Source organism: Rosa chinensis, chromosome 2 (assembly GCF_002994745.2).
Source record: "Rosa chinensis cultivar Old Blush chromosome 2, RchiOBHm-V2, whole genome shotgun sequence".
Taxonomy (NCBI): Eukaryota; Viridiplantae; Streptophyta; class Magnoliopsida; order Rosales; family Rosaceae; genus Rosa; species Rosa chinensis.
The window spans coordinates 15,500,394-15,568,528 of NC_037089.1; the positions used below are offsets into that span (position 1 = coordinate 15,500,394).

Below are 68,135 nucleotides of genomic sequence, written 5' to 3' on the forward strand. Positions count from 1 at the left end.
GCAGTTGGAGTTTTTTCGGCAAATCTCCCAATTCCGGCCATCTCCGGCTCCAAACCAAGTCCAATAGGGGCGCCTCGAGCCAGTGATCATTTTCCCCTCAAGCTGCTAGCTGCAATTCACAGCGAGGAAGGAGAATCAAAGAGATGTTCAAATCGAGGGTTTTGAATTTTCTGGAAATTTTTCACCGGTCGAATTGGAGCTCTTCAAGGTAAAATTTGAACTTGTTGTAGTTGAGAAAAATGTTGGGTTTGTTGAATAGGTAGTGCTGCCAAATTTTGGTGGCCATTGGAGCTGGTGGCGGTGGTGACGGCGTGTAGGGCAGTTTTTAATTTTCAATTTTTTAGCTTATTAAATCCTATAATTGTTGTAGAGGTTGAATATGTGAATTTGGTGAAGATTGGAGAAGTTTTGAATCAATTTTTAGTTTCCGAAGATTTAGGATTTCAATTTTCGATTTACGAGAATCCGACCGTCGGATTTCTCTCGAATCTGCCCTAGAACTTGTAAATTAATGAAATGGTGTTAGTGGTAAAGTTTGGGTTGAATCGGAGAAGGAAATGGAGATGTTGACTTAAGAGGATTGATTTTAGAATCGTATCTAATTATCGAATTATTATTCACGGAATATAATTATGTACAGGGCGACGTACCGAGCTATTGCTTGATGATGGAATTCATATGCATGATCTCCTAAATAATACTGTGAGTGGACTTTTGTTTTTAACAATTGATGCATGCGATTATTTTTCTGAAATAATGATTTACTTATTTGTTTATCATTTTATCATTTTGCCATAATTTGGTTTTGGAAAATTTATTTTGAGATATCTTATGGATTTGCTTGCATTGTTGATTTATGAAGATTATGATTTATCTCGATTATCATTTTGGTTTATGATTCATATTGATATTCGATGAATTTTTTTTCCGAGGTGGTTTTCGGAATTAAATATATTTCTATTTGTCGATTTGAGATTTCTGAAGGATTTTCAAAATGGGATTTCGTTGGAGATATATTTTTTCTTATTTGTTTATCGACCTTTGGTTTTGGCATTGGGAATGCCTTAGTGATAATTTTGGATTTATGATTTGACCTTCGGAGATTTATTTTGATTTATCTCGGTTGTGTTTTTGAGGATATTTGGCGTGCGGGGTCACGTCATTAGAATATATTTATTTTCTCGTGAGAAATGTGGGGAAGCCTTATGGATTTACTGGTTTTCGATTATTTTCCTCACCATACTCGGGTCGTTCGGTTAATGTCTCCTCCTCACTTACTTTGTGTTTGTGAGTGGTAGTCGAGGATTCTCCTCCTCACGTGAGTGGTAGTCGAGGTTATTAGTTCTCCTCCTCACACAATCTATGTGCGAGTGGCATTCGAGGATAGAGCCTAAGGAGCTCCTTTACCCGTATGGTGATAATTTCTTCTTCCCCATATCCTACAGTTACTTGACTAGCTAGTGGGGCTAGTTCGATTTCTCTTAACCAGTGGACCTATTACGTTTTTATGAGATTTTGAGTTTAAAGGAATACGTTTTATAATCGTTGCATGCATCGAAGTTTTATAAGTTTAAATACGTGGGAAAGTATTTAAATTTGCTTCATTTAAATTATCTTGATTATTTATTTTTGTCTACTCACACTAACGTGTTTTTCAATACTTTTCCCCTGGGCCCTTCGGTTTCAAATGCCCAATTTGCAGGCTAGATTAGTTGAGGTCGGGCATACATGGAGTTAAGGCGTAATTGTCACTGCTTCCGCATTGTCAGATTTTTTGATCATTTACCCTCTTTACTTTTTTATTCTATTACACATTTTGTTTTAGAATTGCTCCAATAACTGTGAAATTAATGTTATTAAGTTGGGAATTGTGTAATGTGAATTGGAGAATGTGGTGATTTGGGGAGCAGGGTGGCTCCAGGAGAATAAGGATGGATGGTTTAGAAGTGTAAATGTTTTTCTACAGGTTTTGGGTAGTCCATTTTTAGGACAAGTTCTGCCAAATTTTTGATAGACTTTCTTCTAAGGTGGGCCCCACAGGGCCACTTCGGATTTCAGGGTGAAATTCGGGGCGGATCCTGTCAAGCACACTGGTCATGTGTCGCGCTATCATCCACGCGTCATGCTGCTTATGATAAACTCCTAGCCTAGATCATATGGCTACTGGTTCACTACCCGGATCATCCCATTAAGTCCATTCGACTTCATAATGCTAGAGAGTTTACATCGAAAATTTTCGATGACTATTGCATATCATTGGGGATTGATATTAGGCATCATATTCCCATGTACACAACCCAATGGTCTCGCGGAAAAGCCACCATTAAATGACTACGATGGTAGCCCAGACATTTGGTAATGCGCACCAATATTTCCGCTTGGCGTTATACAATATCGCATGCAGCCATGCAAATTCGTCTACGACCCATAGCCACTCAACCTTTATTTGCATTACAGCTAGTGACTGGGTGCGAGTCTAATATCCCGTACTTATGCATATTTGAGTGTGCGGTTTATGTGCCATTTGCGCCGCCATAGAGCACCAAAATGGGTCCTCAACGACGATTAGGCATTTATGTTGGATATGATTTTCCAACTATTGTTCGCTATTTAGAACCCCCTTGACAGGCAATCTCTTTACCGCTAGATTTGCGGATTGTCACTTTGATGAGACAGTCTTCCCGTCATTAGGGGGAGATAAGAACATAAATGTTCAACATGAACGATAAGAATTGTCGTGGTTTGTCCCCACTTTGTCTCATCTTGATCCCTGAACCGCACAGTCCGAAATTGAAGTGCGGAGAATTCTCGATCTTTAGAACGTAGCAGAATCGATGCCTGATGCGTTTTCTGATATAGCTAAAGTGACAAGATCACATATACCTACTGTAAATGTGCCTGCAAGGATTGATGTCCCTAGAATTAGAGGATAGGATGCCATCTCAAGAGTACCTGAGAATGGCGCCAACGTCCCCTCCCTTGGTGACATTGTGGCTAGGCCCACTGCTCCTGCCAAGAAGAGCAGGAAGCCCATAGGTTCGATGGATTCTCGCCCAAGAAAGAAAGCAAGTTTGGTACAAAATAATCCATTAATCATCAACGTAAATAATCCATCTCATGAGAATATTCCGGATTATGGTTATATCCAAGAGACATCATTGAGGGACGCTCTAATGTCAGAACCAATCGACATGAAATGATGGATAGAAATTCTATGGCTATTGATGATGCATTTGCATATCATGTTGCAAAAGGAATTATAGAATATGATGATATTGAACCTCGCTCTATCGAAGAATGTCAACGAAGAGCTGATTGGCCTAAATGGAAAGATGCGATCCAGGTAGAATTGGATTCACTAGCAAAGAGACAGGTATTTGGGCCTATAACATAGACACCCCCAGATGTAAAACCTGTTGGCTATAAATGGGTCTTTATTAGAAAGCGTAATGAGAAAAAAGAGGTGGTTAGATATAAAACCCGCCTTGTGGCGCAAGGTTTCTCTCAACGCCCTAGAATCGACTACAAGGAGATATATTCTCCCGTAATGGACGTTATAACGTTCCGCTACCTTACTAGTTTGGTAGTTTCTGAAAAATTTGACATATAGCTTAGGGATGTGGTTACAACATATCTCTATGGGGATCTAGATTCAGAGATATATATATATGAAGGTTCCAGATGGACTTCAATTACCCACGTCAAGTGGCTCTAAACCAAGGAGCGCGTTTTCAATAAGATTAAAATGCTCACTATATGGATTAAAACAATCCGAACAGATGTGGTATAACCGTCTAAGTGACTACTTGATTGGGAAGAGATATATTAATAATGAAATATGCCCATGCGTGTTTATTAAAAAGAACAAGTTCTGGATTTGCAATCGTAGCATTTTTTGTCGATGATATGAACCCAATTGGACCTCTAGATGAGCTAAAGGAAACTACTAAATATTTGAAATCCGAATTTGAGATGAAAGATCTTGGGAAAACATGGTTTTGTCTCGGTTTAGAACTCGAGCACCGTAGTGATGGGATTTTGATCCATCAGTCTGCATATACTCAGAAAATTCTAAGGCGCTTTAATGAAGATACAGCCTGAGAGTACTCCCATGATTGGTCGTAGTCTTGAGCTCGGAAAAGATCTGTTTCGTCCAAAGGATGATGACGAAGAATTACTAGAGGCCAAAGTGTCCTATTTAAGTGCAATAGGCGTATTATTGTACTTAGCTCAATGCACAAGACATGACATCTCATTCGCAATGAACTTGTTAGCTCGACATAGCTCTGCGCCAACACGCCGCCATTGGATTGGTGTAAAAATAATTTTTCGATACCTAAGAGGTACGATCAATATGGGCCTATTTTATTCTTATAGAGAGAAAAGGAATGACGGAGATTTAGGATTGGACCCCAAGAGGCAAAACGCCGCCGTCCAAACGAAAATGATGTTTTGATGGGTTTTGCTGATGCATGGTACCTCTCTAACCCTGAAAATGTCAATCCCAAACTGGTTATGTCTTTACCATGGGAAGCACTGTGATATCTTGGAGGTCTACAAAACATACCCTTGTTACTACTTCCTCAAATCACGCAGAGATTATTGCTCTACATGAAGCTGTGCGTGAATGCATATGGCTAAGGTCTGTAATTAGACATATTCGAGGGAGTTGCGGTTTGAAGTCTACCAAGGATGAACCTATATGCATTTATGAGGATAATGCAGCTTGAATTGAGCAAATGAAGTTAGGTTTCATCAAGGGCCATAACACCAAACATATATCGCCTAAGTTCTTTTATAATCAGCAACAACAATCACTTCTAAAGATTGAAGCGAATCAAATCCGATTAGAGGATAATGTAGCGGACTTATTCACTAAGTCGTTACCTAAATTCACCTTCGAGAAACGTGTGAAGAGCATCGGATTGAGAAATTTTTCCGAACTCCCAAGATTATAGCAATCAGGGGGAGTTATGATGTTTACATGTTCGTTCTCGAAGAGTGAAGGACATGTTGTACTCTTTTTCTCCTCCTCGAGTTTGTTTTTGTCCCACAGGGTTTTTCACTCGAGCTAGATTTTTAACGAGGCAACAGATGAAGCGTCACCACAAAATTTGAGCGGCACAAGGGGGAGTGTTGAAGGAAATCAGCTTTGTGTGCCTAATCAAACTAGGAGTAGTTCCATGCAGGGGCGGAAGAATGTAGAAGGCTATATGGGCTCAAGCCCAGACAAGATTTTGGGCTAAAAACCCTTAGGTATATATATATCTTTACCTTAAGCCCATACCAGGCCAAAGAAAAAAATTATCCATCAAAGTCGCGTGTTTTCCCAGTCTCCCACAGCAGCTCACAGCCTCAGTGCCTCACACAGTCACACTACTCAAACTCAGTAAGCAATCCACACCCAAATTCCCTTCTTGTGGAAAATCTTATTTTCCAGTAGCCTCAGTCTGCGATATCCATCAAGCTTGTTTTGTTTTCTGATTTGCTCCAAACAGGAGGTATTTCTCTTCTTTTCTGCTAAATTTCTTGATTGGTTTAATGGGTTTGTTGATTGAAATAGTGTTCCTGATCAATTCTCTCTTGATTGGTGTAATGGATTTAATGGATTTGTTGTTGATTTCTTTTCTTTTCTGATCAATTCTGTTTACCATAAGAAAAATTTAGGAGCCAAAGTCTGATTCTTGAAATCCAATGTTTATGTTTGATACAGCAAGGCTTTAGGTGTTGTTAGTCTAATGTCTCCCAAATTTTGACAAAAATGCTATACAAGGCCATTTCTTGTACCATATTTGCTTCTCCCGTTTAAGATTCTCGATAGTCTTAACCGTGCAAGCACTCAACTGAAACCAATAAACTGGTTCCATTTTCAGTTATGCAAATTTATTCAAGTGTGATTTCAATTTACTATGATTAATCATAATCCAAAATTTTGTACTGTGTGGCTGTGTGGATCATTAACTGAATGTTCATACACGCACACACACACACATATAAAAGAAGTTCATTCAACAATATAAAGCTACAATTGGTGCTGATTTTGTCACAAAGGAACCTCATATTGATGACAAATTGGTGACTTTGCAAGTGAATAATTAAACCATTTACTAGAATATGTATTCTCTATATATACACCTGAAACATCAATTAATCTTAGTTCTGTTTGCCACATCTGTGCTATTGTATTTGACAGATTTGGGACACAGCAGGACAAGAAAGGTTTCAAAGTCTCAAGGGCAGCATTTTATGTGGAGCAGATTGTTGTGTTGTTGTCTATGATGTGAATGTTCTAAGATCATTTGAAACACTTCAGAACTGGCATGAAGAGTTTCTCAAACAGGTCTGTTAAATTTTTCCTCTTCTGCGGTTCTGCACTATCTAGCTTGTAAGGTTATCCTGATTATCTGAAGTTCTAATTATCGACATTATTTCACCATCGGTTAGGTAGGTCCAGCTGACACTGAGGCATTTCCATTTATACTACTCGGTAACAAAATTGCTATAGATGGCGGAAACAGCAGAGCGGCATGGACATACATAAAATATAGAGGCTGAGGCATTTCATCATCGTTTTTATCCCCAACCCCCCCCCCCCCCGGTTATATGTTTTGATTGGATCTAGCTTGTAAGGTTATCCTGATTATCTGAAGTTCTAATTATCGACATTATTTCACCATCGGTTAGGTAGGTCCAGCTGACACTGAGGCATTTCCATTTATACTACTCGGTAACAAAATTGCTATAGATGGCGGAAACAGCAGAGCGGCATGGACATACATAAAATATAGAGGCTGAGGCATTTCATCATCGTTTTTATCCCCAACCCCCCCCCCCCCCCCCGGTTATATGTTTTGATTGGAAAAAATAATAAAGGCACGAGGATGAGCTTCCCATTGGGTTCCAAACCTTAAAAATATATATATATATATATATAGAGAGAAATTTTAAAATTTTTGTGCACTTGTAATTAGCCTAGACGGGTTTCAGATCCTGAATCGGTCACTGGTTCCATGATTGTAATAGGAGAGAATGTTCTAGAATTCCTAGTCCTATTCAGAATAGTTTTCCTGGTATCATTAGAACATGTACTTTGTAATCCCTATATATAGGGCTCCTATTCTCAATAATGAAAATACACAATTCTATCATAAATCTCTCTCAATTTCTCTCATTCTTAAACAATAAGAAAATTATAGTATGAAAACTTAAAAAACCTTTAACAAATCGAGGCTAAAGTTTGATTCTATAGCCTTAAAACAAATCGCCCCTTATAGGTGCTTGAAGGTTTGAATTAGCGAATGCCTCCCAGAATACGACGATCTTTCTTCTTGCAGAGAAAGCACTTTGTTAGCAAGAAACAACGAACCAATGTAGTGTTTGAATCTTCTCTCAAAACTCTATTAATCTATATGTATTGATGCTATTCTAAGGTTAAAAGGTTTGATTGGTTTGATTAAAAATTCATGTTTTGGATGGGAAAGGGCCGTCTATTAATAATGGTCAGATGTCTTTTGGGAAAAGATGTTTCTGTACATTTTCAAGGTTTGCAACCTTCGATTTGAACAGAACTCTCAACTATCTTTGCAACTGTTGAATTTGAAACTTCAGATAACTATTAGTTACAGTGGTGTTCACCTGGTCAGTTGCTGATCAAAGAATTTATGTTCAACAACCCTTAGATTTACATCCAAGGGTGGAAAACAAAACATCTCAACTTAATAATAATTCTCTCTGCCCTTAAATGTAAATCTAATGGTGGTTGAGCATTATTTTCTTAGTCAATAACTGACCCGGTGAACATTTTTGCTATTAGTTATATAGTTGCTTTCAAACATATCACTTATCATATTTGACATAGTCCCAATGAAATTATGCTAACTATAATCCTTTATCAATTTTTATTAAGATAAGGATATAAAATATAATTTAAATTAATTAAATTTTCCAACATATGATGCATTGCATATATGATATATGCCAACTGTCTCTACCTCAAAGCTGAACGAGGTATGATTTGTTACGTTTTGAATCTGCTTCTTGGAATGGCTGTGGAACGAGGAAAGAGTCTTCTCAACTAAGGTTATTCCGATGCCTTTGGATATATCAGTTGGATGCAAAGACTTTTGGGAAGATGTCTACATTTTAGAAAGAACCTTTAGGTCCCACTTAGCGAGTTTGAATCTTTGACTTTTTGTGGTTGTTGTTGCACCTTTGTCACGTGGAAGTGGTCCTGAAAAGGGGGAGACACGCCCCATCTTCCAAAAGTGAAACCCATTTTGAGTGAAATGCCTTTGAGTATGTACCAGTGGAACCACTAAACGCGTATATTCAAGAACGACATCAATGGTTTACTTGCTAACAAGTCACAAAATGGGTACCGGCAAGGGCAATGCCTGTTGCCAAGTAGCTTCCAATATTGGAATTGTAAATCAGCGTCAACTAAACCGCGGAAAAGTATTTTCTTCTTCTCTTAATTCTTTCTTTGTCATCAAGTAGGCTATTGAAATTAAGAAGAAATTGCTTGATCGAGAAATTCTGGTATATATTTAGTTTTAATATATATTGGGTGGAGCATGCCAGACAAAAACTGTAAGCTTCAATTTAGTTAGTTCCACTTGTTCAACTAGTACTATTAGGTGACACCTTTAATACAATTATAGCATTGGACCAAGTACAGGTTTACTTTTGTCTAGCAAAATTTCCACAAAATTAAGTTCCGCCATTTGGATCTATCAGTCTACAAGTCTTCAACCAGAAAAGAAAAACGATCGTAGTGCAGAACGCAAGTCTTTGTCTTCTTCATTAAGTACCAGAAAGAGATAGATCGAGGTCCTTCTCTTTTCTATTGTCTTTTTTTTTTTTTTAAATGGCGTTAAACACGGAACTGTCGAGCTTATATATGCAAATCCCAATTAATGAGTAGGAGAACTTCTAGTTGTTTATCAAAAATCTAGAGTTCATACAACTCTAATCTAGTTGTAGATTTTTAAATTTTCCCTCATCTCTCACTTTTCTAATTTTACCTTTGTGTTAGATATTAGAATATTAAACCGAGTACAAGATTTTTTTTTTGTTTTTTTGTTTTTCAGAATTAATTGGTGCAGGGTTTTGTTGTTCTGAAGAACCAATCAAGAATTCAAGGTTAATGGTTGGAGTAGTAGAACTTGTTGGAGGGGCTGCTCTGGGGACCGTATTCGCAAAGCTGTACAACGGCGTCGAGAAACTACTGATCAACAAGTCCACACAGTGCACGCCCCTCCTAGAAAACATCAAATCCACTCTCCACTCTTTACAACCACTGATCAAACAGATAGAACACCACAACATCGAATTAAATCTCTCAAACAAGGAAGTAGACGATTTCAAAAAGAAGATCTTGGAGGGCGTGGTGCTGGTTGAAAAGTTCTCGAAAGTTCGTAACTGGTACAAGAATCCTAGCTACACAAAGCAACTTCAGGAGTTAGATCGATCCCTAAAGAGGCAGTTAGAGATACTGAAGGCGGAGGGAGTGAGGGATGGGAAGGAGACGTTGGTTTTGGCGAGGAAGATCTTGCTTTCGGTATGGAATATGCAGACGGCGTTCAATGAAATTCACGAGTCGTGGATGGTCTTCGTGTTTGTTCTATCTTTGGCAAGTATGGCATTCATGTTTATTGTCGCCGCAGGGACAAGTCGTTCTATATTTGGTGTAACTGGCAATGGTGTTTGGTTAGTCTGCAAATTGTTTTGGGCGTTGTTCCGTATTGTCCTGAAGTTTTTAGAAGTTATTTGTAAGATTGCAATGGTTCCACTCAGCTGAGCATGCAAGCCACAGATGGTGTCATTTCATTGCATATATGCAGCATCTATTAGTGGTCGATATGTGCTTAGTAGCTCAGAATTATTATGTTTCATTAGTGCGATACCAAATCAGTACTATATTTGTTAATTACCATTGAACTACAACTCGCCCAGATCTATTTTGTTTTCGTGCTCCTTTTAACTTGTTAGCAACTCCCAATTTCCTGTAAACTCCAGGTACAACCCATGCATGCAAAAATGCTGAATGTCAGGAGTCAGGACTATATACCATCGGTGGGGGTACTGAAAATGTAGTTAGTTTTGGATAACAAAGTGAACAGGTTCACCTTAAAGAGTTCTTATAAGGTTTTATTGCCTGTCTCTTTAAGTAAGGTCTCATGCCTTGTTCCCCTTCCAATCATACATCTATGTGAGGCAACTGTTATGGTGGTAATCGTGGCATGCATCGTTGGGATACTTTCTCATTTCAAGGTCAATCGTCGTAGGTCCTATGTGCGCGTAACGATCTGATATGATTGAAAAGACAATGGACTAAATTTTACTTAGCACCCTAAACTGTATACCATATATATAGTAGCTCAAAATGTTCATGATCTTCCCAACTTCATCACTAACACTTATAATTAATCTCAAATTTAATCAGTCTAGTCTAGCCCTTTGCAAACCTCGATTGTAAGATAAATTAATAATTTATGACTCTTTAAATTTTTTAGCATGGTTAGAAACATTTTAGGGGTCGTCTAGAGTACCTTGATGTATACTATACCTTTTTTTTTTAATAATACTTTTAGTAAATTAATATACTGGAAACCTACTGAACAAGTCAACAGGTTATCCAATTAAATATCGACATGTGTCATTTTTAAAAATAAAATTTATCATATTAAAAACACACTTTTTCTTGATATGTAACATTGTTAAAAATCATGTAACAAGTATTGTCAAAATTTATTATTATACATAATTGAACTACAATTACGACTTATAACAACAGTTGTTGTGGTTATTGTAATTGAGTGGTCAAAGATATAAATATCATATTAATTTGGACAACTTTTATCAAACGGAGAACCTTGATTATCAAGTGGAGAAGCTCCTTACAATACTGAGTTGTTACATATCTTTTGGTCTAATTTTAATTTTACCATGTTCACAATACAAATGTTGTCGGAATTGTAAAATGTTTGGTAATCTTGTAAATGGTATAGTTTCTGAAATAATTACTATAATTAGAACAAAAGTTACCGCTTTTACACCAATAGTTGTGAGTTATGGTAAAATATGTAGTCATTGAGTAATTATTCCATTAATTATAAAAATATAAAGATTTTACCACTTTGACAACAAATTTGTTGTTGCACTTGTTAAATTGTCCATAAATTAGTACATTAGTTTAGGTTGAGTAATTACTATAAATAGGACAAAAGTTACCACTTTTACATCAATTGTTGTGGTTGTGGTAAAATGTGTAGTCATTGTACTAATCATTTCATTAATGATAAAAACATAAAGTTTTACCACTCTGACAACAAATTTGTTGTCATACTTGTTAAATTGTCTAAAAATTAGTACATTAGTTTAGGTGGAGTAACTACTACAAATAGAACAAAAATTACCGCTTTTACATCAAGTGTTGTGGGTTGTGATAAAATGTGTAGTCATTGTAGTAATAATTTCACTAATGGTAAAAACATAAAGATTTACCACTTTGATAACAAATTTATTGTTACTCTCGTGAAATTATCCATAAACTAGTACATAGGTTGTAGGTGGAGTAATTAATATAATTAGAACAAAACTTATCTTTTTTTCATCAATTGTTGGAGTTTGTGGTAAATTATGTTGATTAAAAATAATTACTAATTCGACGATGAACATTACACAATATACTACTTTAATTACGCAAGAGAGAATTTTATTACACAAATGAGGATGGGTAAAGCTATGGGCATTAACATTTCTCATACATGTTTTATTTTATATAATATTTACCACTCTGAGGACTCATGTAACCACTTTGAGAACACATGTGGTAATTAGAAAAAAAAAAAATCTTCATTAAAGTAAATAAGGTCTTTGTTAGAGTAAAGTAGGTTTTTATTTGAATAACTAATTCTCATTTGAGTCAACAAGTCCTAAACTAGGTTCTCAAACTTGAAAAACTAGCGCCGCTTCTCTCTTACTTCTCTAGGGTTTCAACGCTCTAGGGTTAGGGCTTATTTGTGTGAGAGAGTCTCAGCGAGATTTCAAGCATCTTTGTCTCATGGCGGACATTGATGCTACGGCTGCCCGACTGGTGTCGTCTTTGGCACTGGCAGAGGGGAAAAGAGCAGTGGATCTGAGGCCATCCAAGGGCAAGGATCTTCGCCAACCGGAGGTGCATATGGTTGGCAAGTTACTCACGGCAAGGGAGTATAGGATACGTTCTTTTTTGGGGATGTTTCGATCTGCATGGCATGTTGGTGGAGATCTTCGGGTGGAACCGGCAGCAGGGGATCGAGTTCTTTTCTCATTCTCGGATCCGGTGGATCGCGCTCTTGTGTGGCGTGGCAGCCCGTGGGGTTTCAACCGAGCCCCTGTAGCACTGGCAGAATATGATGGGATCGAACCAATCGAACAAGTGTTGCTGCAACGTTCTTCCTATTGGGTTACACTGTTGGATGTGCCGCCGGCGTTCTGATCCGAAAGGGTGATGCGCATGATTGGCAGCACCATAGGTGATTTGAAGGAATGGGACAGACCGGCTTTCCGGCGAGGTGTACTGCTGGTCAGGGTGGAGATCGAGTTTTCACAGCCCATACTTACTCAACGTCTCTTTCGGTTGGAAGATCGAGTGGAGTTGCTGGTGAAGTTCCGTTTTGACAAACTATTTGGCAGGTGCCACAGCTGTGGGTTTGTATCCCATGTGGGATTACCATGTTCTGGACCGGTGTTGGACGATGGGGTTGGACATGACAGGCCTTGTCCGGTGGAGCAGCGTAGCGGTGCTGCTGAAACAACATTGGCGGGTAGAGCACCGGAGGCTAGGGCAAACCCTAGCAGACCTACTTTGGTCTTCAAGGCACAAGTCCTCCCAAGGATAGCTGAAACCTTGGCAGCTATGTTGGTAGGCTCTTTCCTTCCTCAGAAGACTCGACGTCAAGTCGCCATCCGAGAAATTAAAGAAAACAGTGAGCATGCATCTCCAATTACGGGGAAGAGGCGGAAACGAACAGGTGATGGGTCGGTGTCTCCGAAGAAGCCAAGGCTGAGTTTGGCAATTGGTAAGCACAATATTGATGCTGCCACTATGGGTTTAATTGTACCTGCTATGAGTAAGCCAAATAAGAAGAAGCGTGGTCGCCCTAGCCTACTGGTAGTCTTAACAAGATGCCATATGGTACTGCTGGTAAGGGAAGGAAAAACTCCGAGGCTAGTAGTGAGAAGAAGCAGGGTGCCAAGGCCCGAAAGAACTTAAATGGGGACTTGGCAAATGCTGGCGACTCTAACCCTAAAGGGAAGGAGTTGGTTCTATGTTAAGTTTTTTCTTTGATTTTTTCAAGTTTAGCGTATGTGATGGTAGCTTCTAGGAGCTTTCTGAGATGTTTCTATGTGTCGCTTGTACCACAATTGCGTGCCTGGCAAGCGAGGCGTAGATGATTGAATTTTCCTTAGGAGGCGAGGTTATTATAGCATGTACTAGGCTTGCTTTAAGCGAGCGGAATGGTTTGTACTGAGCTGCGATACTTGGGTGAAGGTTTGGTTGTTCCCCCGCCAACACCATTTACCTTTAAGTGTTGTTAGTCTCTAGCCTATTCATGGCTGTTGATCTAATGCAATCAACTTCAATTTCAAAAAAAAAGTCCTAAACTAGGTTCTCATTTGACTACATTTAAAACAAATATTATCTATTTTTACACTAATTGTTGTAGTTGTCGTAAAATGTATGTAAAAAGAATTATATTTAGTTAAGAAAACTACTAATGATATAATTAATTGGTAATAAAGGCTACTTAACTAATACTAATTTTGCGAGCTTAGGTTAGAAAGTTTTTTGTTTTTAATAAGGAAAAAACATAATTTTCAATTGTGTAATTGTTCATTTATAAGTTATAACAAGCATTAATCAAACATTAATTCGATAAAATTAATTAGTGATATAGACTATTTAACTAATAGTAATTCGGTGAACATAGGATAGAAGGTTCTTTCAATTTTTTTTTTTAAAAGAAAAAATGTAATTGTCAATTGATAATCAAACATTAATTGGTTTTATTGTTTTCACTATCTTTATTGTTTTCAATTCAGTTAGTAGTTTGTATTAACATTTTGCTTATTGGAAATGAGTAGCTTAATTAGGAAAAAAAAAAATACAAAGGCCAAGGGCTAAACAAGCTACCAATTTGTTAAATATTTTGAACCATTGGATATATTACTAATCTAATGGTCCAAAATATTTAACAAAATGAGGGTATGGCAAACATCAAGGTACCCAAGAATTCTCCAACATTTTAACTATGTACTTTTATTAATTAAATAAAAAGCACATTCTGATGAAAACAAAACTGGAGCTATTGTCCAAAAAAAGCTCATCAATTTGTTGCGAGGGGTTTATGACTTGAGGGTGAAGAAACAAGAAATAGTCTTTAAAGCTAAAACAGTCGGGACCACGCACGGCTGAACACGTAGCCCAAAAACAGAAACAAAAGGCAGCACTATTATATTATTACAGTAAGTACGCGCCCAGTAGCTTCCGATTAGCATGCAAGTCAGCACTGTATGCAACATATTCTTTGTCAACGAACAAGCACTGAAATATTTGAGAATTTTCTTGTCAAATATTTTAGTATCGAATGCTAAATTGCAGAACTTGCCAAGCAATTTTTTCTCATCTATTTTAGTGCTTGTTCGTTGACAACATATTAATTTTGTTTAGTATAACCCATAGAAAAGTAAAGGTATATATCCTCCCAGCATGGCTTCCTGATTCTTTTGCAGAAGGTTGAAGCAGGTTGTCGTTGCAAAGAGGTACTATATATTCAATAGTTGTCTGTAAAGGCTTACTATTTATGTGCCTTTTTACAAGTTAAAGAATCCATATTATTACAAGGATTTAGGATTATTTGAATCGCTCAATCAGTAGTATTATAGTAGTATTGGGGTTGGTTGTTCATCTATATGTTTTGACCAAAGAGTTCATTTTGAGGAATTTGGGGATGGTGGTGTAGAACTGTACCATGTATATGAGATATGGGCTTTTCTGAGATGAAATCATGAAACTGAGGATCACCAATACAAGGAAACATTGAGTTTGGATTAGCGTTTTTTGATATTTTGTTCTTAACTTTCAACATCGATCTCTCTTAAGTTGTTTTGTTCTTGCTGAAAACTGCAAACATATATACATATAGCACATATACGCAATCACTCACAAATGTACATAAACATTGATTATAACATAGCTTGATACATGAACTGGTGCTTGGAGTTTAATATGATAATGACCTGAAGCCATTTGAACTCTTGAAGCAACAATCTTCTGCACTACTCTCAGGAACTTGGTTGTCTCTATGGGGCAAGACTCTTGTAACTCGGTGTAGAGAAAACGCAGGGACGACTATGCCTTTATATAGGAGCAGAAAACACAGTCCTCTTCCCATAAGAGTGTTTGTGTTTCACTAGGTTGCGCCTCTTTTGTATACATATCTAGACTTATCTAATATACCAGATAAGCAAACGTTTGTGTTTCAGAAACGTCTAAGATATCTTCTCAAGAATTAGAGTTCTATGCAGCACCACTTGCTTCTCTTAATCCTCTAGTTGTTGTCTTAAGTAAATATGTGATAAGGTCCAATACATTCTTTCATTCTCCCACTTGGACCATCACAAATTTACATGACAAGAAAACTAGTATAAACTTAGCATAGCAATAATCTGGAGTGTGCACAAAGTACCACATAGTCTCACCAACCATTTCAAGACTCTGTCATTATATTGTTGCAACATTGAGCCAAAGAACAACAAATAACTAACAAGTTAATTGAATTCCAGAACCACATTGCAGCAGCAAAATAATACATGAATCTCCAACAAGATATGATCTATATGTTTAATTGAGCTCCTGCACGAATCTGACATATATGCTAAAAATAAACTGTCATTCTTTATGATCTTGTATATATCAACAAAATCCATGAAAACATAGATTCCACCATAAATCCACCTGATATGTTTTCTGTTCATAAGTATGATCAAATAATGCAGCCATACATTTAAGCAAAATGCATTCATACTCATAAGAATAACAGCTGTTAAAACAAGCATCTATATATAGCTCAAAATAAAATAATGCTGCAGCAAAATAGAAAACCATGGTATTAACTGAAAATTTCCATAGGGAAAAACTTTATTACATATATAATGAAATCATTGTCTCAATGTCATACAAAAGAAGCATTAAAAGAATTAGAAAACTTAGAACAACTCCCACTATTTTCAACAATCTAAACTAGGTAAGACACCAATTTCTACAGTATGCTTTTGGAAAGCTGCAACTGAGAGTGCATTGGTGAATGGATTAGCTAATTGTTACAAGGTGTCAATATTAGCAACAAAAATCTCACCATGTTTCACTTTCTCCCTCACACTATAGTACTTCAAGTCTATATGCTTAGAGTTTGAAGATCTTTTGTTGTTCTTGGTAAAGAACATTGCTGCTGTGTTGTCACAAAATATCTTCAAGGGTTTGCTAATAATGGTGTCAACTAGTTTGGTTTGGCTAATAAAATTCTTCAGCCATAGCCCTTCACAAGTTCCTTCATAAACAGCAACAAATTCTGCTTGCATTGTAGAAGTAGCCGTGAGAGTTTGCTTTACACTGCTCCAAGCAATTGCTCCACCAGCCAACATATACACATAACCAGAAGTCGATTTTCCTGATGCTGGATAACTCCCTGCAAAGTCAAAGTCAGTATAGCCAACAACTTCTAGTTCCTTCACTCTTCTATATACAAGCATGTGATGCTTAGTTCTCTGCAAATATCTAAGCACCTTTTTGCCTGCAATCCAATGCTTGTAACCTGGATCTGATTGGAATCTTGCTAAAACTCCCACCGCAAATGCCAAATCTAGCCTTGTACACACTTGAGCGTACATTAAACTTCCTACCAGTTGAGCATATGGTCTGTTCTTCATTTCTTCCCTTTCCAAATCATTGCTTGGACACTGTGACTTGCTCAATTTATCTCCCTTAGAAATTGGTGCTTCACCATTTGAACATTGCTGCATATCAAATCTCTTCAACACCTTTGATATATAACTTTGTTGTGAAAGCCCCAATAGATTTCTACTTCTATCTCTCTTGATCTCAATGCCAAGAACATATGCAGCCTCACCTAAGTCCTTCATATCAAAGTGTTTTGATAGAAAGACTTTAGTTTCTGATAGCAGATTAGTATCATTGCTGGCAAACAAGATATCATCCACGTAAAGTATCAGAAAAATGAAATTTCTGCCCGTTCTCTTCATGTAAACACATTGGTCTACCAGATTCTCAGTAAATCCATGTGAGCTCACTATTGCATTGAATTTCATATACCATTGTCTTGATGCTTGTTTCAATCCATACATGGATTTACATAACTTGCACACCATGTTTTCTGTTCCAGCTTTAGAAAACCCTTCAAGTTGCCTCATATAGATTTCCTCTTCTAAATCACCATTTAGAAAAGCGGTCTTTACATCCATTTGATGTAATTCCATGTCATAGTGAGCAACTAAAGCCATTATCACCCTAAATGCATCTTTGGTGGACACAGAAGAAAAGGTTTCAGTAAAATCAACTCATTCCTGCTGCGTAAAACCCTGAGCCACTAACCTGGCTTTATACCTTTCTACACTCCCATCTGCACTTCTTTTAGTCTTGAACACCCAGTTACATCCTATTGCTCTATGGCCCTTCACTGGCTCCACAAGTTTCCAGACTTTATTAACTTTCATCGAGTCCATTTCTGCCTGCATTGCTTCTATCCACTTTTCTGCATTTTATGATTCCATAGCTTGCCTGTAAGTCAAAGGATCATTGTCTTCAACAACTTCATCTTCAGCTTCTTGTAAATAAACATGAAAATCTGCTGGAATAACAGACTTTCTCTCCCTCTGTGATCTCCTCAAAACTTGTTCAAGTTGTGCGAGTTGTGCAGGTTCTACATTTTCAGCCACATTTTCAACTTGTTCAATGGGAATGTATGGCTTTAGAACTACTGGAACTATTGGTTCAACTAAGGTCTCAGTTGCTAAATAATTAGGCAACTATAGGGGTTCAAGAGACACAACATTAGAGTTTTCTGGTGAATCTTCTTCTGGTATTTCTTGAAATTCAAGCTCCAGATCTTCAAAATCATGTAAATAATTCATCTCTTTGACAAAAAGAGCTTTTGAAGTCTCCATAATTCTAGTACTGTGATTTGGGCAGTAAAATTTAAAACCCTTAGATTTATCAGGGTAGCCTATGAAATAAGCACTCACAGTCTTAGAGTCAAGTTTTGACTCTTGAGAATTATATAATCTAGCTTCAGCCTTGCAACCCCTTACATGTGTGTGCTGCAAACTTGGTTTTCTTTTATTCCACTGTTCAAAAGGTGTGTTGATTACAAACTTGCTAACTAGGAGTTCGATTTGTGAGGTAATTAGCAGTTTTAAGTGCTTCTCCCCACAAAAATCTTGGAAGACCTGAAGTGCACATCATGCTTCTAATCATGTTCAGCAATGTTCTATTCTTCCTCTCTGCAACCCCGTTTTGCTCAGGGGTCCAAGGTGTAGTGTACTGTGCAACAATACCATGCTCTTGCAAGTATAATGCAAAAGCACCCTTGTTATGCCCAGCTTCAGTAAACCTACCATAGTATTCTCCCCCTATCTGATCTCACCACCTTAATCTTCTTATCTAATTACTTTTTAGCTTCTGCTCTGAAGATTTTAAACATGTCAAGTGCTTGTGATTTCTCCGGTATCAAGTATACATAGCAATACCTTGAGAAGTCATCGATAAAGGTGATAAAATATTTGTTTCCACATATGGTTTTATGAGAGAAGGGTCCATAAAATTCAGTACTCCTATTTGCTCCCTTTTTCTAACTGTTAGTCATTTTTCCTTTCACACATTCGATGCAGGTATCTAAGTCACTACAATCAAGCTCAGGCAGAATGTTTTCTTTTACTAATGACTGCAATCTTTCTTTTGAGACATGTCCGAGTCTCCTGTGCCATAGAAAAGCTGACTTTTCATTATACTTTCTCTTCTTTGCAGTTATCTTTTATGAGTTCTCAACAAGCAGTATTTCTTTAGGATAGGAGCAATTTATTTTCCAGTAATCATTAACCAAAGAAGCTTAACCATAATAAACTGAAGCATGAAGGATTTTTATTCCACTAGCTAAATCATTGTTCAAGCTGTAACCAGTTTTTACAAGGAGGGTAAACGAAACTAAATTCCTTTTGATTGAAGGAATACAATAAATTGAATCTAAATCCAAAAAATTTCCACTATCTAAGACTAGTCTAACTGTTCCAATAGCTTTGACCGCCACCTTCATGCCGTTTCCAGCGCATATATTGCACTCACTCCTTCTTGGAGTCCTGCTCCTTAGATACCCCTACATCGAAGTAATAATATGTATCGGTGAGCCCGAATCCAACCACCGAGAATCAGGAGTAACATCTATCAAATTAATCTCAATGGGAAAAATTACGTTACCTGATTTCTTTGCAATCCACTTCTTGTATGAGTTGCAATCCCTCTTCATGTGCCCCTCCTTTTTACAAAAGAAGCACTTGAATTTTCCCTCACCCTTGGCCTGAAAAGGTTTCTTAACTCCTGAAGTAGATGGTTTGCTAGGGTCACTCATAGCTTTACCTTTTTTCTTCTGCCACTGTGGCTTACTGACCAGATTCACATCCCTTGTCACTTCCTTCTCACTTCTAATTCTGCTCTCTTCTTGCACACACACAGCAATGAGCTCATTCATGCTCCACTTATCTTTCTGGGCAGCATAGGTGGTTTTCAGCTGGTTGAGCTGACTAGGCAAAGAATTCAGGGCTTGGTGAACTATAAGGGTATAAGCTGGTCTTGCAGAGGCATATCTAAGTCTTTCAGCTTTGTGGCAACATCAATGAACTTCATTATATGCTCCCTAATTCCCACAGAAGCAGTATACTTCAGATTATTCAGGGTGTTCAACAGAATGCTAGTTTCAGCTTTTTCATTCTCTTTGAACATTTCTGCAATTAAGTCCAGATACTCTCTTGCTGTTGCCTTATCTGGGAAGCTACCCTTCACAGCATCACTCATAAGCCTTTTCATAATCAACAGAGACATCCTATTGGCCCTAATCCACTTAACAAACTTCACCCTATCTTGGGCTGTGCTTGCATTAGTAATCACAGGTGCCTCTTTAGTTAAACAATTATCAATATTTCCCAGGTACAGCTCAATATCAGACCTCCACTTCTTAAAGTTGTGTCCATTAAGTGGCTCAATAGTAGCTAAACTTAGTCCTGAGTTGTTCATTGCTGAAAAAGAAAAGAAAAGAAGTCTAAGTTTTCTTTCATGAAGTTTTATGAGAGTTTAAGTTTAAAGAAAAACAAACAATCATAAAATATAGGGAAAATTTCACAAATGGTCACTCAACTATGACTTATTCGACACTTTGGTCACTGAAGTTTCAAATATATCACTTTGGTCACTCAACTATTACATTGTCAATCACTTAAGTCACTTTGTTAATTTTTTTCATTAAAAAAAATTATAAAAAATACTCTTTGGGTGACTTAAGTGATTGACAATGTAATAGTTGAGTGACCAAAGTGATATATTTGAAACTTCAGTGACCAAAGTGTCGAATGAGTCATAGTTGAGTGACCATTTGTGGAATTCTCCCTAATAAAGCAATCTGCAAGTTATATAGCAGTCAGACATATAACTTAAAATAACACAGAATCAAGCCCCAATTTCTCTTTATTTTCATCAAGTCTCCATGTGTGTTAGAACATGATAAAACTCTTTAGGTTCCTTATCAAAAAACCAATATTAATCAAGCTGCTATATTATATGTTCAGTCATAATCTGTGTGATAAGAAAAGAACAAATAAACCAGATGCATGTTTGATCAAAATGTAGTGTGCTATTTTGCATTCTAAAGTACATCAATAGTCAATCCTCCTGTAAAAGATACAATTGCGATTTAAAAGCAAAATACAATTTCCTTGCGATTTAAAAGCAAAATACAATTTCCTGATCCTGTAACTTCATGAACGATAAAAGTTTCAACAATGGTTTGCTGTGTGCAAAATTCATTATCAAAACATCTATATTCCAGAACCAGCAGCTGGTACTTTATGTCTTCACTTGTGAATATAGTTTAGAACACTAGCTGTTCTTGCATTTTAAAAATTTTAACAGATATTTGCAGATTTGGGAGACTTTAGTAGTTAAAATTTTTTGTAGGCGTATTGACAGACGATAGTGATCATATAATTGCAGGATTAGGATTATGCATTTCACAACATGATTTAACCAAACACAATCACAGCAGCAATCATATTAGATCACAATCCATCAAGCGAGAAATGTAAATTCCATCTGGGCACCAGCCTAGTGTCTTAAGTGCGCCCCAGGTGCGCTCTAGGGTTCTTATGCATATAAATTACTGAGAAATTATACAATTTCAAAGGAATCGATGAGAACGTACCCGGACGCTCCCGCGCTGCATAAGCTGGTTAGTCTGATCAAATTTGGTGTACAGATGTGTATATATATATATATATATATATATATACATGATTTTTGAAATCTAGAGACTAACCAATCACCCATGGCAAGCAAAAAAAATCAATTGAAGCACAACACGTATGATCTCTAAAGCCCCAAAATTCCCAACTGAGTGGAAGGAGTAGTCATTGTGAAAACAAGGTTCTAATATTTGTTCATTTGACGTTCTTTTGTTGTTTCATAGTCTGACATTAAAGAAAGCTAAAGAAAGGAACATTTCCAAAACTCTGAAGCATTTTCATAACAAAATCGGTTTATGCATTTTGTGAGATGCTCTGATACCAAACTGCAAACATACATATAGCACATATACGCAATCACTCACAAATGTACATAAACACTGATTATAACATAGCTTGATACACTTGCAGGAATATATATATATAAGATGGTGTTGAAGAAAATTCTCGCAGTTGAAGCAGTAGTTGCGAACTGGTACAAATATTTTGTACCAGCTTTTGCAAGGGAGGTATTGGAGGAAATTTATCTTTGGGCAACGAAAAATGTAGAAAGATATGAGCAATTTCAAAACTCTATCACATTTATGATGCTCTTGTTCTGTTTACGGGATGTAATTTTGCTATGAATTCTAGGATTGGTTTGGGTGCCGCTTTCGTTTTTGGCAGGGTCGGTTTGGGCAGCGTTTTCTGTTCTAGTAGGATCAATATGGGCGGCGATTTCTTTCGTAGTAGGATTGATTTGGTCAGCGGTTCCTTTTTTGCTAGTTTCTGCTTTGGTTTTATATGTTGTCTTTTTCATTTGGAGAGACCATGCTCAACATGCGTTGTTTCTGATAAAGAAAAAGGAATTTGTAGTTGCTGGAACTGCCGCTTGCTTAGAGTTGCTGCTCCTCTATCGTTCAACAAGCTTCAGTCTGATTGACACAGGTAATGTCAAATAAATTGGAATAAAGTTTATAAGGGAAAAAAAAAAAAAAAAGGTTTTCAGGTACATTAATGTACCAATACATTAAAAAGATAATAATTTATTTTTCTAGTAAAATGTAGATAATGTTTAAGGAAAACCAAAATTGGGAGAGAATTGAGTCGTACTTTTATTGATAATAGGGGCTTCTTTATATAGAGGATTACAAGACATAGAATCAGAGTTATACAAGGAAAGATAATCATACAATTAATCGGATATGAATATCTCCGAGAATATCTCTAATTCAAAACCCTATTACAACTAAGTCAAATAACCTAGAGTTTGGGCCAGACACATATTCTGGATTTACTTGAATACTTCCCCTTGTGTCGCCCAAAAGTGGTGCTCCTCTCGTTGCCTCATTAAAAACCTTGCCGAGTAACAAAAATCCGGTGGGACAAAAATAATCTCGGTCGAAAGGGAAAAAGAGCACAACACACCCTTCACTTTTCAAGACCATACATGTAGACATCTTCCCCTGATGTCTGCATGTCCCCCTAATGACTACATTCATGGGAGTTCAGATATGCTACCAACATGTTTCTCGAAAGTGAAATTTAGACAATGACTTAGAGAGCAAATATGGCACACTGTCCTCAGATCAAACCTAGTTCACTTTGATCTTGAGGAGAGTTTGTTGTTGCTGATTATCTTTGGTGTTGTCACTTTTGATGTAGCCTTGCTTCATTTAGTTAAAATAAGCAGCATTATCCTAAATGCTCATAAGCTCATCTGTGGTAGACTTCAAACCACAATTGTTCGAACATGCGTAATTATGGATCCAATCCATAAACATTCACGAACTACTTCGTGAAGAGCAATAATCTCTGCATGGTTTCAAAGATATAGCGACTATGGTCTGTTATGTAGACCTCCAAGATATCACGGTCTTTACCCATGGTGAACGCTTAACCAGTTTGGGAATGACCTTTGTATGGGTCAGAGAGATACCCAATATTAGCAAAACCTTCCAAAACACATGTCGTTTTGGGATGGGAATAGTAGACGGAGGCCAGTGTTGGCGGCGTTCCTGGCATGTGATGGGTCCGAATCCATAATCTTTCTGTAAGGATAGAACAAGCCCATATCAATCGTACATCTTAAGTACCGAAAGATATCTTTTACACCAATCCAATGGCGACGCGTTGGCGTAGAGCTATACCTTAGCTAACAAGTTCACTGCAAATAAGATGTCTGGTCTTGGGCATTGAGCTAAGCACAATAATGCGTCTATTGTACTTAAGTAAGACACTTCTACCTCTAGCACATCTTCGTCATCATCCTTTGGATGAAGAAAATCATTTTCAGGATCAAGACTACGGACGATCATTGGGGTGCTTCAAGGCTTGACCTTGTCAAAATGCCTAAGCATTTATCAACACGATGCTCAAGTTCCTTTGGACGAAGATCCTTGATTATTTTCTCATTCAAGGTCATTTGTCTCAGGTCCTATGCGCAACGATCTGATATGATTGAAAAGATATTGGACTAAATAGAATTTAATGTAAGAATTAATATGGACTTATCAATGTTTACTATGAACCGCAACAAATTAGCTACCTTAGTTGCAGAACACATAATTAGCTTTAATTATTCAAGTATGTAATTAACCTCTTTATGTATAATCAGTACTGAATACGGTATATATATATATATATATATATATATATATATATATATATTGTTGATTACTCAATTATAGAGTAATCCTAAATGTACATAAAATAGTTTGACAAATGCCTATATCAATTAGGACTAAGAAACCATAAATTAAAGGAACCTAGTCCTTGATGCCTATAAAAATCTTAGATCCCTGCTATATCAATCACCACGCTATTCATAAACTTGGCCACTTAAAAGTTTGCACACATAATTGGATAGAGGAGAATCTATCATGACTAATTCAAGTTGGTATACATGATTTATATTTTGTTCATCTTAAAGTTATGCTTATGTTAATCTTAATTATGTTTTGTGTTCTATTAGATTGAGTACAATCTTATTTTAGTTTACACTAACTACATTAAACATTATATGTGGTATATAGTTGCTCAAAATGTTCATGATCTAGCCAACTTCATCGCTTATACTCTTACAATCTCCATTTTAATCAATCAAATCTAATTCTTAGTGAACTTCAATTTTAAGATAGATTAATAATTTATCCGTTTATATCTTTTAGGACGGCTAGAACAAAATTTTAATTATTCTCTTTTATAAATTTAGTGAAAGATATATAATAGAAAGCACAGTTTGATAATAACAAAATTGGATCTAAAGTTCAAAAAAGTTTGATCAATTTGTCGCGATGGGTTTATAACTTGAGGTTGAAGTTTCTTAAGCCTAAAACAGTGGGGACCACGCACGGCTGAACGCGTAGCTCGAAAAATAAAAGAAAGAAAAGGCAGCAGTATTACACAATTACAGTACATACGCGTCCCCATGCGGTGGAACATGTATATTCTCTGTCAACGAACCAGCACTAAAATATTTGAGAAGAAATTGCTTGATAAGTTCTGCGATTTAGCATTTGACATGTTGATTTTGTATAGTAGTAAGGTCTATAACCCACAAAAAAGTATAGCTCTCTTTATCCTCCCGGCATGGCTTCCTGATTCTTTTGCAGAAGGCTGAAGCAGGTTGTTGTTGCAAATTATAAATGTTCTATGTGTATCAGCATAGTGTGTTCCTGGATTCTCCAAGAGATAATGTACCTCCACAAGCTCGAAGCAGAAAAGATGGATGGATCGAGATTGAGTTGGATGAATTTTTCAATGGAGGAAGTAATGCTTCTGGGAGTCTGGAGTGTTGTATTGTTGCTATTGTACATGAAACTGATACTTCCATGATAAAGAGATAACTCGTTGCGGAAGGTGTCGAGCTTAGGACTAAACATATAGTAAATAGAAATGTGTGACTTTTGTTTTAATGACATTATGGACAAGATCTTCTAGGTGATCAAGCAATATACAGATACAAGGACAATTTAGGAGAAAAAATGTTAAACCATATACGAAGTGTACATTTACATAAAGTCGGTTGATTTTGAGTGAGAGTATGTGCTTTTCTAGGAGAAATTCTAAGCAATTTTTATTCATCATTTTAAACATTTCGACTACTCTGTAACTGCCTACATTTCAAATTCAAGTAATAATTGTATACATACTTTTTTTTTTTCATTATATATATTTATTAGGGTTATTATCATAAATGGTACCTGAACTTATCCTCTACCTGAACTTCAATTTTGATCACAATCAGTACCTGAATTTTTCGATTTCATTTTAAATGGTACCTAAGGCCACCTTCGGTCACTATTCCGGCGAAAAAAGCCAAATCTAAGAAAATAAAAAATAAAAAAAATAAGTTCAAGGCAAGTCTATTACCAAAAAATCATCACTATATATGATCACAACCCTCGAAATCATCAAAAATCATCACTATGATCGCCTCCCATGTCGTTTTTAGACGGAATAGTGACCAGAGGTGGCTCTAGGTACCATTTAAAATGAAATAGAAAAGTTCGGGTACTGGTTGTGATCAAAATTGAAGTTTAGGTACCATCGATAAGATTGAGGTATAGTTCAGGTACCATTTGTGATAATAACCCTATTTATTATCTCTACTTAAGTTTTTTAAGTAGATCATGCTACAAATAATGTTAAATGTGTGTTCCCATATCTGAGACCATTATACGGCACAACATTCTTTTCGTGAACAAATTTTGATGTACCTAACTGGAAAAAAGTATTGTAAAATGGTAAACGAGAAGATACGAAGTAAAATATAAGGAAAGAGGTGACAACTTAGGAAGAAAAGGAGAAGAAAGTTCAGAAGCTGCTTCGCCTGCGTTGCTTGGCTGTACTGTTGAATATAATTCTTGAACCTTGACCTTGTCAATCAGCAGCTTAATTGGCTGTAACTTGTAATCAAATCTCTTCTAGATAATCCATGCTTTGATCTGTCTTTACGTAGTATTAGACCAAGTCCATGCCTTGATCACTTCTTAATTCCATAGTGTTTTATTCATGTAATTTCAATTAAGCCACTAGAAGCAGAGAACTATAAATAATACAAGCATTACTCCCTAATCTCCAACCAAAAAACAAGCTTTTGTTACAAAAAGGTACAAATAAAAAATAATGGAACAACTCTTTATAGAGGCTACAATAGGACATGCACTAGAGGCCTTATTGAGAGCTGTTTCGCAAGCCAGGGACAGAGCGCACAACTATGAGTCCATTCTTGCACAACTTGAATTCACAATCCAATCCATCGCTCCAAAAATCTATGAAATCGATTGTTTATCTGAAGAACATCTCCAGGATGATGTGGTCCACCGATTACGTCTACAGCTAATTCAAGGTAAGGAGTTAGTCGATAAGTGTTCAAAGTCGGGTTGCTGCACCTTCTACAACAGCCAGAGGTACTACAAGAAGCTCCAAGAGTTGGATATTTCTCTTGGAAGGCTGATTACGATTGACTTGCAAGTTAAGGTGGCATTGGATGTTGTAAGGATTTCGGCTGACATGAAGGAGCTCTGTAGGAGATGGGATGATCAAATGGAGAATGTGCATGAAAGGGGAGGACAGAGTGCTTGGATTTTCAAGCTAAGTGGAAGAAAGCTTTTGGGTAGGTTTGCTGGACTAAAGAAGATTGTACTGTACAAACCGAAGAGAATCCTTCTGAATTTGGTTACTTGTGGAGCTATGGAAGATTAAGATACAGCTTAGATATGTCCAAAATTACTGTCTACAAACATGTGGAAAGTGAAGAATAAATGTAATTTGCCTTGTAAGAGGTGATAACATAATTCTCTGCTCAAAATTAGTAATAAAGTGAATTTGTTTATTCATTTAAAAAGAAATAGTTTCTAAAATCCAGTATTCCCTTTTCTGTACAATTTTAGATTTCAGTCAACTGTGAACAAGAACTGTTGTTAGTAAAGACCCCTTTTCAGCTCAGAAGAATAAGTGCAAAGTTCCCAGATGGCATTCTACAAAAATGCTTTAACAATTCAAATCACCAATAATCGAGACATGAACACTTCCCATCCTCAAACCAATGGAATCGATTTGAATCCCGCACTACTATTTTTCTGTTAGAAATCTTGGAAATAAATTTAATTGCATTATGACAATCTACACATGTTCTTAAATTCTTAAAAACCTTGATTGCAGTTCCTGGTGGAGTAGAAACAATGCCGAATGCAACTGCAAGCTTCTCACTGTGGTACGAGAGGTTCTGCTCTTTCTGCTCCTCCTCAACATCATGCAGCACAAAGTTCGTGTCAGGAACATACCCTTCTTCTTTCATCCTCTTCGAAATTTCACTCAAAAAGTGATCTATTTCATTGTATCTGGGGTGAGACTGATCTCCAACTAAGAAAACATGCATCTCTCTCTTGATCTCAATCCAACTCAGACCTGGTTTCTTTATTATCCCACTTTCATCCATTTCCTTTCTAACCTTTGTTACTTCACTCCACATGCCAGCGGTAGCGTAAATGTTGGCCAGAGTAACATAAGTAGCAGGATTCTCAGGTTCTATCTCAAACAATGCCTCTGCAGCTCGCTTTGCCAGCTTGACGTTTCCATGAATTCTACAACCACCAATTAAGGAGGCCCATAAGAACTTACTAGGCTTCATGGGCATTTCACTTATAATATTCTCGGCTTCATCAAATCGGCCAGCTCGGGCTAACAAATCAACTACGCATGCATAGTGGTCCGCAGTATGTTTTAACCCATGTTTTGCCTTAATAGAATAGAAATACTCAAGTCCTTTATCGACTAATCCAGCATGAGTACAAGCTGAAAGAACACCTACAAATGTTACGTGATCAGGCCGAGTACCTGATTTAAGTAGTGACTCAAACAACTGAAGAGCCTCCTCAGCTTGACCACTCTGAGCATATCCAACAATGAGGGAAGTCCATGAAACCAAATCTGGACCGGGCATCCCTTTCAACACCTTATTCGCATTAGCAGTGTTTCCACACTTTGAATACATATGAACAAGGGCACTTGCTGCAAACGAAAAGGGATCGAATCCTATCCGTGTCATGTATCCTTGTACCTGCTTGCCTAGGTTCTCAGTAGCATGATCAGCACAGGCATTCAAAACCCCTGCAAACGTGAACTCATTAGGTCTAATCCCGGATTTCATCAACTCCGAAAACAAGGCAAGTCCCTCGTCCTTCTTCCCATCCTCAAAGTATCTCCCAATCATCGCCGTCCATGTCACAACATCTCGATTCACCATCTTATCGAAAATGCGCCTAGCTTCCTCTATACTCCCACATTTCCCATACATATCCGACAAGGCAGTCCAAACCACCTCATCCGAGTCCAACCCAGTTCGCGTTATATAACCATGAATCTCCTTCCCCATTCTCAAACTGTGAATAGCTGCTGAAGCAGCAAGAACGCTAGACACAGTGAACTTGTTAGACTTTGAACACTCTCGTCTCTGCATCGTCCTATACAACTCCAAAGCCTCATTAGGCCTTTGGTGCCGAACGTACCCGGAAATCATCGCCGTCCAAGAAAAATTATCTCTTTGAGGCATTTCATCAAACAGTTTCCTAGCTTCACCGATCTTCCGCACTTTGGCATACCCAGAAATCATAGTATTCCAAGAACACAAATCCCTCTCAGGCATTTCCTCAAACACCTTCTGGGCGTCCAAAAGACTCCCACATTTTGCGTACAAATCAATGAAACGGTTACAAAGGAAAAGCCCCGGCTCGAAACCGGAGACTCTTGTGTGGGAATGGACCAATTTGGCCTGATCAAGAGCACGGTGCTGAAGACAATGCTGTAAGAGGGTCGAGTATAGAGAAGTAGAGGGTCTAACAATGTGGCTGAGTAATTGAACTGCTTCGGCTAAGCGGTTTTGGTCGCAAAGAATGTCTATGGCTTGTGTAAATTTCCCGTCTTTGCATAAACGGCTAACCAGGCCGTCTTTGGTGTTTGATTTGAAGAAAGATTTATGGGTTAAAGGTTTGTTTAAGTTTGTTTGTGAAGAAAATGAGTGGGTTCTGTTGAAGAATGGTAGAGGAAAGGACTTTGAGATTTTCTCATTTAAGAATTTCATTGCTCAGTTATGGTAGTGGTTATGGAAGCTACCATAACTAAACCATTTGGTATTGGTCTTGAATTGTCAAGTATTTTTTAGTAGACGTTGACCCAAACGTCTACTCAACGTCTAATGCAACTCAAACGCAAAACAAGATAATAGTTCGCTCTCTCTTCAACTGTTAAGTATTTTTTAGCAGACATTGATCCAAATGAATGAATATTACTCTATCTAACTAGTCCATTCTCATTCCTAATCTCTCGTCCAACAAAAAATATAATATAGATCACTTGATGTTTATGGTTAATTATTCTCATCTTCGTTTTCGCCGATTAACATATATCATAACAATATATTGGTCAATGTCTTGATCTATATCAATAAATTGAAATTCAATTGTTTAACCTTTCGTTGAATTGTAATATAAATTAAAATTGATAAGAATAATTAAGAAGACACAATTCAGTATTTCATAGCAATACTATTCAAGATTTTAGAGGTAGACCAAATATTTGAGTTTTAGAGTTTCATAAATCATTTTTATTGCTGTTAGGAATCCAAGTATCACAATTGAAAAACAAAAAAAATCACATTCAACAACTACAATGAATATGTTTGATATAAAAAGATGTTGATATCATAAAATATTAGAGAAAAGGCAAAATTTCAAGAAAGAGAGATGATGGAAGACTAACCTCTTCGCACCTATAGAGAAGAATTTGATACTCTTACAAATCTTTGGTTTAGTGACTGGAAAATTATTGAAGTTTGGTATGTATACTTTAGAGCATCTCCAACAGTGATACTTATATTCATAGTTAAAAATAGCTAAAAGTGAAATATAATTAGTAAGCTATTGAGTTATGCTCCAGCAGAATACCTAAATTTCAAGTTAAATTTAGGTTTTAGTTAAATTTTCTCTCATCCTAGCTAAATATAGCTAGAAAATGTAGCAAAAGTTAAATTTAACTTTGTTTAGGTATTCTGTTGGAGTAGAATTTTAGCCTAAAATAAGCTAAATATTAAATTTATTTTGAAATAAGTAGTCTGTTAGAGATGCCCTTACACTACAAAGTCCATAATTATCCATGATATTCTTTTTTTTTTTTTTGAATAAATTATCCATGATATTCTAATTCTATAAGTATGAATGATATTTTGAATACCACATTCATTTTTAAAAGTCCTAATTGAATACCTCTTTATTTTTGGTAAAATTCATGAAGTCTTTTTAAAATCCTGATTGAATACACCCAGACTTTTAAGTTTCATGAATTTCTTTAAAATTCCACTAATTTCATATACAATACTCCCCTAATAGTATAAAGTACAATACACCCTTTCTATTAATAAAATTTTGCATAAGGGCGAAGAGTTAGCCTTTTATATCGCTTTCCTGAAAAAATTAAAATCTAGAAAGATTATGATGTTCTTATGATTATACGACATAAAGCGTGTTAAAAATTAGTTAAACCTTAGCCATCACGTACTTTCATTACAAAAGTCAGTTTTGACGTTGTTGTTGGTGATGGTACAGAGATAAAAATCCGACCGAGTTATTTCTTCCTGAAATTCTGAGATCGATGGACACGGCTATTTCACTATTATATTCATCTTCATGATTTGAGAAAACGATTGTTTCCAACTCGATCTTTGGTGACTGGGTCTAGCATATTTGTACGTGAAGTATACGTCCCTTCTCATTATATATTTATTACATATTTCATTTATGACTACAGAATTAGCAAAAATAATTAATGCTTGAGTTTTCAGCAAACATACAAATAAATAAATAACCTGCATGCGGATGCGTTTCTTCGTAATTTACTGTAGTGGATGAAGAGTTGTTGGAGAAGAATCGTAAGACTTTTAGTCGTTTTGACCTTATTAGAAAAGGAAAAGAAAAGAAAAGCAAAGAAAAATCTTCCGACCATCGATCATTTCTAGGTAATGGGATGCCGGATGTGTTAAAAGGGGTTTGAGGAAAACAACAGGTGTGACATGATTGAATACCTCGCCTACTGTATTTATAGGTTGTGGAGTAATGAAATATACTATCTTTGCGAGCCCAGAGAACTTTTCGATCTGTTTCAGCGATTGGGAGTCTAAACACATAAGGTATGAAACTATGAACTAATCAAACATTTTAATTAAAATCCTGTTCATCTCTCCCAAACATTTTCTGTGTTACGCTAGTACAGATTCTAATTGGCCGGCCTTGGATTTTGTTGTAAGGAATCCAGAATGGCGGATTTTGCAGGTGCTGCTTTAGGCACACTATTTTCTACACTATACAAGGTCGTCGAGAACCTGGTCACGACCTCTAGGCAGTTTCCAAAGTACTTCCAAGACATCAAGTTCACACTAGACCATTTGCAACCACTGATCGAGCAAGTAGAAGATCCCAACCCGCAATTTAGTCTCCCAAGCAGGGAATTAGTGGAAGATTTTCGAAAAGAGATCATCGAGGGCATAAAGCTCGTCAACAAATGCTCCAAGGTCAGTCGTTGGAACGGTGAGAAAAAGTATAGATACAGCAAACAACTTGCAGAATTGGATGGTTCTCTTAAAAGGCGGTTGGAAATACTGAACACTTACGGCATACTTGGTGGCCGGAAGGACACCAAGAAGTTGGTGAGGATGACTCAGAGATTGTATATTGCTTTGGCCAGCATGGTGGCCATGGTGTTGATGGCTATCTCTTTGTTCCTTTGGCACAACTGGTTTAGGCTTCATGGAAATTAGTAAGCTATCTGTTTGTTCCTTTAGATTCTTCACCTTTATAGCTCTTGTTCCTTCTAAATTAGTACTATTTAATCGATAATTTATTGTTTTACATCTATTTGGTGAAACGAGTAACGATAGTTTTTGCTTGTTTTCAGTGATCAGGTACCAAACTTGTCAAGCTTGCAAATCACAGCGAAGGAGGCAAAGAGAAATTGGTTATCCCACCTCTTGAGGCCAGCTTTTTGTCTTTTGGAAGGACTGCTTCGGCTTATGCTTTCTCTTTCACGAGGAGTTTTTCATTTAGCATCTTCCCTTTTGCAAGGACTATGCTGGGTCGTTGTTTCTACTTTGCTAGGATTGCTACGACTCTGTTGGAGACATTTAGTTCGTCGGTAGTTATTTGCTTGTAGGTATTATATTTTCTCGGCCGGGCAATTATAGCATTATTTCTTGGTCTGGTTACTGTGTTAGTGATCTTCTTCCAAAGTCCAGGATCATGGAGTTCAAGTAGTGCGGCGGTCTAAGACCGGCCTAAAATGAGAGTCAAAGCGTCGATATCGATCAAGAACATCCTAAATTGTTGGGCGATTTCATTAACGAATTGTTAATTGTTGATTGCTTTAAAGTAAGATTGTGAGGCTATCTTAGCCATGTTAAAGTGCTCTAAATTGTGAGCATACTCTTCTTTATTTTGTGCAAGTTGTACTTTGCCTTTTTCATATTGGGTTAGCTGACCGAGAAAAAAGTTTATTTTCTTTACTAAATCTTGCTACAAATAATGTTAATTGTGTGCTCCCACATGTCAGAACCATTTTTACGGCACAACACATCTTTTCGTGAACAAATTTGATGTACCTAACTGAAAAAAAGTATTGTGAAATGGTAGACGAGAAGATACGAAGTAAATATAAGGAACAAGGCGACAACTTAGGAACAGAAGAAGGTTCAGAAGCTGCTTTCCCTGCGTTGCTTGGCTGTAGTGTTCAATATAATTCTTGAACCGTGACCTTGTCAATCAACAGCTTAATTGGCTGTAACTTGTAATCAAATCTCTTCTAGATAATCCATGCTTTGATCTTGTCTTTTACATAGTATTAGACCAAGTCTATGCCTTGATCACTTCTTAATTCCAGTGTTTTATTCATGTAATTTCAATTAAGCCACTAGAAGAGGAGAACTATAAATAATACAAGCATTACTCCCTAATCTCCAACCAAAAAACAAGCTTTTGTTACAAAAACGTACAAATCAAAAATAATGGAACAAATCTTTATAGAGGCTACAATGGGACGTGCACTAGAGGCCTTATTGAGAGCTGTTTCACAAGCCAGGGACAGAGCGCACAGCTATGAGTCCATTCTTGCACAACTTGAATTCACAATCTAATTCATCGCTCCAAAAATCTATGAAATCGATTCTTTATCTGAAGAACATCTCCCGGATGATGTGGTCCACTGAATACGTCTACAGCTAATTCGAGGTAAGGAGTTAGTCGACAAGTGTTAAAAGTCGGGTTGCTGCACCTTCTACAAAAGCCAGAGGTACTACAAGAAGCTCCAAGAGTTGGATATTTCTCTTGGAAGGCTGATTACGATGGACTTGCAAGTTAAGGTGGCATTGGATGTTGTAAGGATTTCGGCTGACATGAAGGAGCTCTGTAGGAGATGGGATGATCAAATGGAGAATGTGCATGAAAGGGGAGGAAAGAGTGCTTGGATTTTCAAGCCAAGTGGAAGAAAGCTTTTGGGTAGGTTTGCTGGACTAAAGAAGATTGTACTGTAGAAACCGAAGAGAATCCTTCTGAATTTGGTTACTTGTGGAGCTATGGAAGATTAAGCTGCGGCTTAGATATGTCCAAAACATAGAAAATGAAAAACTCTGTACAAACATGTGAAAAGTGAAGAATAATTAATAAAGTGATAATGTAAGAGGTGATAACATAATCCTCTGTTCAAAATAATTAATAATGTGAATTTCTTTATTCATTTGAAAAGAAATAGTTTCTAAAATCCAGTATTCCCTTTTCTGTAGAATTTTAGATTTCAGTCTAGATGTTATTCAACTGTGAACAAGAACTGTTGTTAGTAAAGATCTTTTCATCTCAGAAAAATAAGTGCAAAGTTCCCAGATGGCATTCTACAAAAATGCTTTAACAATTCAAATCACCAATAATCGAGACATGAACACTTCCCATCCTCAAAACAATGGAATCGATTTGAATCCCGCACTATTATATTTCTGTTAGAAATCTTGGAAATAAATTTAATTGCATTATGACAATCTACACATGTTCTTAAATTCTTAAAAACCTTGATTGCAGTTCCTGGTGGAGTAGAAACAATGCCGAATGCAACTGCAAGCTTCTCACTGTGGTACAAGAGGTTCTGCTCTTTCTGCTCCTCCTCAACATCATGCAGCACAAAGTTCGTGTCAGGAACATACCCTTCTTCTTTCATCCTCTTCGAAATTTCACTCAAAAAGTGATCTATTTCATTGTATCTGGGGTGAGACTGTTCCCCAACTAAGAAAACATGCATCTCTCTCTTGATCTCAATCCAACTCAGACCTGGTTTCTTTATTATCCCACTTTCATCCATTTTTTTTCTAACCATTGTTACTGTACTCCACATTCCAGTGGTAGCGTAAATGTTGGCCAGAGTAACATAACTAGCAGGATTCTCAGGTTCTATCTCAAACAATGCCTCTACAGCTCGCTTTGCCAGCTCGACGTTTCCATGAATTCTACCACCACCAATTAAGGAGGCCCAGGAGAACTTACTAGGCTTCATGGCCATTTCACTTATAATATTCCCGGCTTCTTCAAATCGGCCAGCTCGGGCTAACAGATCAACTACACATGTATAATGGTCCGCAGTATGTTTTAACCCATGTTTTACCTTAATAGAATGGAAATACTCAAGTCCTCTATCGACTAATCCAGCATGAGTACAAGCTGAAAGAACACCTACAAATGTTACGTGATCAGGCCTAGTACCTGATTTAAGTAGTGACTCAAACAACTGAAGAGCTTCGTCAGCTTGACCATTCCGAGCATATCCAACAATAAGGGAAGTCCATGAAACCAAATCTGGACTAGGCATCCCTTTAAACACCTTATTCGCATTAGCAGTGTTTCCACACTTGGAATACATATGAACAAGGGCACTTGCTGCAAATGAAAAGGGGTCGAATCCTATCCGTGTCATGTATCCATGTACCTGCTTGCCTAGGTTCTCAGTAGCATGATCAGCACAGGCATTCAAAACCCCTGCAAACGTGAACTCATTTGGTCTAATCCCGGATTTCATCAACTCCGAAAACAAGGCAAGTCCCTCGTCCTTCTTCCCATCCTCAAAGTATCTCCCAATCATCGCCGTCCATGTCACAACTTCTCGATTCACCATCTTATCAAAAACACACCTAGCTTCCTCTATACTCCCACATTTCCCATACATATCCGACAAGGCACTCCAAACCACCTCATCCGAGTCCAACCCAGTTCGCGTTATATAACCATGAATCTCCCTCCCCATTCTCAGACTCTGAATGGCCGCTGAAGCAGCAAGAACGCTAGACACAGTGAACTTATTAGACTTTGAACTCTCTCGCCTCTGCATCATCCTATACAACTCCAAATACTCATTAGGCCTTTGGTGCCGAACGTACCCGGAAATCATCGCCGTTCAAGAAAAATTATCTCTTTGAGGCATTTCATCAAACAGTTTCCTAGCTTCACCGATCTTCCCCACTTTGGCATACCCAGAAATCATAGTATTCCAAGAACACAAATCCCTCTCAGGCATTTCCTCAAACACCGTCTGGGCGTCCAAAAAACTCCCACATTTTGCGTACAAATTAATGAAACGGTTACAAAGGAAAAGCCCCGGCTCGAAACCGGAGACTCTTGTGTGGGAATGGACCAATTTGGCCTGATCAAGAGCACGGTGCTGAAGACAATGCTGTAAGAGGGTCGAGTATAGAGAAGTAGAGGGTCTAACAATGTGGCTGAGTAATTGAACTGCTTCGGCTAAGCGGTTTTGGTCGCAAAGAATGTCTACGACTGATTTATTTCTTTATTTATTTTTCTTTGGGCCCGGACCTCTAAGTTGTTAAAATGGAATGAAGTTTCGGCTGACAAAAGTTTTGGTTAAAGTTGGTTGGGTTTGGTTACCTTCTTCCCATATTAAAAGGGAGAGCCCATACTCCATGAAAAGTTGTCCAGTTCTTTTTGTTTTTGGTACAATAGGGGTCCAAGATCCAAAACAGAGGGAAAAACAAAAGAACAAGGTAAGAGATAGCAGATGTCATAACACTTCCAAGACGCGAGCTTCAGGGATATCATCAAGGACGGTAGTGGACTAGTAGAAATGAATGTAGGCATGGATGGCAATCTGTGGAGGCTAAAATCTTGATCCGACTTTTCTTCTTAAGGCCATCAACAACCATGTTTCTTTCCCTATGCACATGCTGAAATTTGCCTAGTTTTCAAATTTACACTTTTGGGTAATAAGATATTGGTGGAGGAGACCATTCCATTGATTCCAACTCCGGTGAGACTCTGAGTGGTAGAACTGTGCTGAGAAGGTGGTGGGTTTTGTTTATTGTTCGAGAGGTGGGTTATCGGATGAATGGCCCACATTTTGTAATTTTTTTTTCTTTTTATTAATAAAATAATATAGAGGGAATGCAATGACCATATTTTTTTTTTTTTGAAATTGTGAATGTGCGCTAGTCACTCCAAACTGGTTGTTGCAGGTGATTTAGAAAAAATAAAAAAATGGAAGCACTCTCATTGGGTCAATAATGGCAACCTAGTGACATTACAAGTTTGGATTCACTAGTACGTCTCCATTTTCCAGCCTCCGCTACCAACGAATCTGGATTCTTAAAGCATTAGAATAAGATCTTCATGGAGAAAGCACATTGCTATGGTTTTGTCCTTTTCCGAAGCATCTGTCTTCTCCGCGTTAATTCGTCCAAGTCTTTGTTTACGAGGGTTTCCTAGAAAAGGTTTGCTCATTATTTAGCTCCGCACATACCAAGTTTCCTAGCAATTTCCTAGTCAGTCAATGGCAAAGTAAATGGACTCCGAAATTATTCTCCTTTATCTCCACCAAGCTTTTATTTGTGTCACTGCATCAGTAGATATCACCAATCACAGAGTAAGTTAGAATTTTATTTTGAATACTAATCCACTCTATATGATCTTCTTGTTTAGATTTGAACAAGTACAAATTCTTGATCTGATTTTTGTTTTTCCTTGGTTCGATCGAAAGGTTTCTAATTTTGGTGATATCCAAAGAAGCTGGAGTGGAGAAGGCAAGGAGCTAGCTCGTTTATCTCAAACACTTCATATACAAATGGGGTATTGTGTATAGTCTGGTCACCAATATAGAGGTGATCTGAGTTTGGATTAGGGGATGCTTTATCATGTCTCTCCTATTTTGTTGGTCTCGTTTTGTCCATCTCATGCTTTTTGTTTATGTTGTCTGAAAGTTTAGATGTGAGTGAATACTAAGCTAGTATATATAGATTGGTTTTGGTATTAGGTTGTTGTAAAGAATCAAGAATGGCGGCGAACCTCGCTGCAGGTGGTGCTATGGGAGTACCATTTAATGCGCTCTATGAAGCCATTAAGCAAGTGGTGGTCAAGACTAGAATGTTTAAACCCCTTGTTGAAGACCTGAGGTCGAAGATAAACGCCTTGAAACCCCTCATCGATGCAATGGAGATCTGCAATATAGCTCTGGGGATTTCAGAGGACGAACTTAGAGATTTCAAAATGCATATGGAGAAGGGACCCAAGCTTATTCTCAAGTGCTCCAATCTTAGTGCATGGAAGACTTACAAAAAGTATAAATACAGTAACCAACTTCTTGAATTGCAGAACTCTCTTCAGAATCTGCTACTTGTACTGTCAGTGCAACAAGCAAGGGATTTGAAGGTGAACTTGGTTGCAACAAGGAATATAGAGACGGTGGTGCAGCGGGTGGATGTGAATGTTGCGGCATTGAGACAACACCAAGAGATGAATGTTACGAATCAATTAAGAAGCATAAGCAGTACCGCGATCCAGCATATTGAAAACCAAGGTGAGGTACAATTTCGAATAGATTGTGAAGCACCTGAACCGCCACGGGTTACAGTTGGATTGGAAGGGCCTTTGATGGAATTGAAGATGAAGCTTCTTAAGAATAATAATGTGTCAATGGTTGTGCTGACTGCTCCCGGAGGATCCGGGAAAACCACATTGGCCACAAAGTTTTGTCAAGATGAGGAAGTGAAAGGTATGATATCAGTTTCATTTTTCCCTCTAGTTAGTTTAGTATTTTTTTTTTTTAATTATTATTTTTTGGACGAAAGTTAGTTTCCAGTATCAATACGTTCATTGATAAGGTCTTATGGTATTAGTAGTCTCAGCAAATAGCCCTATAAGGTATTATACTATTTTAGAATTGAAAAGGACTTGGCATTAATTCTGGCTAATTGCTTTACTCATTTCTGACTTGCCAATGCTGGGACTAGAATTCAGGTTTAGATAGATTTGATTGACCTCTACTTATTCCATTTATAGATATATTCAAGAACAACATCTTCTTTGTCACTGTTTCAAAGAAGGCAAACTTCAACCTTATTGTACAAGGACTACATCAACGCAAGGGTACCGAAATACCTACTTTCGAAGAAGAAGCAACTGCCCTCAAGTGGTTGCATAAGTATCTGAAGGAAGAAGGACAGACACCTGTACTGTTGGTCCTGGATGATGTTTGGCCTGAATCAAAATCTCTTCTTGAAATTTTTGATGAAGTGAAAGGGCCGAATTTCAAGATTTTGGTGACATCAAGATCAAAATTTGCAGGATATGGTTCTCTATACCATCTAAAATCATTGAATGAGGCAGATGCAATGACTCTTTTCCGTAATTCAGCATCCCTGGGAGATGGGAGCTCTAGTGTTCAATGGACCAAACTTATTACAAAGGTGATTTTTTAGTCTGCAATTTACCAAATATTCTCACAAACTTCAACATATTGACCTCCAAATGCTCTTATTACATTTATGCTTACTTCACTCGTGAAAAGTAAACAAGAGAGTTATTTTAACTGTTTTCTTCATGAAATTGAGAATTCTTCTTCTTCTTTTTTATTTCCGTAAACCAAACTCGGACTGTTGGTCTGAAACTCATACTGAATGACCATATTTGGGAGACTACAGATAGTAAAGCGCTGTAAGGGACATCCACTTGCCATTAAAGTGGTCGGAAAATCTCTTCGTGGACAATCTTTTGAGTTCTGGAAGAAAAGAGAAATGGAGTGGTCTAAAGGTGATTCTATTATTGATTCTGAAACTGAAGTGCTTCGTTCCCTTCAAAGTAGCTTCGATGCCTTGGATGAAAAAGGAGCTATCATAAAGGAATGTTTTTTAGACCTTGGTTCATTTCCTGAAGACCAAAGAATTCCTGTTGCTGCTCTAATTGATATGTGGGCAGAGTTGCATGAGCTAGATAAAGATTTCCTGGCTGTTACACACCTGCAAGAGCTTACCACACGAAGTCTTGCTGATCTAGTCACAAGGTATGATCATAAGATGCAATTGGATCATGTATACTAGAAGTGTCTTATGTGTAACTAGTTTTTATCATAACCAGGAAAGATGCAGTGGAGGGTGATGAGTACTACAATGAACACTTCGTCACTCAACATGACTTGCTTAGAGAGCTGGCTATCTACCAAACCAAGTTAGATCCAAATAAACAAAGACTGATAATAGGCAACAATGGAGACGATCTACCCAAGTGCTTGAGAGAACAAACGGATCGACCCATCAAGCCTCGCCTATTATCTATCTCCTCTGGTTGTTCCATCTTACTCGGCAAATACATAGCATGCATACATATACAAATGCACTCGCACAAAAATTTGAAATTGAAATAGTACTTTCACATTCAATTTCTGCTTACTCACATCACATCACATTCTGTTTGCAGATGGAGTGTTCTCAACAAGTTTGCACAACATTGAACTAGCAGAGGTTGAAGTTCTGGTTTTGAATTTCGACACAAAGGACTATGCATTTCCCGAATTTGTGGAGAAAATGGACAATCTGAAGGTTCTAATAGTCACAAATAATGGTTTCTTACCTGCTGAGCTGAGAAATTTTCACCTACTGGATTCTTTATCAAATCTGAAGAGAATCAGATTAGAGCGTGTTTCAATTCCTTCCATAACCAAGAACCCCCTACAGTTGAAGAGTCTAAAGAAGATCTCGTTATTCATGTGTAGCATCGGAGAAGCTTTCAATTGTTCCTTCCAAGTTTCACATGCATTTCCAAATTTAGAGGAAATGCATATTGACTATTGCAATGATTTGGTGGAATTACCTGATGAGCTATGCAATCTGGTTCACCTAAAAAAGCTCAGTATCACACACTGTCCTATTCTATCTGCCTTGCCTGAAAAGATTGGAGAGTTGGAAAACTTGGAAGTGTTAAGGCTAAGGTCCTGCACAGATTTAGCAGAATTGCCAAGCTCAACTACCAACCTCAAGAAGTTAAACTTTCTTGACATATCCTATTGCTTGAGCATCAAGGAACTGCCTAAACAGATTGGAGAAATGAGCAGTTTAATTAGGATCAATATGAGAGAATGCTCAAGATTGAAAGCACTGCCTATATCAATTTGTGATCTTGAGAATAATCTAGAGGAAGTGATATGCGATGACGAGACAGAAGAGTTGTGGGAACCCTTCTTACCTAGACTGAACAAAGGAGTAGTAAGGGCTGTCGAGGAAGAATTCAACCTAACTTGGCTCCAAAAGTTTTAGTCTTGAGGGCGTTATTTCCTTTCATAAAATGTGGGAGCCAAGTGATTTGTGGTTCATTTGTTTTGTATCAGTTTTTCTCTTTTTAAGAATAAGAACATTGTAACGATCCAATCTAGGCGTGCTCTAAACTGGGTGGACTTAGCTTGGAAAAATGACTGCAGTGTACAATTTCATGAATCTCGATCTGGTCAGCAGTTTAATTAGCTGTAAACTTGCAATATAATCTATTCTGGAACTATCAACTCCATTCTCTGTTTTGTCTTTAACGTAGTGGTAGAGTAAGACCATGTTATGCCCCCAAAAAGATTTAATATAAAAAGGGCCACACCTGCTTGGGGAAAGACTCCCGTGAAAAGTAAATTAAAGTCACATTTGGCCTTATTTAAGAACAAGCCATAGTACTGTAACTATTCGATCATGGGTGTGTGTGTGTGTGTTTGGAAAATAAAACTGATATTACATAATTCAAAAAAATCAAGTTAAACTAATAAATTTAGCATAATGGAGAAGACAACCGATATAACATTAAAAGGTCAAGAAATGCACCCAAAGGATTTGGTCTAGCGGAAACAGGGTAAGGTAGACAAATGTGAGTTGGATACTTAGGGGGTGTATTGTATTTGGATTTATGTGGACTTTTTTTAAATGATAGACTTTTTCAAAAGTTCATGGACTCTATAAAAAGTTCATAGACTTCTATTGATTTCTTAAAACCATTGACTTTTAGCATAGACTTTTTACTGATTTATAAAAATCTACAGACTTTATATGAATGACTTCTATAGATTTCACAATATTTACAAAAAAGAAAGAAAGAAAAAAAGCTAGTTTATGAGTCAAAGAATAGAATACGATGCAGTAGCTATGTTAACTAACGTCCATTAGCGTAGAAATCAGAGAAGCTCAAATAATGTTATGAAACAAACGTATAAGAAAATAAAGGAAAAATCTCCAAATTGTTAAAGGAAAAACATATTGTGTGCCTTCGTCAAAGCAACTGACGGAGAGGGAATCAAGGAATCAGTGATTACCATCAATCAGCACAATTATAGATCAATCAGCATTCAATGTATTTAATGTAATTAATATTTCCGTTGTAACTCTATCCCTATATAAAGGGACTATGAAATGAAATGAGTAGACCATTCCAATCTCCATTTACTTTTACACGTTATCAGCACGCTCAGAGCCAATAGCCAAGAAAAAATAATTTTCTAATTTCTTTCTTCTTTCCGTTGAAAAATAAACTCAAACCCTATAAGAGAAAAAAAAAACTCTCTTCCCTTTTTCTCTTCTGCCGCCAATAAAAAAAAAAAAAAAATTCCCTAGGCCTCTCCGGCCTAGCACGCACAGGCTCGCTGCCTAAACCCACCACCGAGCCTAGCAGCCCAGTCACAACAGCATCTCCACCGGCGCTACCGCACCGCCCTTCAGCCTGCCCACAGGCGCGAACCCACCTCTCAGCTGCCCCGAACCGGCCTCACCTGCGCACAACTCAGCGCGCCGCCTCCACTGCCGGATCTCCGAACTACAGCAGCAGCAGCCCCGCCTGCGCCGATCCCAACAGCCCACTGCATCGCCGCCTGCAATACACCGACCTGCACAACCCAGCAGCCCGGGCGTTCGCTCATCCGTGCAGCCTGCCCAACCGCGCAGCCCACCGGCGTCTGCCCTTCCCCGGTCGCAGATCCCAGCGTCCTCCAGCCTCGATTCCGTCGCTACTGCTCCCCATACCTGCGGTGCTGCACCTTGCCGTCGATCACAGCAGCCAACTGACCCCGCCTAGCCGCGGCCTTGCAAAACCCGCCTTCCCCCCGCCTCCCACGACCTGCGTCAGCTATTTTTTTTGCAGTTCTGCAAACCAGAAGGAGGAAGAAGACGTGAAGAAGAGGAAGAAAAAAAAAAGAGAAAAAAAAACCCGGCCCAAAGAAAAGGGACCCGGCCAAATAAAAAAAAAAAAGCAGGCCCTGCAGGCCCAGAAACGAAAACAAGAACAGAAAAAGAAAACAAGGCCCCTGCGGCCCAAAAGAAAAAAGAAGAAGAAACAGGCCCTGTGGCCCAGAAAAAAAAAAAAAAAAAAAAAAAAAAAAAAAAAAAAAAAAAAAAAAAAGGGGGCTCAAAGAGACCCGGCCCAGATAAAAAATAAAATTAAATTAAAAATTAAAAAAAAAAACAAACGAAAAAAATAAGGCCCACTGCTGAAAAGATAAAGGAAGCGGCCCAATTTTTTTTCTCAAGCACAAAAACATCGCTACGCACGCCTGCATCAACTCGCGCGTGCGCTAGGATTGTTTTTCTCGAAACCAAGTATGTTCACTTTTATTTTCACACTATGGTATATTTAATTATTTATAATTAGAATTTTTATTTTTTATTTTTGAGCATGCTATTTTATTGCTTGTTATATATGTGATATATATTCGTGGAATCTAAAGCATGTGAATTTTATTTATGTTTTCTATTTTTAAGCATGCTTTATACCTTATTGTTTATACCTTTATTATATTTTGTTATTAAGCATGTTTGATTAGATAATTTTAATCATTTTAAGCATGCCTTGTTATTTATGTTTTAAATAATTATGTTTAAGTATGTTTCAATTATGCTATAGTTTATACTTTATTTTGAACATGCCATATATATTTTGTTATATATTATTTATGCAATTCTGAGTATGTTTTGTGAATTTTATTTACGCTTATATAGTTATCCCTAAGCATGCCTTTAATTATGCTACTATTTATATTTTATTTTACGCATGCTATATTATTGCTATTATTATGTGTAGCATATATTTTGTTGTATATTTATGAAATTTGAGCATGTCATGTAGTTTATTCATTATTTTTTTTTTATATGCTATATTTAAATGTGCTATGATTATTTTTAATACAACATATCAATACCGTTTGGCCATGATAATGAAAATTCATGCGCATTATACACACTTACTGCGATAAAGTATTTTCACATAGCATCAAAAAAATGTGACCATTACGAATCTTGGTCTTGAAATCTAATTCATATTTTGGAAAATAATTCACGTGGATGTCTTTATGACTGTGTAATTTATTTCTTCTCTCTTGTTTATGTAGATGGCTGATCCAACTCGACCTGACTTTGACATTTTGGACTCAGAAGGACTTGAGTACCATCGTTGGGTTTCCGATATGGAAACTGCCTTTGTGGCAAAAGACTACACTGCCACCATTACTGACCCCAAAGATGATGAACTATCTACTAACGTGAAAGCAGATGCCTTAATGTTTCTGAGGCGACATATTGATCCTAGCCTACGCTGGGAATACCTCCAGTTGAAGACACCCAAAGAACTGTGGGATGCCCTTAAGGGACGTTTTGGGAACATTCATGACACTTTACTCCCAGAACTAACTATTCAGTGGAATGGAATCCGCTTGCTTGACTATAAAAAGGTCAATGACTTCAACAAGGACATGTTGCGCTTAAAGGCACGTCTCAATTTCTGTGGAAGGGAAATCACAGAAGATGATATGATCTACAAGACTCTTACCACCTTTCCTAATTCAGCTTTTATACTAGCGAACCAGTATCAGTTGGATTATGACAACAAAAGAATCACAACCTTCAATAAGTTAATAAGCTTACTGCAAGTGGCTCAGAGACAAAATAAGATTCTCTTGAATAACAATGCCAGGCCCACTGGGACAAAGAAAATTCCCGAGGCTAATTATGGAAAAATGAAAGGTGAAAATAACTCCAATGCAAGGGGGTTTAGACGTGCTGATCCCTACCCACGTGGCAACCATGCACCACGTGGAAAGGGACATGGGGATCGTGGAAACAAGATGCAAAAGGAAAGCGTTAACAATGAACCATGCTATAGGTGTGGATTCATTGGGCATTGGTACAAGAACTGCCAAGCAAACAACCGAGTAGTAGCCAATTACAAGAGGTATAGAGAGTCTAAAGAACAAGAGGCTCACTATATGGAAGAAGGAGGTCATGACCTAGACGTCAACCTTACAGTTGCAGACTCCAATGGCAAAGAGGAACTTGCTAAGTCAATGGATGCTCTCAATCTTGACTGATCTGCTTTATTCATTTTATTTTCCAAAAACAGTTGTGAAGGCATGATGCCTCATTTTTAATTAGACTATTGTTTAAGTCTTCAAGTTTATTTTCAATCATGGATTGATGAATAAGATTTCTGAACAAGACCTTGATTTGATTATCGTTGGCTTATTAGTAAATTTTGAATTTTATTTTGAAGCACTGAATTTATTCAAATTTATTTACTATACACATATTTACATGGTTCAACATAGCACTATGAAGATGTAAAGCAATACATCTAGAGAAAAAATTATTAGAATGAAAAGAATACCATTCTACGCAAATAGAAATACTCTAAAGAATATGAGTTATATTTTCTAAATACCTCCCATTTATTTATAGGAATGAATGGAGGAGAAATTGAGTGCTTAGATGATAGTGGGACTACCCACACAATATTAAGAAATAGGCAATTATTCATTGAACTAATAGCCTATAATTCCTCTGTGACTACGATGATTGGATTATCACAACTAGTAAAAGGGCGAGGAACTGCCAAATTTTTGCTGCCTAATGGCGCAACATTTCAAGTCACAGACGCTCTATATGCACCAAGAGCTAATCGAACCTTGTTAATGTTTCAAAGCAATTTGTGCCAACGGTTATCATGTAAAAACACACCGTGAGAATGGAACTGAATACCTTGATACTACATCTAATGACTGTGGAAGGAAACACATCTTAGAGAAACTTTTGAGTCAATTTAGTGGACTGTACCTCACTACGATTCGGATCATTGAATCATATACTGTCACCAACAATGAAATGTGGGACACTGACTCATACAGGCTTTTTGCATGACCGCCTATGGCACCGAGGTCGTGACATGATGATCCGTATTTTTCAAGAACTCACACGGACATCCCTTCTTTCGAGTGAAAAATGGGAGAAAAATCCGCCACACTGCAAGGTGTCGGTTCTAGTATTGCTCAAATGCAGTCATTGACTTCTGAAGTACCAGAAGCACTACCTCCCTCCCATTATGCCTCATTGACTATTTCAAAGGCACATCACTCGTTTTACAAAGCCTGCTCTTTAGCAAAAACAGGATCGAGACCTTCCTATGCTAAAGATACAAAACAAAACATTCCATTCTTACAAAGGATACAAAGAAATGTTTGTGGACCTATCCATCCAGAATGCTGACCATTCAAGTAGTTTATGGTTCTGGTGGATGCTTCGACAATCTGGTCACATGTCGTTTTATTGTCCACAAGAAATGCTGCAATTATACGTTTAAGGGCTCACCACCCTGATCATCTTATCAAGTCTATAAGGCTTGGTAACGCTAGAGTTTACATCAAAAGCATTTGATGATTATTGCATGTCTATCTAGATTGATGTAGAGCATCCTATGCCCCATGTGCATACACAAAATGGTCTCGCAGAAACCACCATCAAAAGGCTACAGATGGTGGCTAGGGCATTGGTTATGCGCCCCAACCTGCCTATATTTGCCTGGGGTTATGCAATATTGCACGCAGCTTTACTTATTCGTTTAAGACCCACAGCTAGCCAACCATTTTCTGCGTACCAGTTGGTAACTGGATATAAGCCTGACACCTCACACTTACGCATATTTGGTTAAGCAGTATATGTGCCTATTGCGCCCCCACAGCGCACCACAATGGGTCCTCAGAGACGATTAAGTATTTATGTTGGATACAAATCCCCAACAATTATCTGCTATTTGGAATCCTTGACAGGCGATCTCTCTATAGCTAGATTTGCGGATTGTCACTTTGATGAGACAGTCTTCCCGTCGTTAGGGGGAGATAGGAAAAATGATTTTCCAAGGGAACGACAGGAATTGTCGTGGTTTGTCCCCACTCTGTCTCATTTTGATCCCCGCACTTCACAAAGTGAAAGTGAAGTGAAAAGAATAATCGATCTTCAGAACGTAGCAGATTCGATGCCTGATGCGTTTACTGATATCGTAAAAGTGACGAGATCATAAATACCAGCTACAAATGTGCCTGCAAGGTTAGAAGTCCCCAACAAGGGGCACGGTGCCGCAGATAGAGGCACTGCAACCACACTTAGTGGAGGTGTGGTTGAGGCCGTGGCTCCCCAAGGAAGAGGGGGAGGCCACTTGGTTCGATTGACACTCACCCAAGGAAGAAGAGGGTGAGTAAGGCACAAACCAATCATCAATGTATAGAATCTCTCTCATGAGATTGTCTCTGATTATAGTTATGTCCATGAATCAATACTGGAGGACGCTCCGATGTTTGAAATGATTCCAGAGAACAAAGAAATCTCAAAGGATTACGAGAGTACGTATGAGTTGATAGAAAGATCTTCCATACACATTGATGATATATACTGTTGCTCAAGGAATCATAGAGCACGATGATATCGAACCACGCTCTGTTGAAAAATGTCAACAAAGAGCAGATTGGCCTAAATGGAAAGAATCAATCCAGGTAGAATTAGATTCTCTGACAAAGAGACAGGTATTTGGTCAGGTAGTGCTAACCCCACCAAGTGTAAAGCCTGTAGGACATAAATGAGTCTTTGTCAGAAAGCGTAATGAGAAGAATGAAGTCTTGAGGTGGCTCGCCTTATGGCGCAAGGTTTCTCACAACGCCCTGGAACTGACTACAAGGAGACATACTCTCCCGTAATGGACGTTATAACGTTCCGCTACTTAGTTAGCTTAGTAATTTCTGAAGGACTGGAAATGCAGCTTATGGATGTGGTTACTGCATATCTCTATGGGGATCTAGATTCAGAGATATATATGAAAAGTGCCTAATGGCCTTACATTACCCAAGTCAAGTGACTCTAAACCACAGAGTGCGTTTGCAATTAAGTTGAAACGCTCACTTTACGGATTGAAACAATCCAGACGGATGTGGTATACCCGTCTAAGTGACTACTTGATTGGGAAGAGATATAAGAACGATGAATTATGCCCCTGCGTATTCATAAAGAAAACAAGTTCCGGATTTGCAAATTGTAGTAGAATATGTCATAATTGGTACTCTTGATGAAATAAGAGAAACCGCGAGCTACTTGAAATCCGAATTTGAGATGAAGGATCTTGGGAAAACTCAATTCTATCTAGGTCTTGAATTAGAACACCGAGTTTGTGGAATATTAATCCACCAGTCTGCATATGTCCAAATGTCAGGCGATATAACATGGACAAAACACATCCTGCTAGCACTCCCATGATCGGTCGAAGTTTGGATGCAAGGAAAGATCCATTTCGTCCAAAGGAAGATGACGAACAAGTGTTGGGAGCTGAAATTCCCTATCTAAGTGCAATAGGCGCATCATTGTACTTAGTCCAATTCACTCGACCAGACATTGCATTCTCAGTGAACTTGTTAACTAGATTTAGCTCAGCGCCAACGCAGCGTCACTAGAATGGTATCAAGAACATTTTCGATACCTAAAAGGAACCATTGACTTGGGACTGTTCTTTCCCTACAGAGAGACAAGAGGGACTGCAGATGGAACTGCAATCCCTAAAGGAAATGTTGATGGCGAAAACGTCACTCATTATACTAAAACGTCAAATGACGTTTTGAATTGTTTTGCTGATATTGGATACGTATCTGACCCACATATCGTTCCCAAACTGGTTATGAATTTACCAATGGGAACATGGCGATATCTTGGAGATCAACCAAGCAAACATTTGTGGCTACCTCCTCGAACCACTCAGAGATCATTGTTCTACATGAGGCAGTTCTTGAGTGTGTATGGTTAAGAACTATCATTGCACATATTCGAGGGACTAGTGGTTTGAGTTATACCACTGAAGAGCCTACTTGCATTTACGAACACAATGCAGCTTGCATCGAACAGATGAAGCTAGGTTATATTAAGGGTGATAACACAAAACACATATCGCCAAAGTTGTCCTACAATTAGCAACAACAGACTCTCCTCAAGATTCAAATGAATCAAGTAAGGTTTGAGGAGAATGTGGCAGATTTGTTCACCAAATCATTGCCTAAGGACACATTTGAGAAACATGTGAAAAGCATAGGAATGCGAAGACTTTCCAAGCTCCCTAGATTAATGTAAGTATCAGGGGGAGGTGTAGACATCAGGGGGAGTCTAACACACACATGTCATACTCAAATGTAAAAGGTGCGTTGTGCTCTTTTCCTTCGACCAAGGTGTATTTTTGTCCCACAGGGTTTTTATTGTTACTTGGCAAGGTTTTTAGTGAGGCAACAACTCATGCACCATTTCATCTTTGACTTGGCACAAGGGGGAGTGTTAAAGGAAAAACATATTGTGTGTCTTCGTCAAAGCAACTGACGGAGAGGGAATCTAGGAATCAGTGATTACCATCAATCAGCACAATTATAGATCAATCAGCATTCAATGTATTTAATGTAATTAATATATCCGTTGTAACTCTATCCCTATATAAAGGGACTATGAAATGAAATGAGTAGACCATTCCAATCTCCATTTACTTTTACACAAATATAATCAACCAAAAGGTACCAAAAATAAGAGACGGGAAAAAAAAAGTTTCATGCTAAAGAAGCAGACTTCTCTGAAACAATGATATGATTTATTCTTCTCCTTCATTTTCACTTTCTTCATTGTTATTGTTTTCATTGTTGGCATTTGGTTGGGCATCTGTCCACATATGAGTAGCAATACTCATTCTCCATTCATTAGCATTTTCTCTCTGCTGATCTTGGGTTTGAAAATCATCCCATTCAAAATTATCTTCGTGATTGTCTATCGGATCTTCTTCTGGTTCGGGAGGAAATTCATCTGAACGGCATTCCTGTCGAAGAAAATTGTGCAGTCCTGCACAAGCCAAAACTAGCTCTGCTTGTGTCTTATATGAAAATGGTGGTGCTGATTTGAAGATTGTGAAACGCGACTTAAATATTCCAAATATTCTCTCAATTACATTCCTCAAGGAAGCATGACGAAGATTGAATAACTCAATTGCATTGACAGGATGGTTTCCTTCACCACCAAAATCTTTGAGATGATATCGAGTACCTCGAAATGGAGCTAAAAACCGGCGTCGATTTGGAAATCCGCAGTCCCCTAAGTAATATTTACCTAATAATAAAAAAAATATATGCAATTAGCATGTTATATGACATAAATTGTAATAAGTGTTCTGAACTTTTTTAATGCAAGTAAAACTATACCTGGTGGCACTTTGAGTCCATTTCGTCTAGAAATCGCATCATTCAATACTTTTGAATCATGAGCGGAACCCTCCCATCCACTAATTACATATGTGAACTGTAAATCAAAGTTACAAGCTGCTAATACATTTTGTGATATCTTCCCATGTCGATTTCGATATCTGCTAACCTCACGTCCAACTACCGTTGCTGGAATATGTGTGCCATCTATAGCTCCGACGCAATCCTGAAACAATGAAAAAAGATATAACCAAGTTTTTCCTTAAGTTTAGGAAGTAGCTTCGCCTCTACTGTTTGTTTGCTTATCACACCATTAATATCACGAAATCCAAGTTTGGCGCCTTCAACCATAAGTTGAAGCAAAACGTTGCTTTCTTCAGTGTTCCAAGTTTTGTAATCCTTTCTTTTACCATTCCCTTGTGAATCTCCCATCTATACGATTGTGTAGAAGTAATCATACATGCAACTTTTATCAATCAAAACATTATAATTCAAAGCAATGTATGTACAACTTTGAAGTACCAGAAGCCATGAGAAAATGAGTCTTCAATAATAATATATATATAAAAAAGAGAAGTATAGACCGGAAAAAAATTACAAGACCACTTCTGTGTCCTCTGTTTGTATCAATAAATTGTTGTTTCTTATGAATTAAGAAAAATATATGTAGTTATATGTTCCTATAGTCCGATCTAAAAAATAAGAATGAAAACAAACTAGAGATTAGTTTAGAGTGGACACTGCAACTTATTTATCTTAGACTTGTCAAGCAAGGCTAGCATGTTATATATTGAAATTTACTGCAACCTTGTCTAAGCTTATCTGATTAAGTTTATCTTTATGCCTTAAATTGCATGGTTTAGTTGGATTTGGGTGCAGCCCCAATTATGAGTTACATGATCAATATCAAAAGTCTATCAGTAGCTTTGCCACCTAGTGATGAGCTCTGTCCACCATTTGTGTATCTGGTAATGGGCTTTGGGCCTCAAAGACAGTCTTTTCTTCTACTATCAGGATCTGTCAATTGCTTAACTAGGAGATATTAAAAAAAAAAAAATGCTTGTATGATCTGAATATCTATTGCAGATTGCTGTGTCCATTCTTGACAGAAAAATTATTATTTCTTGATCTAAACTGTGCAGTTTGTAGATCAGAAATTTGATTAAATCCATGGAATCACATGAAACCTTTCAAGGATACCCATGCCAACTATGTGAGTTGAACCAGCAGGAGATTTTGCACATTGACTGCTGTTTCACTTTTTTATAAAGGAATGAGACTAGTCGAGAAAAACCATGAACATATCCTTTTGAACATGGGTTTATGCAATTATGCATAAGATTTCGTTCAGTGAGCCAATAATGCAGAATTTGAATATGTTGACAGATATTTTTGTGCAGACATCCACCTCCAATAAAATGATTGGGAATTGCTTTCTGATAGGAGACAATGCTCAAGTTTGTCTAGTTGACATTAGTAGTGAAGGTGGTACTGATCTAGTTCTATACAATCGGATATATAATGGTACTCGATCATCAGTGAAAAAGTGTACTAACTCCATCATAGAATAGATATTATATAGGACTCTATATTCCTTTCTCCTGTGTTTCCTAGCTTTTAGAAGTTTCCTAGTCTAACATATAAGAGCGTGACTATTCTTCCTGGACAATTCCAAAAGCAGTCTGGAGTTTCCAGGAAAATAATGGAGACAACCACCCTTCGGCTACACAATGACTTTAGCTCAAAACAGCATGACCAAGACTTCTTCTACTTTCTATAATATGGCCCAGGCAAGGATTGGGAGAGCCTGCAAATGTTTAGTTTCTTGTGGACTAAGCTTTATTTTCAATGGACAAGTCTCAAGATACAATTTCAAATCCCTACCCAAACCACACACACACACACAAATACCATTCGGCTTATCTACCCAAACAGTCGTTGCGGGTGAAAAAGGCAATGATGTCATGTCGGGAAAGAGACCTGCTAATGGTTACTTAGAAGAAACATCAGATGGATCCATCTTGTTCAAATCGGAGAATTCATGTTTTCAAAGAATTTTGACAAAGCATTCAAAATATCACATTGGGTTTCCAAAAGAACTCGGTGTAGCTAAAGGTCTTATGAATGAGAAGACCATGAAGCTTGAAAATCCAACTGGGAGATCATGGCCTGTTAGTTTGCGTGCTTCATTCGCCAAAAAAAAAAAAAAAAAGAAATAGACGCAGCAACCAACAGAAGAAAAGGGACTTCTTTCAGAATAGTCTAATAAGGATGACAATTGCAATAACAACAATAGTGCAAGACGCAGGACTATGATCAAACTGTAAAAGCATTAAGCATATACGTATAGACGACAAATTTGGGTTTAGGGTTTTAGGAGTAGATGATATTATTTGGGTTATTAGGGTTCCAAGCATCACAATTGAAAAACAAAAAATCAAATTCAACAACAACAATGAACATGTTAGGTATTAGAAGTTGATACCACAAAACATTAGAGAAAAGACAACAAAAAATTTAAGAAAGAGAGATGATGGAGGACCAACCTCTTCGCGCGCAGAGAGCAGAACTTTGATAGACTTTTCCACGCTCAAAATCTTTGCTTTGATGGCTGGACAAATATTGGAGTTTGGTATTTATACTAAACACTATAAAGTCCATGATTTTCCATGATTTTCTAATTCCATATGTATGAATGATATTTTGAATACCCCTAAACTTCTATTCATTTTTAAAAGTCCTAATTGAATACCCCTAGACTTTGGTGGAATTCATAAAGATTTTTTAAAATCCTGATTGAATACACCTAGACTTTTATGGATTGTTAAAAGTCTGTATTGAATACACCCGGACTTTTAAATTCCATAGACTTCTTTAAAAATGCCAGTAATTCCATATACAATACACCCCCCTTAAAGAGATCCAGCGTACGATCATCCTCCGCTTGTGAAAAATCTCCGGAAGAGAATCTTATCCAAATTAAGTTGTGACTCAGAATGATAGCACATTTTGTCACCATATTTATATCTAAAAATAAAAGTCTAGAAATGCACCAGCCCATACCCAAGTGCAAAAACGGAAGGCTCAAGTCCAAAACCCCTCTTCTCCGCACCTCTGAACAGAAGACAGTAAGCCCCAGTCCCCAAAAATAACTAGTCGCACAGTCGCACTAGAAAGAAAACTTGCATCCATAACCAAACTGGAATAGTTAGAGCATCGGGTTCGTGCTCTTCGAAAAAAAAAAAAAAAAATTGGAAATGGAATTTGGAAAGAGAGAGGAAATTTGGGAGAAACAGAGAGGGAGCTACACATTCACAACCTACTACTGTCTTTTTCTCTTTGGTCAATGGAAATTTAAAAGAAAATGCAGGATGACTCCATTCAGTTTAGGTTTATCACATGGAGGAAGGTAGCTTTCCAAATTACTGTATCTGGATTATGAGTTTGTTGGGTTGCTTTGCTACTAAGATATGAACTTCAGTAATCTTTTTCTCTTTAGTTTAGAAATTTTCTTGCTTTATGTCTCAGTCCTCACTCCTCACCATTAGAAAAAAGAAAAGGGTTCACACTGCTCACAAATGTGAAAATTCTTGACAGGGCATCTTTATTCAGTTATAGTCAATTATTCTTTATGTCTTTTTTCTAATGAGGGTTTCCTAGTAACTGTTGTGAAAGTTTCCTAGCAAGTCGATGGCCTCCTTGCTGGGTCAGTCAATGGACTCCCAATTAGAAATCTTTTGTTATATATTGAAGAAGAATATGTTCTCCTTTATCTCCACCAAGGGTCTTTGCATCCCTGGATATCACCAATTACAGATTAAGAGAGAATTTTGTTTTGCATACTAATCTGCTCTGTTGTGATCTTCTTGTTTCGATTAGGATTGATACAAGTTTTCTGCTTTTTGGTCTGAAAGTTTTCTAATTTTGCCGGAGTGGAGGGGATTGTTTATCTCAAACACTTCATATCAATTTGGGTTTTGTGTCTAGCCTGATCACCAATATAGAGGTAATCCGAGTTTGGATTGGAAATGCTACATTGATATCATTCATTTCATTTCTCTCTTAATTTATTGTTTTTCTTTGGTCAGCTCATATTGTGTTGGTTATGTCGTCTAAAACTTTGGATTTAACTGAATACTAAGAATTCTGGTTTTGGTGTTAGGTTGTTGTATAGTATCAAGAATGGACAACCTTGCTGCAGGGGGTGCCATGGGAGTACCATTTAATGTGCTCTATGAAGTCATTAAGGAAGTGGTGGTCAAGACTAAGATGTTTAAGCCTCTCCTCAAAGATCTTGACTTAACGATAGACTTGTTGAAACCACTGATCGATGAGATGGAAAAGTGCAATAAGGTGTTGGATGATCCAGATAATGAACTTAAAGGAATTAAAGTACAAATGCAGAAGGGTGCAGTGCTCATTCCCAAATGCTCTGAGGTTAGATTGTGGAATATTTACAAACAGTATAAATACACCAACGAACTTCTTGGATTAAAAAGCTCTCTTCGGAGTTTTTATGAGATATTGCATGTGCAAGTAGCAAGAGATGTGAAGAAGACGCGGGTTGAATTAGGACATATAGGGACCATTGTCCAGGATACTCATACAACAATACTGGAATTTGCAGAGAATGTGCAACAGAACCTGGTTATACATACCGCGGTAAAGGTTCAAGGTTGGGGTGCAGTACCGGTAGGTGCACCATTTACAGTTGGAGTGGATATACCTTTGAGGGAATTGAAGACTAAGCTTCTCAAGGATGAGAAAGTAACAATGCTTGTGCTCACTGCTCCAGGAGGATGTGGGAAAACCACTTTAGCAATAAAGTTTTGTGAAGATTACGAAGTCAAAGGTATTATATCCGTTTCTCTTTTTTTCCCCTCTATTTGGTGAAGTATTCATACTTGCTAATAAACTGTTTATATTAGTAGTATTTCAAAATTTGACATCATTTTATTTGTATTGGTGGACCGGCAAACGGTCACATCTCTCACTTCTCTCATCTTGTGTGAATATCTTTTCCCAATTGCTGATGTATGTAGTTTGTTCTTTCAGTTTTATAAGTGCTTTAACAGTACGTTATATAGCCATATAGGTTTAGGTTTGCTTGTATCATTGTATGTCAAAGGTATCATTGCTGAAGTTGCCCTTTGTAAGATTGTATCAGCACTAACATTCACTATACCCAAATGTAATCCAGATGCAGAAACGTAATTATTAATAGAACTTTGTAATGCCACAACTAGGTAATGAGCTGTTGCTTCAACACTGTGTTATTGGATTCAAAATTTCTGTCAAGCTTTGGTATGGATAAAAGACAAAGATTTCAAAGAGACCTGAGTCTCCTGCATGCAATACTTAGTAAAAACATTCCCCATTGCTGATATATGTAGCTTGTTCTTTTGTTTTGATTATTACTTTAACCGTTTGGGCGTTTTAGGTTCATAGTTGCTCAATTCATTGAATCATTGATAGGGACTATTACTTTGGAGCAGTAACCTTGCCAGTTTAGCTTCATGATCAGATTGTGTTTTCTTATGACAATTGCATTACTCATTTTATCACTCTTTTATCTGATAGGAAAATAGTAGTTACTCATTGCATATGTTGGGCCTGGGATCGAGGTTGAGATATCGATTCTTATAAACGCAGGTCCTAAACATTAGCTACATAAGTTTTATTGTTTGCTTTAAGGCAGATTTCTATGATGCTCTCTTGGTGACAGCTTTCTTTAATGTATTTGGCAGACAAATTTAAGGAGAATATCTTTTTTGTCACTGTCTCAAAGAAGTCCGATGACCGTGTTGTAAAAGAGCTTTATGACTGCAGGGGTTTTGAATTTCCTACTTTGCACAACGAAGTTGATGTGGTTAAGTGGCTACAGCAATTCCGGATTGAAGTAGGAAAGAATCCTGTACTTTTTGTCTTGGATGATGTTTGGTCTGGATCGGAATCCCTTCTTCAGAAGTTTGATGATTTCAAATTGCCAAATTCCAAGATTTTGGTGACATCAAGATTTAGATTTCCAAGATTTGGTTCTCAATATATTCTAGAACCGTTGAATATTGAAGATGCAGAAAGTCTTTTCAAACATTCAGCATCCTTGGGAGATCAGAGCTGTAATGCTCGTGAAGATATTATGAGAAAGGTGATTTCTTAGTCCCTGTCAAAGTACAACATAAATACTATAGGCTTATGAATTGAAATCTTCATTTTTTATGTAAAGTTTTTTATGCAAAGCATCCATGCACGACTTAAATCAAAGGGGGAAAATTATATTATGTTTGCTTTCCACAGAAATGAACACATTACCATGAAACTGTCAATATTCTTACATTTATGCTTACTTGTGAAAAGTAGAAGTATATGGTAATTTTAAACTATGTTCTTCATGACACCATTGAAATGTGTTAACAAACTTGAACTTTTGGACCCGTATGGTAATTGACTTCACATGGACAATTGAACTGCAGATAATAGAGCATTTCAAAGGATCTCCACTTGCCATTACAGTGGTTGGAAGATCTCTTTGTGGAAAACCTGTAGAGTCCTGGCTGAAAAGAGCATCTACACTAAAAGGTGCTTCTATTCTTAATTATGAGGCTAGATTGCTAGATGGCCTTCAGAGTTGTTTAGACGCCTTTAATGAAGAAGAACATATCTTGAAGGAATGCTTCTTAGACCTGGGTTCATTTCCTGAAGACCAAAGGATCTCTGCTGCTGCTCTCATTGATATGTGGGCAGAACTATATAAGCTAGAAGATTTTAAGTCCATTGCGAACCTGCACGAGCTTGCCGCTCGAAGTCTGGCTAATCTTCTAATCACAAGGTGAGCAAGCATCTTTGTTTTTTCCTGTATTATAATCTGCCTCAAGTTTGTGTACATTAATGAACAGATCCTCATCATAATTTTCTATCACATTATGTATGTGTTAAGTAAGTTCCAGTAATTTCTTGTAAGCACCATAGTTTTTATCAATTAACAGGAAGGAGAAGAAGGAGGCAGATGGGTACTACAGTGAACACTTCATTACTCAGCATGATTTGCTTAGACAGTTGGCTATCTACCAGCCAAAGCTAGATGCAAATAATAAAAGACGGATCATAGACAAATGGGGAGACAATCTACCTGAGTGCTTGACAGGACAGAAGCATCAACCCATCAAGGCCCGCCTATTATCTATCTCCTCCGGTTGTCCCATCTCTCTTTTTAGCAAACATATGCACACAAGCACATGCATTTTATGTACACTCTTACATAAGCAGTAATGTGCACGGGACACACACGGGATTCAAATAGATACTTATATACTCAATTTCTCCCTCACTCATATCATGGAGCTTATTGTTTGCAGATGGAGTGTTCTCGACAAATTTGGACAACATTGAACTGGCAGAGGTTGAAGTTCTAGTTTTGAATTTTGACACACAGAACTATGCTTTACCCGAATTTGTGGTTAAGATGGACAAACTGAAGGTTTTAATAGTCACAAATCATGGTTTTTTACCTGCTGAATTGTGCAACATTCAACTGCTGGGTTCTTTGTCAAATCTGAGGAGAATCAGATTAGAGCGCATTTCAATTTCTTCCATAACCAAGAATCTCATACAGTTGAAGAGTGTAAAGAAGATATCTCTATTCATGTGCAACATTGGTCAAGCTTTCAGCAATTGTTCCCTTCAAATATCAGATGCATTGCCATATTTAGAGGAAATGAACATTGACTACTGCAATGATTTGGTGGAGTTGCCTGCCGCTCTCTGTGCTCTGGTTAACCTAAAGAAGCTCAGCATAGCCAACTCGCATAAGCTATCTGCCTTGCCTGAAGAGATTGGAAAGCTGGTCAATTTAGAAGTATTGCGGCTAAGGTCTTGTACAGACTTGGCAAAGTTGCCAGACTCAACTAGGAACCTAAAGAAGTTAAAGTTTCTAGACATAGCTGATTGCTTCAGCATTCGGGAATTGCCTGAAGACTTTGGTGGAATGACCAGTTTAAAGGAGATCAACATGAGAAAGTGTTCAAGATTGCAAGAGCTGCCTTCATCGGTTTTGGATCTTGAGCAGTTACAGGAAGTGGTATGTGATGAAGACACAGGTGATTTATGGGAACTCTTCTCACCCCATCTCAGAAACCTCCATATAACGCTGGTCGAAGAGAATGTCAACCTGAATTGGCTACATAAGCTTCAATAATTTTTTAGACCTGTTTTTCCTTGATAAATTTTAATGCAAACGTATCCGTGATGTATACAATACAATTTGTACTTCCATTTTACGATTTTTTTTCTCTTTGATTTTGAGACCTGTATTTCCTCAATAAATGATAAAAACCTTTTTTGTCTAATTTGTGTTGCATTGATTCTAAATATCTAAGGTCTTCAATGTTTCAGCATACCATGAAATACTGTTTGACAAATATATGTGAATGCCTGCTCCTTTTTGAAAAAGCGATTTCACGCAATCGCTTGGAAATTGGAAGCATAAATGACACAATCACTTCAATTCAGTATCAAAGCATCATGCGATGGAAATGCAAATTTCTTTGGTACTCTGCTATTAAGTATGAACCCTGCCTGGAGGGAATGATTTGCTTGTTCCAAAAGTGCTCTCAGAGGTCGGAAGTTCGCTTTAGTGCCTTATTGTTACCAACACCTTAGAAGGCACTTTGAGGACTCATTTTATTACTTTAAGACAATTATATGCAAGTCATACGTTAGCACATTGTAGAATTTCCCCACTTTAGATGCTGGAGAGCTCAACATCGTGCTTCCCCGTAAAAGAGTATATTTCACTAATTTTCCGACAATTTTAGGGAAATTCTTGGTCCACTTATTTTAAAAACTCTCACTATATATGATGACACTAATCAACAAATTAACTATGCAGTCCACGGCGCTTGGCCACTTGAGCAAGGAATCGAAAAACGAAGCTTCTCATCATCAATCCCATTTGGTCAATACAGATATTGGAAAGATGATCATGTTAAGGATTAAGGAAGAACTAGAAAATTAATGTTGAGAATGCATGGAGACTGTGGAGTGTTCTGACTCGGCGAAGTCTCCTCTCCCTGCCTTCACTCCGCGTGGCCGTATTGGAGCCTTCCTTCCCCTTAAACCTAACGCGGAGTCCTTCTCTCTTTCCTTGTTTGAATTTTCTCAAACCTATGCATTAGAAAAATAGGAGCGCGCGTTCAGTGCTCTCACAAAAGTAAAAGGCACCAACCTTGTCCTTAATAAAAATAGATGCTGAAGACTAAATCTGGAGAGTCGTCTGATCTCAATCACAAACCACATATAGGAAAATATATATGTCTTGATCATCCTCCAATTTGTCCTCACCAAAATAAGGTGTTCACACTGCTCACAAATGACAAATGTGAAAATTCTTAATATGTAGAACTTTTTTTTTTTTTTTCGATTGAGTTGATAGGCAGGTTTTGGAAATGGTTAATTATCAATATCATTATCAAAATTAATGAAACGATTTGCAAAATCTTTGACTTATTTACTTCTTTTTTTTTTAGTTTCTATCTTTTTATGGTCTGCATTCATTTTTTTAATAGAAAATTATTTTTATAAAATGCTTTCCAATCAACTTAAAGAAGTTGGAATACCAATTCGTATTCAAGACGCTGAGAGCCAACATCTAAACTTGGTGGCGATGAGCTTGTTCTTTTCATCGCAAGTTTCAAGGCGGTGTATCATAGGCCCCAAGCTGACACATTCGTTGGTAAATATGAATAACCAAAAGTTTACCTTTAGTAGCCCTCTCCGCGACTTGTTAATCCATTAACAACTTCGATTCTGTGTAGCATCAAGTTGTCAATCTTTTTTGAAATCGAAAGTTGTCAATCCTTTTTCAATTCTTGAATAGACAATTGTAGCCTTCTGCAAAAATACAAGTCTAGAGATGCAAATTACAATTTGTTATTGACGTTTAGTCGCATTAGTAACAACACAGTGGATAGATGGGTTAGAGGAGCACTACATGCATCAATCAATTTCGTAATGAACTAGTGAGCCAGGTGCAATCCGCAATAGTATTTTGAAGTGAAAAAAGAGTGTGAATATCTTTGCTCAATTAGTTGCTCATCATTTTGAAAATGCTGTCTCTCCTCTTTAGGTATTTCAGGTATATCATTTTTCAAATTCACACTTGACTACTTGATGATGGGCTTCTTCCTTTTTTTTCCCTTCTTTTTTTGAGAACGTTTTCTAGAAACAGTTGACTCGGTAGCTCCGTTAGCTTCCTAAGAAACAGCCAGATCGATTAAAAAATAATCTATTCTCCAGCTTTAAATATTTTCACAGACTATTTATTTGGGTCTTTGCATTACTCAAAGCAAGAGAAGTTTTTTGTTTTGATTGAAGCTCCTTTTCGTTTCTTCAAGTTCAGATTGACAAGTACTTCAAGTTTTCTGATTTGGTGTTGGGTTTTGTTGTCAAGAGCTAGCTAGCTAGTCAAGAATGTCAGGAGTTGAAGGGCTTATTGCAGGGGCTGCTATAAGTTTGCCATTTAATGCGTTGTATGATGTCCTTAAGGGAGTGATGAACAACGTGAGGATGTTTAGAGCCGAGCTCGAAGCTCTCCGTTTGAAGATAAACCTTCTCGGACCTCTGATCGCTCAGATAGAGGAGTTAGACAAGCGGTTGGGCCGTGACCAGAAGGAAGCTAAGGAACTACTAGAAATTTCAGAAAAAATGAACAAGGGGAAAGAGCTAGTTGGCAAGTGCTCCGAGGTTGGCTGGTGGAATATCCTGAAGAAGAATTCATACACCAACAAACTTGTGGAATTGGATGGCACCCTCCAAAGACTATTAGAAATACTGGAACTGCAAGGGTTGGTGGTTGGGAGGCAGACCTTGATTGTAGCTAAGAGGATAGACGCCCAGATGAATGCGCTTGTACAAAATCAGAATGAGATGCAGATTTTGGTGAAAGAGATTCATGATTGGATGGCCAACCTAGGTCCATGGGCGGTCATGTTTGTAGCTGTGTTGTTGGTGAGTATGGTCATGGTTATTGCTTCCAAAGACACAAAGTGGTTTTTGTTCAATGTTGGGAATAATACTTTAACATTCAATAATTGATGAATGAACCTAGCTAGGGGTGTGTGATCGATGTAATTCTCCAGAGCCATGTGGGGGCCAATGGCCGTCCATCTCCATATCCGCATTGGCACTTCCAGCGTTGTGGTCAGTTGTGTCTTTGTTTCAAGCCCATTGTGTTTTGGATGTTAGAGCGCTAGGTCAATGCATGTTTTTATGATTCTATCAGTTCGTGTATCATGTGCGTACATGTTCCTGTTGTTAATTTTCACTGAAAATTTATAATAAAATGGTGCAATTAGCTAGTGATTTAGAGGGATTTGAACCCCATTATGCGTGAATGAGATGGGAGTCGCCCCCGTAGAGATGCAGTACGTTTAAACGATCTATGTCAGGCCCTCAGCATGATTCAGATCTGGCCGGGGTCGTACACGTACGTATGGAAGTATGGATATGGAATTCTGGATACACAGGAAATGAGTCTTTCTAATTGTATTCAGCAAAAATTCTAATACACCCAGGGAAACGATATTTGAGAGAGAATTGTTGCGTGTTCTCATTGATAATAGGGGTATCTTTATATAGAGGATTACAAGACATAGAATCCGAATCATATAAGGAAAGGTAATCATAGATTGAATATGAATCTCTAAATTCTTCTAATGTAACCATATTACAACTAGGTCAAGTAACCTAAAGTTCAGGCTAGACACACAAATAGAGATTTACTTGAACACTCCCCCTTGTGTCGCCCAAACGCGGTGTTTCTCTTGTGCCTTGCTAAAAATCTTGCCGAGTAACAAAAACCTTGTGGGACAAAAATAACCTCGGTCGAAGGGGGAAAACAGCACAACACACCCTTCATGTTTCAAGACCATACATGTAGACATCTCTCCCTGATGTCTGCATCTCCCCCTGATGACTACGGTCATGAGAGTTCGGATAACTTCCGCAAACGATACTACCAACATGTTCCTCGAAAGTGGAATTTAGGCAATGACTTAGTGAGCAAGCCTGCTAGACTGTTCTCAGATTGAACCTAGTTCACTTTGATCTGAAGGAGAGTTTGTTGTTACTGATTATCCTTGGTGTTGTCGCTTTTGATGTAGCCTTGCTTCATTTGTTCAAAACAAGCAGCATTACCCTAAATGCTCGTAGGCTCATTTGTGGTAGACTTCAAACCACAATTTTTCAAACATGCGTAATTATGGATCCAATCCATATACATTCACGAACCACTTCGTGAAGAGCAATGATCTTTGCATTGTTCAAAGATATAGCGACTAGAGTATGTTATGTAGACCTCCAAGATATCACGGTCTTTACCCATGGTGAACACTTAAGCAGTTTGGGAATGACCTTTGTGTGGGTCAAAGAGATACCCAACATCAGCAAAACCTTCCAAAACACATGTCGTTTTGGGATGGGGATAGTGGACGCAAGCTAGTGTTGGCGGCGTTCCTGGTGTGTGATGGGTTTGAATCCATCATCTCTCTGTAGGGATAGAACGAGCTCATATCAATAGTACATCTCAAGTACCGAAAGATATCTTTTACACCAATCCAATGACGTCACGTTGGCGCAGAGGTATACCTTAGCTAACAAGTTCACTACAAATGAGATGTCCGGGCTTGTGCATTCAGCTAAATACAATAATGCGCCTATTGTACTCAAGTTAGGCACTTCTACCTCTAGCACATCTTCACCATCATCCTTCAGATGAAGAGGATCCTTTCAAAATCAAGACTACAGACGATCATGGGGGTGCTTGAAGGCTTGACCATATCAAAATGCCCAAGCATCTATCAACACAATGCTCAAGTTCCAAACTAAGACATAATCATCTTCTTCCAAAATCTTTCATCTCAATCTCGGATTTCAAGTGTTCAGCGGTTTCCCTTAACTTTTTAAAGGCTTCCAATAAAGATCATGTCCAACATGAACCGTGATAAAATCCGAAACTTATTCTGGAAACGCACTGGCATATCCCTTCCTAATCAAGTAGTCACTTTAGTAAGCATTTCAACCTTATTGCAAACGCGCTCCGTGGTCTAGAGCCACTTGAATTGGGTAAATGAAGTTCACCATGCACCTTCATGTATATTCCGCATCTAGATCCCTATAGAGATATGTAGTGACCACATTTGTAAGCTGCATGTTCAGTTATTCAGAAACTACCAAACTAACAGGGTAGTGGAGTGCAATGACATCCATTATGAGAGAATATATCTCAACGTAGTCGATTTCAGGGCGTTTTGTGAGAAGCCTTGCGCCATAAGGTGAGATTACCATCTCTTTTTCTCATCACGCTTTCTAATGAAGACCCATTAGTTAATAGGTTTTATGTTAGGAGGTGTTGGCGTCACCAGCTCAAAAACCTTCCTCTTCGTTAGAGAATCCATCTTAACCTGTATCACATCTTTCCATTTAGGCTAGATTTATCTACGTTGGCATTCATTCATCAACGGAGCGAGGTTCGATATCATCGGACTTAACAAGCTCATGCATAATGAAATGCGCAACTACATCATCAATTATGATAGAGTTTCTATCCCACATCTCATGTACACTGGTGTAATTTTCATAGAGCTCTATATTCTCAGTAATAGGTTCTGACGTTGAGGCGTCTCCCAATGATAACCCTAACCCGGAAGATTCTCATGAGACAGATTTTGAGTCTTGATGATCAAAGGATTGGAATGTGCTAAAGTATCTTTCGAATCCACGGGCCTCCCACGCATCCTAGCTGGGGCCAAGGCCTACAACGCCAGAGTGCCACTTTCTTTGGCGTTGGCACCATGCCTACCTGTTAATGTTTAAAAGTCCGGCGGTAGCTGAACCTTCGTTAACGCTGATCCGACTGGCGGGTTAATACCTGTGATGTTCTTAAGGCTTACACTATCTGTCAAATAGAACACTGGGACGTCAGAGGGAGACCGCGCTGGGCGGTCTTCGACTCTCTGATGCCTAAATTAGTCCACGTATTTATGTTGACAGAGTAACAATAGGTAAAATATGGAATGCCCTATTTAATGAGGAGAGAGGAGAGAACCTTTTATGGGTGGGGAAGAGGTTGACCTTCTCTTTGTTTTCGATGTGGGACTGATATGCTTCAGTTCCCCTTTTCAGAAGCCTCTGATGCCATCTTGGCGCGGCGCGTGGCGGCGCGTCGGAGGCGATCTGGAGGTGGTCCGACGTTGAGGCTGTAGCCCGTCTGGCAATGTGTCTGCATGTCATTCCTTTGGTTGGAATTAGTACCTCTGGCGGTACAATGAGCATGGCCCATTATAGCTAATTATGCTTGCAAATGTACATGTATGTACAAGTCCCCCAAGTCCCCAGTCAAGGAGGGCAATCTTGGTTGGGGAGTTGTTAGGCGGTTTGAAGCGTTTTATTCCGTTAGACTTTGCAAGAGCATAATTAGCGTCAGTGCGTTGTCAACCGTTGGTTTTACTGAGCAAACGCTTTATACCCTTTCGGGTGGGCCCCTGCTGGGCCCCCCAGGGAGTCCCCCACTCCCCGGTGAAGATAGACCTCTGGATGGTAGGCAAATTGTTTATTGAGGGGGAGCTGCACGGAGCAGAGGGTGTTGGGTAGCGAGCCCAATGTGTAGCACCCAAATGACAGGGGTCAACGTGCCTGATCAGGGCCGTCGTAGACTGTTGACTAGTCCCCGTGTCCAGTAGGGACGGTCTGACGGTAACGCCGCGTGGCGGTCGTTGTCAAAGTGAGGCGTGGCCTCGGGATTCGCCGTTTGGCGGGTATCCCCCGCTAAATGTAGCAGGAAGCAGCGTCCGGTAGACGTGCCTGGCGGTATTTTGTTTGAACGATGTTGCGTTGAACAAATCACGCAGTTTGCGAGTTGAAAGGGGGGTTCCGCCAGAGGTGTATAGCGGAAGATACCCCGCTTGCATGATGGCTAGGGAGAAGCTCTGCTGACGGGGTTTCGCTCAGCGGAGACTTCGTCACCTGGAAGATGACAAGGGAGAAGTTCCGCTGGCGGGGTTTCGCTCAGCGGAGACTTCGTCACCTGGAAGATGACAAATCTTCCAAGGGAGAAGTTCCGCTGGCGGGGTTTCGCTCAGCGGAGGCTTCGTCACCTGGAAGATGACATGGGAGAAGTTCCGCTGGCGGGGTTTCGCTCAGCGGAGGCTTCGTCACCTGGAAGATGACAAGGGAGAAGTTCCGCCGGCGGGGTTTCGCTCAGCGTAGACTTCGTCACCTGGAAGATGACAAGGGAGAAGTTCCGCTGGCGGGGTTTCGCTCAGCGGAGACTTCGTCACTTGGAAGATGACATGGGAGAAGTTCCGCTGGCGGGGTTTCTCTCAGCGGAGACTTCATCACTTGGAAGATGACATGGGAGAAGTTCCGCTGGCGGGGTTTTGCTCAGTGGAGACTTCGTCAGTTGGTGAAGTCATCCCAATGGTTACTTCCACCAGACGCTTCGTCTGGTGGTGGTTGACACGTGTCTAACTCGCAGGGGGTTAGCGTGCGGAGGTTTGTCCCCTAAGCCTGGCCGTCTTCTCGCCATAAATGACAGTAATTATGGATTTCGCAACCGAAGCGACGCCTCGGTTAATCCGGGTAGTAAGTGGAGGCCTGTGACACGTGTACGGCTGTCGTGTGATGCCGTTTTTTAGCGGACGGCGTAGAACGCGCTGATGTTGACATAAAAGGGGGGGAAACCCAGCGAGATTTGACACTTTGGTAAAAACTTCAAACTCACAGTCGTGTTCTGGTTGCTCTGCCTGTCCGAGACCGAAGAAAGAGGTTGCCAGAGGCTGGAGATACCGTTCCCGGAGAAACGACGATAGCACCCCCCGAAGATTACTGTGCACCATCGTAACTTAGGCCTCACCACCGAGGTTGGTATCTGGATTTCATTTTTCCTGTTTTATTGGATCTGTTATTTTCTGGGTTTTGTTGTTTTTGTCTTTCTGGGATGATTCCTGTTTTTTCTTTGGCGTGTTCTGAGGTGTAAAACAAGATTTGGGGGGTGGGGTTGGATTATGGTGGTTGGCAAAGACTTGGTGTTTGGGGATTTGTTAGATGGTCGAATCTGGGTTGAGTGCGTTTGTTCCTACTTTGGGATTTTCTGGGTTTTGCTCTTGATGCCCTTGGCTATAACTGATGTAAGAATAGGCTAGATCTGTGTTTGTGCTAACTGGTGTGGGTTTTAGGGTTTGGGATGGCTAACGTCATAGAGATTTCGAGCAGTGAGGATTCCGGGTCTGACGTGTCGTTCAGCGCGGCGGATAGGATTTTTATTGATTCGTTGCGTCCGTCTGCCCATGCAGGAACCTCACTGCCAGAACCGCTAGAGGTTGAACCGCTACAGACCATACCTTGGGAAGTAGCTATGGGTCGTGGTCCGCGTCCAGAGAGCTCTAGGGCGGGTGAGGCTGCTGCTGCCACAGCTAGGCGCGACGAGCATTTGGCGAGCAATAGTGCTGCCAGCGGCTCCGCTGGGGAAGAAGAAGCAGCGGGGCAGAATGCTGAGTGAGCGTGGTTCCTCCAGGATGGCACCGCCGTCGACGAGGCAGGAGGGCGGATGAATGCCGCCGCTGTCACTCGAATGAAGCAGACGTTCCGGTTGCCTGGCTCGGTGAAGCTCCGCCCGTCGACGGCGTATGAGAAGGCGTCGATTCTCCCAGTGGGATTTGCGGCGGTGCATGAGGCGATATTCCGCCAAGGAGTGACACTTCCGCTGGTGCCGAATCTCCAAATACTGGTGTGCGAATTTGGCCTTGCCTTCGGTCAGATTTGCCCCAACATGTGGCGGTTGATGTTGGCAATGAACTCACTATGGCGATTGTCCGGGTGCGAGGGACCTACTGTGGCGGAAGTGCTTCACTTCTACGAGCTGGTGTACGTGAATCGCCGAGGTTGCAGAGGGCAAGTGAACCTGAGCCGCCGTCAGGGAGCGCCCAAATTGATCGAGAATCTGAGGGACTCAATGTCCTACTAGCGGGGGACCTTCTGCGTCGCCACAGAGGGTTGGGAGTATCAAGCCAGGTCGAACGAGGGAGGGCCGACATTTAAGATTAAGTCGGAGTTCCAACCCATCCGAGGTTGGTAACCGGTTTCCGCTGAACGTAGTTGGCGGGTTAATGTATTTGCAGACCTTGTATTCTTACTAACAATTAATGTGTTTGTGCAGCGGGACTGCGGTATACCCTAACGCGCGAAGAGGAGTGTCGCGTAAAGAGGATCAGAGGTTGCTGGCGGAACCGCAATTTGTTGGACTTCCGGCTTCTGACCGGTTGGGAGTTACTAGTCGAACAGCGGCTAACTCGCTCCGTTGGTGAGACATCTCCGCCATACCGCCTTTTTTTTTTTTTTTTTTTTTTTTGTGACAAGTGATCCGGACTGACGGGTTTTTCTTTCTTTTTTTTTTTTAGAAACCCCGCCGGGTAACAAGTCGAGTCGCGACGCCTTTGAAAAAGCAATGGACCGCGCGGAGATAGACAATTTTCTGGAGACCATGTACGCCGAGGGGCTGGCGGCCTAGAAGACGCTGGTGAACCCCGAGACACTGGCGCTGAGCCCGTCCGAGGTTCCGGTGGTGCTGCCAATGCCGCACCACTCCCATCTTGGTGAGGACGGTCTGCCGGTAGTGCAGGCGGGGACCGAAGTGGCCGGCGGGGAGAGGGGAAGCGGTGCAGAGGGGCAACAGAAGGAGC

General features: G+C 38.7%; 8 protein-coding genes and 1 pseudogene across 12 annotated transcripts; 5 read left to right on the plus strand and 4 right to left on the minus strand.

Annotated features, from left to right (window-relative positions):
- The first annotated feature begins 5,994 nt into the window (after positions 1-5,994).
- On the plus strand, positions 5,995-6,555 carry LOC112183780 (annotated as a pseudogene).
- A 2,036-nt stretch (positions 6,556-8,591) lies between these two features.
- LOC112187993 lies at positions 8,592-10,029 on the plus strand. Its single transcript, XM_024326982.2, has 2 exons — positions 8,592-8,829; positions 9,090-10,029. The coding sequence occupies exon 2, from the start codon at positions 9,146-9,148 to the stop codon at positions 9,797-9,799; it is 654 nt and encodes a 217-aa protein (XP_024182750.1). The 5' UTR covers positions 8,592-8,829; positions 9,090-9,145; the 3' UTR covers positions 9,800-10,029.
- A 9,856-nt stretch (positions 10,030-19,885) lies between these two features.
- LOC112183781 lies at positions 19,886-20,347 on the minus strand. The gene has a single exon (XM_024322117.1). It carries the CDS (start codon positions 20,345-20,347, stop codon positions 19,886-19,888), a length of 462 nt encoding a protein of 153 aa, XP_024177885.1.
- Positions 20,348-27,443: 7,096 nt separating this feature from the next.
- LOC112185828 (pentatricopeptide repeat-containing protein At4g37170) lies at positions 27,444-29,674 on the minus strand. The gene has a single exon (XM_024324151.2). The coding sequence runs from the start codon at positions 29,630-29,632 to the stop codon at positions 27,557-27,559; it is 2,076 nt and encodes a 691-aa protein (XP_024179919.1). The 5' UTR covers positions 29,633-29,674; the 3' UTR covers positions 27,444-27,556.
- Positions 29,675-31,578: 1,904 nt separating this feature from the next.
- Positions 31,579-33,142, plus strand: LOC112188959. 2 transcript variants are annotated; one of them, XM_024328196.2, is made up of 3 exons: positions 31,579-31,732; positions 31,850-32,358; positions 32,497-33,141. In XM_024328196.2, the coding sequence occupies exons 2-3, from the start codon at positions 31,859-31,861 to the stop codon at positions 32,735-32,737; spliced, it is 741 nt and encodes a 246-aa protein (XP_024183964.1). In that variant the 5' UTR covers positions 31,579-31,732; positions 31,850-31,858; the 3' UTR covers positions 32,738-33,141. The 2 variants fall into 2 exon arrangements, with proteins under 2 accessions (XP_024183964.1, XP_024183963.1); XM_024328195.2 differs by having other exon boundaries at positions 31,608-31,732; positions 31,858-32,358; positions 32,497-33,142.
- A 720-nt stretch (positions 33,143-33,862) lies between these two features.
- Positions 33,863-36,523, minus strand: LOC112189437 (pentatricopeptide repeat-containing protein At4g37170). The gene is given in 3 exon segments (XM_040513274.1): positions 33,863-34,219; positions 34,651-36,412; positions 36,513-36,523. Coding segments are annotated over 3 exon segments (1,890 nt in total). The 3' UTR covers positions 33,863-34,102.
- Positions 36,524-37,198: 675 nt separating this feature from the next.
- Positions 37,199-41,365, plus strand: LOC112187723 (probable disease resistance protein At5g66900). Of its 3 annotated transcripts, none has more exons than XM_040515717.1 (7): positions 37,199-37,503; positions 37,618-37,738; positions 37,874-38,628; positions 38,916-39,322; positions 39,557-39,915; positions 39,990-40,195; positions 40,329-41,365. In XM_040515717.1, the coding sequence occupies exons 3-7, from the start codon at positions 37,911-37,913 to the stop codon at positions 41,162-41,164; spliced, it is 2,526 nt and encodes an 841-aa protein (XP_040371651.1). In that variant the 5' UTR covers positions 37,199-37,503; positions 37,618-37,738; positions 37,874-37,910; the 3' UTR covers positions 41,165-41,365. The 3 variants fall into 3 exon arrangements, with proteins under 3 accessions (XP_040371651.1, XP_024182386.1, XP_024182387.1); XM_024326618.2 differs by having other exon boundaries at positions 37,891-38,628; XM_024326619.2 differs by lacking the exon at positions 37,199-37,503 and having other exon boundaries at positions 37,510-37,738; positions 37,891-38,628.
- Positions 41,366-49,767: 8,402 nt separating this feature from the next.
- Positions 49,768-50,635, minus strand: LOC112183782 (protein ALP1-like; the record flags this gene model as incomplete). The annotated part of the gene is made up of 2 exons (XM_024322120.2): positions 49,768-50,311; positions 50,404-50,635. Coding segments are annotated over 2 exons (741 nt in total), but the record flags the coding sequence as incomplete, so codon positions are not given.
- A 3,419-nt stretch (positions 50,636-54,054) lies between these two features.
- LOC112188575 (probable disease resistance protein At5g66900) lies at positions 54,055-58,740 on the plus strand. Of its 2 annotated transcripts, XM_024327716.2 has the most exons (7): positions 54,055-54,409; positions 54,566-55,255; positions 56,151-56,551; positions 56,877-57,149; positions 57,189-57,232; positions 57,390-57,595; positions 57,759-58,740. In XM_024327716.2, the coding sequence occupies exons 2-7, from the start codon at positions 54,586-54,588 to the stop codon at positions 58,595-58,597; spliced, it is 2,433 nt and encodes an 810-aa protein (XP_024183484.1). In that variant the 5' UTR covers positions 54,055-54,409; positions 54,566-54,585; the 3' UTR covers positions 58,598-58,740. The 2 variants fall into 2 exon arrangements, with proteins under 2 accessions (XP_024183484.1, XP_024183482.1); XM_024327714.2 differs by having other exon boundaries at positions 56,877-57,232; positions 57,759-58,739.
- The last annotated feature ends 9,395 nt before the right edge of the window (positions 58,741-68,135 follow it).

Coding starts and splice junctions, on each gene's coding strand:
- LOC112187993 (XM_024326982.2), top strand. CDS start 9,146: ATGGTTGGAGTAGTAGAACTTGTTGGAGGGGCTGCTCTGGGGACCGTA.
- LOC112188575 (XM_024327714.2), top strand. CDS start 54,586: ATGGACAACCTTGCTGCAGGGGGTGCCATGGGAGTACCATTTAATGTG. Junction 56,552..56,876: donor GTGAAGATATTATGAGAAAG/GTGATTTCTTAG, acceptor ATTGAACTGCAG/ATAATAGAGCATTTCAAAGG. Junction 57,596..57,758: donor CCTATTATCTATCTCCTCCG/GTTGTCCCATCT, acceptor TATTGTTTGCAG/ATGGAGTGTTCTCGACAAAT.
- LOC112188959 (XM_024328195.2), top strand. CDS start 31,659: ATGAAATATACTATCTTTGCGAGCCCAGAGAACTTTTCGATCTGTTTC. Junction 31,733..31,857: donor TGGGAGTCTAAACACATAAG/GTATGAAACTAT, acceptor TAAGGAATCCAG/AATGGCGGATTTTGCAGGTG. Junction 32,359..32,496: donor TTTAGGCTTCATGGAAATTA/GTAAGCTATCTG, acceptor GCTTGTTTTCAG/TGATCAGGTACCAAACTTGT.
- LOC112185828 (XM_024324151.2), bottom strand. CDS start 29,632: ATGAAATTCTTAAATGAGAAAATCTCAAAGTCCTTTCCTCTACCATTC.
- LOC112183781 (XM_024322117.1), bottom strand. CDS start 20,347: ATGAACAACTCAGGACTAAGTTTAGCTACTATTGAGCCACTTAATGGA.
- LOC112187723 (XM_040515717.1), top strand. CDS start 37,911: ATGGCGGCGAACCTCGCTGCAGGTGGTGCTATGGGAGTACCATTTAAT. Junction 39,916..39,989: donor CTTGCTGATCTAGTCACAAG/GTATGATCATAA, acceptor TATCATAACCAG/GAAAGATGCAGTGGAGGGTG. Junction 40,196..40,328: donor CCTATTATCTATCTCCTCTG/GTTGTTCCATCT, acceptor TTCTGTTTGCAG/ATGGAGTGTTCTCAACAAGT.